General features: G+C 40.0%; 1 protein-coding gene across 1 annotated transcript; it reads right to left on the bottom strand.

The window, feature by feature from the left end:
- Positions 1–8577: 8577 nt before the first annotated feature.
- eif2s3 (eukaryotic translation initiation factor 2, subunit 3 gamma) lies at positions 8578–44977 on the bottom strand. Its single transcript, XM_073045615.1, has 12 exons — positions 44819–44977; positions 40314–40377; positions 38898–39025; positions 38323–38444; positions 34392–34486; positions 31920–32078; positions 30151–30285; positions 25367–25461; positions 20322–20466; positions 12075–12244; positions 9201–9373; positions 8578–8927 (listed from the first exon to the last, which is right to left on the bottom strand). Exons 1-12 carry the CDS (start codon positions 44885–44887, stop codon positions 8864–8866), a joined length of 1419 nt encoding a protein of 472 aa, XP_072901716.1. The 5' UTR covers positions 44888–44977; the 3' UTR covers positions 8578–8863.
- Between the last annotated feature and the right edge of the window lie 23676 nt (positions 44978–68653).

The raw sequence follows: 68653 nt of genomic DNA, 5'->3' as shown, positions 1-68653 counted from the left end.
CCCCTGTGCCTCTGCTGAGAGATTTGTGTAAATTAGAATCGCTTGGGTAATATCTTCTACAGACAAACATCACATACTATCAAAATATACAAATGCAGTATAAAATCATAAGCTTAAGACATTTGGTCTACTTTCTGTCAGACAAAAAGAACTATCCAGCTACGTCCATTCACGACCTGTGTCCACAGTTTACAGATCTTCAAATCTTTATCCATTTAATTACATTTCTAAACGTGACTAATGTTTCCGGCTCAGTTTCTTCAGGCTGGTAGCATCAAACCAAAATTATTAGAGAAAAAGAAATTCTTCACATTCCCTCTATTATCTTAAACATTTCACCTCCACTCTCTATTGAATCTCTTGCATGTAAAATGTTAAAGACGCATACAGCTCCACAGCTCTCCCCCCCCCCCCCCCGCCCACTTGGAATATCATATCAAAACCTGGTTCACGTCATGTCCTTGTATAAACCCAAAGTACGTACAGCAACAGCTAGCTACCGCCAAGATAGTAAAGAAATAGTCTCTAGAGTCCATTGAGGCCTTGAAGGGCTGCTTTGAGGTTGTTAATTGGAAAGTACATCGTGAACCATATGGGGGGGGACATTAATGGACTTAGTGATTGCATTACTGGCTACATCACCTTCTGTGTGGACACTGTAATAGCATCAAGGATTATTTACTGCTTTCCTAACAACAAACCATGGATCACCAGTGATCTAAAGACTCCTCTCAACCACAAAAAGGGAGCCTTTAGATCAGGAGACGGGGAAGAATTGAAACGTGCAGAGGGAGCTAAAGGAGAAGATCAAGGTGGCTAAAGAGGAATACAGGAGAGAGCTGGAGAACAAGCTTAGGCAGAGTAGCACACAGGAGGTGTGGAAAGGGATGAAGAACATCGCTGGCTTCAATCAACCTAGATGTAGAACCTTGAAATGGATGGGCTAATGTGTTAAATCAATTCTATAGATTTGACAATTGCCTCCTGTTCACACCCCTCTCAGCACACCAGTCCAGGTGTTGAGGCACCCAATGCTCCAGCACCAACATCTCCCCTCCTCCCCCCTCCAGTTTAACACATGGATGAACGACACTGGCTACTACGTCCACATTCCCTCACTGCCCTGCACCTACCATCCACACCTCCTCATACCAATTGCTATCGTCCTGATCTTCACCTCCTCAGCCCCCACCTTCCACTAACTCTCCAGTCATCATGGACTCACCTTCACTACTGAGCAGGTGAAGAAGACTCTGGAGATCCTCAGACACAGCAAAGAATTGGGACCGGATGGTGTGAACCCCAAGTTCCTGAAGGAGTGTGCTGAGCAGCTGCGTGGAGTTCTCCAGAGGATTTTCAATCTGAGCCTCAGCCCAGGATGGGTCCCGACTGTGTGGAGGGCATCATGTATGGTTCCAGTACTCAAGAAGGGTCAACCGAAAGTCTTGAATGACTACCATCCAGTGGCCTTGACCTCACACATCATGAAGACCCGAGAGAGGCTGGTCCTGGCTCACCTCCGAGCCCTGATCAGATCAGCCATCAATCCCCTGCAGTTTGCCCACATTGGAGTCGGCGATGTGTCATCTACCTGCTGAACAGAGCCTATCCCATTTGTTTTTGATTTCTCAACTGCCTTCAATACCATACAGCCCTTGTTGCTAGGGGAAAAGCTCCATTCAGTGCAGTTTGACACTTCCATTGTATCCTGAATAATGGACTACCTGATTGGCAGACCAGTTTGTGTTGTTCAGAGCTGTGTGTCAGACATGGCTATAAGCAGCACTGGGGACTGTATTGGCTCCCTCCTGTTTACCCTGATAACATCAGACTTCAGATACAACACTGAGTCATGTCCTCTGCAGAAATTCTCTTGATGACTCAACCATAGTTGAATGTATAAAGGGAGGATGGGAGGATGAATATAGGGCCATGGTGAACGACTTTGTCAAATGGTGCAAGCTGAATCATCTGCAGCTCAACATTAGTAAGACAAAGGAGATGGTGATGGACTTTAGGAAGACTAAGCCCTGCTCCCTGTAACTATTGATGGTGAGGGATGTGGATGTGGTGAGGACCTACAGGTACCTGGAGGTGCACCTGGATGACAGACTTGAGTGGAGCACCAACACAGAGGCTGTGTACAAGAAAGGCCAGAGTCACCTCTAATTCTTGAGGAGACTGAGGTCCTCTGGAATACGCAGGCCTCTCTTTCTCATGATCTACCAGTCTGTTGTCACCAGTGCAATCTTCTAGATGGTGAGCTGGGGCAATGGCATCAACATAGGTGATGGCAACAGGTTCAATAAACTGATTAGAAAGATTGGCTCTGTTATATAAATCTAACTGGACACACTGGAGGCTTTTATAGAACAAAGGACCCTATGGAAAATCCTGGCAATTCTGGACAATGTTTCTCACCCTCTGCATGCTACCTTGGCTGAACAGAGGAGCACTTTGATGCACCATCAATAACTCTTGGAGACGTGAGGCGAGAGATGGGCTTTTATTAGCTGGAAGAAAGCACTGTCAGCAGCAAGAGACCATCACACAACATCCTGGAGACTGAGGGAGGAGCAGTGCCTCCAATCGCCTTTATACAGGGGTCTGTGGGAGGAGCCACAGGAGCAGTCAGTGGGGGGGGGGGGGGGGGGCGTGTCCAGACAGGTATATGTAGTTCACCACACACTTTTAGTAATAGACTAAGACAACTGTGCTGCTCCAAAGAGCACTATATGAGGTCGTTCTTACCCTCGGTCATTAGACTCTATAAATCAACCAGAAGTTGGGGAAGTGATGACCCCTCCTGTTAGACTGTTTGAGGTAACTTATTTTTTATTCTTTACTTCTCTTCTAATATTTGAATATCTGTGCACTTGTAATGCTACTGGACTTTTTACTGGGGCAGTTCACCTGAGCTGAAAATATATTAAATGTCCCTATAGATTCACTTCTTTATTAAAAAAAACCTTTCTCTTGCCTGACCAGCAGCAGAACCATTAAAACAAATTAGTATTCCCTCCTGATTGGCATCACGTTTTTCCTAAACTCTGGTGATATTAAGTTTATTACACTCTGGGTACAGTTTTCCTGCTTTGATGTCTTATTTCTGGCCAGTGAGGGGAATATTTTACATGCATTTTTATCCACCATTGTGTCTTCAGGGATCTGTTGTGATGTGGTCCAAGTTTCAACTACATTTCTCAGCTTTCCACCATCTTTCATATGGCTCTACATGTCTAACCTGGTTCTCCTCCTTTCTGCAGTCTATAGTTAATTTCTTCATTCATTCAGTGAATTCTCTTTCATGATATATTGTTCAAGCTTATTGAAACACCAGCAGACCTTTAAGAATTCTCCTCTCTACAAATATACATTTTCAAAATCAATGAACAATTCCAAATTGAAAATATAAATGGTTGTATATATATTGAGCGTGTGTGTATATGTATATATAAATAAATAAATAAAAATCAGGTTCTAATTAAATGGTTTTGAGTAAAAGTACTTTTTTAATCATTTGAGTGAGGCTTGTGGGGCATAGGTATGATTCTCCCAGAAGCCCGACTTTGGCTAGAACTTATCCTAGTCCTGTTAAAAATAATCCTTGGAAGTATAGAGCACTAAAGCATTGATTTTAGTTACATAATAAAAGTAGAAAGCCCTCCAACCCTTCCTAATATCACAGTCAATCCACTTTCCTACCAGATTACCATATTCCTAATCCCCTATCCAGAATCCATTGATTTTTGTCCCAGAAATACACAAGATATGACCATACATTTTGTTAGGTACCAGTTCATGTATTGTGGCCTTCTTGGACACCACACTTCAAATCTAAGTGAATTTATTATCTAAGTATATATAAGTATACTATTTTGAGATTCATTTTCTTGCAGGCATTGTCAAGAAAATAAAGAAAAATAGCATTTATGAAGAAATATACATACACTTTGAGAATGTTAAAGGCTGAGGGAGCATATACAGATTTTAAAGAACAGGAGCAGTCTTGAAAGACAACCAAAAGCTATGCAGAATGAGTCCTGAGTAAGGAATTCACTGCCTTAGTAAGAGGAATTAGATAAGTACTTGAAAATATCTGCTGTGCTATGCAAACAATTTGGGAGTTTGGTTGATATCTGTCAGAGTCAGGTCAGATATGCTGAGCCAACTGACCTGAGCTTTTGTTCTATAATCCTACATGACGTATTTTTTCAAAAATTATATCCCAAACTGTAAGTCCTTGATGATTTCTCCAATTCCCTTGGCATCTTAAACATAAATATGTATTACAGGTTGGGAGGAAAATTACTGCAAATCCGTGTTCGGTAAATGAGCTAAGCAGAAACAAGCAACACACAAAATGCTGGAGGAACTCAGCAGGCTATGCAGCATCTATGGAAAAAAGTACAGTCGATGTTTCAGGCCGAGACCCCTCAGCAGGTCTCTGCCTGGCCTGCTGAGTTTCTCCGGCATTGTGTGTGTGTGTATTGCTTCGATTTTCAGCATCTGCAGATTTTTTTCTCATCTGTAAGCAGAAACAAGGGAAGCCTGCGATGTTAAGAGTTCACAACAATCCACTGAGACCCCCCAAAGCAAAAGAACTAAAAAGCCTTAAGTATACCCACACATGGTTTAAGAAAAGAACAATCTGGAATTATTTAAAACAAAATATCTGTACACCATCTTTAGATTGATACCTTAATATCTGGGGAAAAGCTAAATAGCATTCATTACTTTAACCATGATTCAACGCCACGGGGCTATTCTTGTAGAAACATTTCAAACAAAAGTAATGGTTAGAAGTGTTACAATGGACCTATTGCAAAGCTCCTTATTGTCTGTGGTGAACTACATAGACCTGTCTGGACACACCCCCCCCCACCCTCCACTGACTGCTCCTGTGGCTCCTCCCACGGACCCCGGTATAAAGGTGATTGGGGACTCCGCCCCGGCCTCAGTCTCCAGGATGCAGTGTGGTGGTCAATTGCTGCTTGATCTTTCTTCCAGCCAATAAATGCCTATATCTCGCCTCACGTCTCCAAGAGTTATTGATGGTGCATCATTGTCCATTTGGAAGTTTATCGTGAAAGAAGATTTCCACTGTAATATGGAGACACAAAAGGCAGCAGATGCTGTAGAGTGAGGGGAAAAAAACTGCTGGAGGAACTCATCAGGTCAAGTAGCATCTATGCATGCAAAGGGATAGTCCGTATTTCGGTTCGGGACCCTGCATCATAACTGTTCTGTTTCAGTCCTGAAGAAGGGTCTCAGCCCGAAATGTCAACTGTTTATGCATTTACATAGATGCTGCCTGACCTGTTGAGTTCCTCCAGCATTTTGTATGTATTGCTTGTTGTTTATAGTTACATAATACTTTTATGAACAGATTACAAGTAATTTTGGCAGGTAGGAATACTTAAGGTAACAATTTCTTTCTGTAATATTCATTTAAACAGATCAACCCTAAGAGACATTGACTGTTTAGCTTCACACTATAGGTTAACTATTTTAACCTAAAACAGTAGCCCATTGATTATTGATAATAACCAGTAGCTTACAAGATTGAGGTTTAAAAATAAAGACTGAGGCCAAATACCATCCAAGTTTTCCAGGTGTCATGTCCACGTAGCTTTCACTGCATTTTATTTATCAGTAAACAGAAAATTCATACTAATTTTCATACTAACATTTTATCCTTAATTTATGCAGTAGATTGGAATATTTACAACTGTAGTTATGATAATTGAATGTCAAAGCCAGCTAATATACAAATATAAAATCTGAAATTTTCATTAAGGTACATATTACTCATCTTAATTCACAAAGACAAATTGTGTAAAGATAAAATATGAAGATATTTTAATTCAGAACTTTTGTTTGTAGATTGTTGCAGGATATAGATTTAGTATACAAATATGTACTTAGAGATGCATTGTCAATGTGAAAAAAATTGGCACTTCAGGAAGCATTGGCAATCGTTTAGGATAAAATGACCTTTTATAACTTAAGGCTCGTAACAAGTTCTGATGAACACACCTCTCTGCATTTCCAGCAATATTTTAATTTCATGCTTCATGATTACAATATTTTACTTTCCAGACTTTATTTGATTATATTTTTGTTGTTGCTACCAACAAATAATTACAAAATCACTGCATGTTTAATGCAGTCTCAGAATTTACCCATTATTCTGAATCATGGCTTTGGTTTTCTCCCTTTATCAATTTTTTTTCTCTCTTGTTGCTTGCTGATGCAAGTATCTATAATGCCATATCATTGGTACTTCATCCACTGGATGCCTTTGATGACCAAGCTTGGACATTGAATACTGACAGTAGAAGCACAAGTTAATGTCATTGGCTCGATCACTTTGCTCTACCAAAGCAAGAATTCAGGTAGTTTTCCCATCTTTATTGTAAAGTTACAGATGCCAAATGCACCACTCAACGGCTGCTTGGAATTCCGATTAGATTATTTATCTGGTTCGTCTATTTTAAAAAGAGTAACCAAGTAGATCACTCTAAATAACCAAGGATCTGTACACAGAACACTCACTTGAATGTGAGGAAGACTCTTCAAATCAACCTTTGTTCTTGCGTTCAAACACAGACAACTATAACCAATTGTTGTCAAAATGTTTTCTCTGGCTAATTAAGGTTTCCTGTTATCATATAATTTTTATTAGTTTATTTTAATCTCAATGTCTTGAGACTTCCAAGCATTAACACAAGATTGAGCTGGCCAGACAAAGCTCTTGAATATTTCAAATTAAATAATGCACTTATCAGCTACATAAAGATCACAAAATAAAAAAAAGATTTCCATTCTCAGCAGCCAAAGTATGATCTCATTTGTTGCTACTTTTCATTTTAGCCCAGTTGTTGAAGAGTTCTCCCTCCCGTTGTATACCTGTGATAGTTTTCATCTCTCCTCCTTCAAATGAAGCATTCAAAGGTAATTCTTGGTAGTTTGCTGAGGGCACTGCCTTACCCTATCAAGCACCTTTGTCACCTCCTCGGAAAATTCAATCATTAGTAGGGCACGTGGCCTGTTCCACACAAAATCATACTACCTGTCCCTAAACAGACAAGTCTTTCCAAATGTGTATAAATCCTATTCCTCACTACCCTCTCCAATAACTCCCCTATCACTGACATGAGGCTTACTGGCCTATAATTTCTCAGATTATCCCTATTCTCTATTTGATCAAAGGTACATTATTTGCTACTCTCCAGTCCCCTAAGACCTCATTTGTAACTATAGGGACACCAAAGATTCTTGTCAAAGGCCTAGCAATCTTCTTTCTTGATTCTGGGAGATATGCCATCAAACCCTAGGAACCTATTCACCTTAATGTTTTCAGAAGATCCAGCACTACCTCCTCAATGTCAAGATATCCCAGCACATTAGGATGCACACTCAGTTTTCACTATCCTCCAAATCCTTCTCAGTAAATACTGACAAAGTACCCAACCACTTGTTCTGACCCTAAGCACAATGACCTCCTTTATTGTTGGGTGGACATACCTTCTCCTTAGCTAACCTCTTTTTGTTAACACAAGCCTAAAATCCCTTCAGACTTTCCTTGAATTTGTGTACCAAGGATATTGTGACTCCTTTTGGCCTTCCTAATCACCTACTTTGTGGAATATAAAGTTAACGGGAAAGTGCTCAAAGTCCCATCTGATTTTAAAGTTCCTTTTCCTTCCAGACTGTATTTATGACCTCTCAGGTCCTCTAAACTTCTTAGTTTGTGTTTAAACTATTCCCACTTTTGACGTGGACTATCTGACAGCAACTGATCCCAATCAAAACCCCTTAGCTCCTGTCCTTTCCCATTGTAATTTACCCTCCCCCAATTTAGTACCTTCCTGCAAGATCCAATTTTGTCTTTATTCATAACTCTCTTAGAACATGAATTCTTGTCACTATTCCCAAAATACTCACCCACTATCAGGTCCGTAATCTAGCTTGGCCCATTTTCAAAAACTAAGACAGTATGTTTTATCCCCGTTGGACTCTCAACAGAATGTTTCAAAAACCCCTCTTGGATGCCTTTAAGAAATTCCACCCATTTAAGCTTCTTGTATTAAGGAAATTTCCTTCAATGCTGGGAAAGATAAATTCCCCCAATGTGATGACCCTGTTGATTCTGTACCTTTTCATAATTTGACTGATACCTATTTCTCCATCTCTCATTGGCTATTGGGGAATCAGTAGTTTAATCTTATCAGCACAATTGCACCTTTCTTATTTCTATGCTCAACCTAAATTACCTCTATGAATGAGCCCTCTAATGTGTTCTCTGAGTACTTCTCACTTTCTCCCTTATCAACAGTGCAACCTCTCCAACTCTTTTACCCCACCTCATTCTCAAACAGATCGAACAGCTTTCTGAACCTGAATCCATCATTATATATTTTCCACTCTTTTTGCATCATAATTTAAAAATGCACCACAGGAATTTACTTTGTTTAATATAGGATCCCAGGCAATGCAAACAAAAAGAAAAGGAAATAATCAAGATGGGGAAAGGAAAGAGTATGCACTAAAGAGGATGAAAACAAACACAAATTTAAATGTCAAAACACATTTTTAATGTTTGTCAGTGGTCACAGATCTGACTGAATGGAACTTCATTCTCTCTGAAGACAACTTGCACTCAAATATAAATTAGACAATTTTCATCACCGGGAGATATCGGAATAGTAAAAACAAATCACTGTTTTTCAAATTTACTGGCATGATACCAGAAGTTCTTCTAAACAAAGTTTAAGTAGCATTCAAGAGAATACGGAAATGGTGTGCACTGCTGCAGGTAGTCAACTAGTCCTCTTCAATGATAATATGCACTCCAGCTTTAATCATCATCAACTGTTGGCTTTATCGTTACACCTCTTCTTATCTGACCCCAACCAATTAATCTGTAAAAGAAACAGTTGATTAGTTTTTACAAGAAATACATACCTACTCGAATGATATCAATGCATCAAGAATCTGCTCAATAAACTCTTACAGTCAGTTAAATCTTGAGTTTGTTTTTCTGGGCATCAAATACTGTTACACTGAAATCTGTAACAGCATTTGTTCGCCTATAAAACTCATCACATCTTTCCTTACGAAGAAAATTGAGATGTTCAATATAGATTTCCAAATCTCACAGATTCCTATTTTTAAAATACACTTTCTTCACTCACCGCCAATGCTTCTCTACTCTTCGGCTGAGAGCAATCTTTTCACCAACTTCTGTACATACTGGATTTGTGAGGACTATCTTTCCCAAGTCGGCCTTCACTGCACTGACTCTTCCTCCAGTAGAAAGGGATCCTATGTTTACCATCAACACCTCATTTTTGGATAGCTTTTGAACCTTAAAAAAATCAGAATCAGCTTTAATATCACTGGCACATCTTTTGTTTTCTTTGCAGCAGCAGCTCAATGCAATACATAATAAAAGGAAAAAAAAGACCCAGATTACAATAAGTATATGTACATATTAAATAGTGCAAAAATAAACCAATGAAACATAGTGAGGTAGTATTCATAATTTCAATGTCCATTCAGAAATCAGATGGCAGAGGGGAAGAAGCTGTTCCTGAATCATTGAGTGCATGCCTTCAAGCTCCTGTACCTCATTCCTGACGGTAGTAATGAGAACAGGGCATATCCTGAGTCCTGAGTGATAGGGGTCAATGATGGATGTTACATTTTGAGGTATCCCTCCTTGGAAAATGTCCTGTATACTGTGGAAGCTAGTGCCCATGATGGAGTTTACAACTCTCTGCAGCTTATTTTGATGCTCCCTCCCACCCCCTCTCCACCCACACCAGATAGAAATGCAGCCAGTTAGAATGCTCTCCACGATACATCTGTAGAAATTTGCGAGTGTGCTTGGTGACATACCAAACCTCCTCAAAGTTCTAATGAAATATAACTGCTGTCGTGCCTTCCTTGCAGTTGCATCAACTATGTTGGGCCCAGTATAGATCCGCAGAGACCTTGACACCCACAAAATTGAAATTACTCACTCTTTCCACTTCTGATCCCTTTATGACTGGTGTGTGCTCCCTTATCTTATCCTCTCTGAAACCCCCAATCAGTTCTCTGGTCTTACTAACGTCAAGTGCAAGTTTGTTGCTATGACACCACTCATCCAGCTGACATATCTATATGCAGATTGTGATCTTCCAGTTAGGAAGTAGAGGACCCAGTTGCAAAGGGAGATACAGAGGCCCAGGTTTTGGAGCTTTCCAATCAGCCCTCCAGCTCAGCGTCAACCGTGAAGTAGCTGGCCGTTTAACACTCTGCGGGGTAGCCCACATGGGGCATCCTTATCACGTGCCCCAGTCACTGCAACTGACGCTGGGTGATCATGGCCTCAATACTTCTGCAGTTGGTCTTCACAAGTATTTCAGTGTGAGGCACCCGCTCACGCCAAGTAATTCCCAGGATGCGCTGAAGGCAGCTTATGTGGAAGCGCTCCAAGGACTTGATGTGACGGCTGTAGGTTACCCAAGCTTCACAGCCATAAAGGAGGGTGGTGCACAGACCTCTTGGTATACGGCGACCTTTGTGGAGGGACGAAGGCTCCTGTTCTGAAAGACTCTACGCCGAAGTCTCCCAAAGGCAGCTGATGTCTGTTTAATGTGGCTCTGGATGTCGTTGTCAATGCCACTATCCTCAGAGAGAATGCTCTCCAGATATTTGAAAGATGGCACTACTGACAGCTTTTCATCACCAACAGTGAAGGCAGGTAGGGTGGGTGGGACACTAGCACTCCATTGGCCAACCATTTTTGTCTTGGTAGTATTGACGGTCAGCCCCACCCTGCTGTATGCTCTCACTGCCACAGCAAGGACGGTCTGAAGATCCACAACCCCAGTCTATCACCAACCTTCCAGGAGGTTCTATCAGCTGTCCATTCCCTTAAGAACAATAAGTCCCATGCCCTGCCGAGTTACTGAACGGAGGGTACATATGTATGTGTACCCTCTACCTATATCACCAAGGCCTGGACTGACGAGAACATCCCACAGCAATGGAGAAATGAAAACATCTTTGTAATTTATAAGAACAAGGGTGACAAGGCCATCTGCGGCAATAGTAAGGGCATATCACTCCTTTCTGTTGCTGGAAAGGTCCTGGCTAAGGTGATGCTTCAGTGGCTCATCAGCAACATCGAGACCTGTTTATGGCCTTTGTCGACCTCTCCAAAGCATTCAACACTGTGCAAAGAGAGCTCTTATGGGATGTCCTCCTCAGGTTTGGCTGTCCCAATAAATTTGTTAACATCCTCCGCCAGTTCCATGATGGGATGACTGCTCGGGTGACCATAGGAGAAGTCTGAGCCCTTCCTTGTATGCACAAGGGTGAGGCAGGGGTGTGTGCTACCATCAGTGCTCTGTAACATCTTCCTCCTGTGTGTTACCAAGCTTCTCCACAATGAGACTGAGGATAGCAGTGGCGTGGCAGTGGACGTCAGATTAGATGGCAACCTCTTTAACATCAGGAGGCTCCATGCAACCACCAAACTCTGTAGAGAATGGGTCCTGGAGCTGCAGTTTGCAGATGACTGTGCTCTTGTAGCACATACTCCAGAGGATCTTCAGACTCCTAGAACTACAGCCAGGTGATCAGACTTTCCAAAGTGTGGGCATGGGATAGCATGGTAAGTGCTCATAATGGTACTGTAACAGTGGCCCAGTGTGTTGGCTCCTCTAGTACTACAAGTGATTTGTTGGTAATAATAGAGACCTTTTCAAGTTGGCCTGGTTAAAATCCCCCAAAACGATCGGGATGTGCTGTTACACACACACACACTTACTAAAGTACTCTCATATTTTGCTAAGGTTAACCAAGTGAAATTCTATTGGCTAATTATATACAAAACATATAATATGGTCAAAAAGTATTTGCATTTTGAAGATATTTCTTTAAAATATACACAACCGAGTAGGAACTGCCTGAATTTTCTGCCATTACTTGCAAAATAAAGGGCTTCAACAGATCAATGTAGCAAATTATATTCTTCAAAACACATTTACTTCAAATGGACTTGGTACTCAACTCACTTTTGCAGCTTTTTTATCACCTTCTGTACGCACACCCAATAATCGCCTGAGAAGAAAGTAAGAAATTTCCAATTCTGTGAAGATTTCTGGGAGAGCTCCAACAGCACCAAGAACTTGTCCTACCATACGATCAGCACGGCAAAGGGTTGGGTCTATTTTTGTTCCAACACCTAAAACAAAAATTCCAGTATTGAAAAAAATAGCACAGGAACCATTTCCCCTCTATCCAATTACCAGTAATTATGAACTCTTCTGAGGTTTCCAAACAAATAAAACGATTTAAGAGCATGCAAGCTAATTATTACTGATTATCTACAGTTACCTAATGGTCTAATGAAGTGAGTCACAGACCAAGTTCTATGAATTCATATTGCACTTTAAAAATAACTAGCTTGTTAATTAGAGATTGGAGAAATAAGATAAGTGAAAGATACTGAAATTTTATTTGAGTCCCTTTCAGTAACTGAAGAACAGGAATACTCAAAGCTTTAAGTTTATATACTTGAGGATATTAGAACCAGCAGATAATTTGCTGATCAATATCTAACATTGTACTTTGCATCTGTTACAGAAATTGATAAAGTCTGGTTCTGATGTAATTAAACTACCAATATTTTTCTTAGAAATTATTGGACTTCCGGTAAGATGGCGATTGTTTAGTCGCTTCAAACTTTTGCTCCATTACATTTCTTACCTTCACACCTTTTTAAACCTTAGTTCGTTATTCTATCTGTTTTTTCTATCTGCCTGCGAATACGTCTATCTTACAATGGCTACAAAAAATTCTAAATCCTGGAAAGAAGAAACTCCCACGTCTGCCAAGATTCTCTCTATCCTAGAACAGAATTGACAAGACATTTTAACTGATATCAAGACTGAATTTAGAGCCTCTATCAGTCAGCTGGAGTCAAAATTGGATCAGATTAACGCCAGAGTGGATGATCAAGCCAAACATTTATCTCGCATCGACCTAACCTCTGAAGATTTAAAACACCGCGTTCAGCATTTGGAAACTCTCTGTTCCAACTTAATGGAGCAAAACAGCAAACTTATTTCCAAAATGGCGGATCTCTAAAATCGGAGCAGGCGCTGCAATCTGTAAATTCTCGGTTTGCCAGAGGCCACTGAAACTGGTTCCCCCATTGAATTTTTCTCTTTTCTCTGTGAGATTTTCGGGAAAGAATTTCTCCCGACTCCACCTGAGCTAGAAACAGCTCACAGAATTTATGTCCCTCGAGCTGTTTTGGGTTCTAGAGCACGACCAGTTATCCTGTGTTTCCATCATTATCAGGTGAAAAATCGCTTGATTATGGAGGCACACTGACTTTCCGAAATAATACCATCTGTATCGTGGAAGACTATGCTCCCCAGGTTCTGAAGATGCGTGCCGAGTTCAAAGGCGTTATGAAAGAGCTCTTTAATCATGGATTCAAACTTCCCCTTCGTAATCCTGCCGATCTTCGAATTACGCTCACTACTGGAGAATATAAGTGGTTTAAGTCAGTTAGAGAGGCTGAGATGTTTGTTGGAAATCTCCCAGCCATCTTGATTTCTTTGGACCCGGTTTGACTTTCTAAAATGGCTGATGAGTATTTCTTGAATTAAAGTCTTTTTTGCGAACTCAGACTCTATTTGAATAATTTAGTCCTTAACTACTGAGAACCTAAGGGTTTTAGTTGGTCTCTCCTTGGACTTGGTGTGATTTTCTTAAATAGATGATTTAAATTTGTTTTCCTGTGGACTTAGATTTCATTTGAGTAATTTAGTTTACTTTTGAATAACTTTAACTATAGAGAACTACAACTGGTCTTAGTTTATTTGGGAGGCTTATAGTTTTTTATTGAAGGTCTCCCTGCCAATTTACTGTATAAGACCTGCCTTTTTTTAAAACGGCTGATATGTACTCTCTTTAAATATAGAATTCCCCCTTTTACCCTTTTTTTTCAATTTTTCAGTTTCTCGTGGGTAGATTAGTTCTTGATTACTATTTTGTGTTAAGTTTTATATTCTTTCTGACGAAGATGTTCCTATTTGTAATTTTGATTTGTAGTGCATAAATTAGTTAGTATCTGCTATATTATTTACATGGAGCTTATGTTAATGTTATGGAACTGGAAGTTGGTTTTTTGGGGTGTCCTATTTTCTGTAGAGCTCGCTGCTTTTTTGAGTAGCCATCTAGTTTTGGGTTGTGAGGGTGGGATGGATTCTCCAGTACCAACATTATCTATTGTTTTTTTTTGTTTTTCCTTGTTATCCAGGACATGTCTATGTCTTGATTTTATTGATTTATGTTTATATTTTTGCTTCCAAACTGTTATTGCAATGTTTGATCTTATATATGCCTACTGCCTTTTACGTCTTAACAATTGATAATGGTTAGTCCATTTAAATTTGTGAACTGGAATGTAAAGGGATTGAATCATCCTGTTAAAAGAAGAAAGGTCTTCTCCCATATTAAGCAACTTAAAGCTGACATTGCTTTCCTCCAAGAAACTCATATTCATAGTTTCAATAATTCTCGGCTTATGTCAAAGTGGGTGGGTCAACATTTTCATTCATCCTTCCCAGCCAAAGCTGGGGGGGGGGTTTCCATTCTTATCAACTCAAATGTTCCTTTTGAACTTCATAGTAAGATATCTGACACAAATGGCCATTCTATTATTGTTTCTGGCAAGTTATATAATACTAAGGTTGTACCAGCTAACCTGTATGCTCCCAATTCTGATGATGTTAATTTTTTTGAACGCTTTTTTCCTCATTACCAGATCTAAACCTATATTCTCTTATATTGGGTGGCAACTTTAACTGCTGGTTAGACCCAACTTTGGATCGATCGTCCCGTTACTAGATTACCTACTAAATCTGCTTTAGCTATTCTCTCTTTTCTTTCTAACTATGGTATCTCTGATATATGGCGTTTCCTTCATCCTACTGAGAGAGATTATTCCTTTTTTTCACGTTCATCATACCTTTACTAGAATTGACTATTTCTTAATTGATAATCAACTTACTTCATTTGTTCATTCTTGTGACTATCAGAGTATACTGATCTCTGATCATGCCCCAGTCATGTTGTCTCTAAATTTTCCTGGTCTCCCTCAAAGGAATAAACATTGGCACTTTAACCCGACTTTATTATCAGATGATGGTTTTGTAAAATTTATTAAGGACCAGATAACTTTTTTCCTAAACACTAATACGTCATCTGAAATTTCATCCCAGATTGTCTGGGATGCTACAAAAGCATATTTTAGGGGTCAAATAATTTCATATACAGCGAATCTTAATAGAAAGTCCCGTTCGGAGCGATTAGACCTGATTAATCAGATTAAAGAATTAAATCAATTATATGCTCAGACTAAAAACCCCGAATTATATAAGAAGCGTGTAGAACTCCAAACTAAATTTGACCTTCTCTCTACTCAACCAGTTGAATGTCAACTTCTTGAAAGTAAGAGTCGCTTTTATATTCATGGTGATAAATCTGGCAAGTTTCTAGTTAATCAGTTGAGACGTTCTAAAGCTAAACAACATATTACAAAGATCCGGAAGGAGAATGGGGATATTACATCAAATCACTCAGAAATTAATGACTTACTTAAGAATTTTTATTCTCGGCTTTATTCCTCTGAATCCCTGAATGAGAACATTTCTGTTGATCTTTTTTTAAATAGCTTGAATATCCCTTCGATTTCATCTGATTCTAAAGCAAAACTTAATGAGCCTATATCATTAGAAGAAGTATCTTTTGCAATCTCTGTACTGTCGTCAGGCAAATCTCCTGGTCCTGATGGGTTCCCCATAGAATTTTATAAATCATTCTCTTCACTTCTTTCACCTCAGTTACTCTCAGTACTATCTGATTCGTTTAATTATGGTAAATTGCCACCCTCATTTAATGAGGCATGTATTATTCTTTTATTTAAAAAGGGCAAAGATCGAACAGAGTGCTCCTCTTACAGGCTGATTTCTTTGCTTAATGTTGATGTTAAAATTTTGGCCAAAGTTTTGGCTCATAGATTAGGAACTGTTATACCCTCTATTATTTCTGATGATCAAACTGGTTTTATTAAAAATCGTCTTCCCTTTTTAAATATACGGCGTTTATTTAATATTTTATACTCACCTTCAACTGGGACTCCTGAATGCGTTATCTCTCTCAATCCGGAGAAAGCGTTTGATCGTATAGAGTGGAACTACCTCTTTGCGGTTTTAGAAAAATTTGATCTCAGTCAAAGTTTTATCTCTTGGATCAAATTACTGTATCTATGTCCTACCGCCTCTGTTTTGACTAATTCTCAGCAATCCCAGTTGTTTAACCTTAAACGTGGCACCTGTCAAGGATGCTCCTTAAGTCCCTTTCTTTCTGATTTGGCTGTACAGCCTCTGGTAATTGCATTTCGAAGTTGTCCTGAATTGACGGGGATCTGGGGGGGGGGGGGGGGGGCTGTTGAGCATAAAGTTTCTCTTTATGTTGATAATCTATTACTTTTTCTTTCAAATCCGTCCACATCCTTACCTCCAATGTTTTTACTTTTTGATCAATTTAGTCAGTTCTCTGGTTATAAACTTAATTTACATAAGAGTGAACTTTTTCCAATTAATAAAGAAGCACAAGTATTAGTATTTCGTGACCTCCCCTTTAAAGTAGTTGATAATCAATTTACCTATCTTGGTATTACAGTTACAAGGAATTTTAAGGTTCTTTTTCGTGAAAATTTTGCCAATCTTTTGTACTCTACAAAACAGTGTTTGTCACAATGGTCACCTTTATCTATGTCCTTGGTAGGTCGTGTTAATGTTATTAAAATGCATGTTCTCCCTAAATTTTTATACTTATTTCAATCTATTCCAATTTTTATTTCTAAAACCTTTTCTGATTCCTTAGACTCTATCATTTTGTCCTATCTGTGGAAGGGTAAGCATTCCAGAATTAACAAAACTTACTTTCAAAAATCTAAAAAAGAGGGCGGCATGGCCTTACCTAATTTCCGTCTATACTACTGGGCAGCTAACATTCGTTGTCTTATCTTCTGGTCTTCTTTCCATAGCCAGTCTGACCGCCCTAAATGGGTAGCAATGGAGCTGAATTCCACTAAGGATCTATCTATCTCTGCACTTCTTGGATCTGCATTCCCTAGTAGTTTGCTTAGACTAATTGTTAATCCTCTTGTTAGACATACTCTGCGAATATGGGCCCAGTTTAGGAAATCTTATGGTTTCTATGATTTTTCCCTTTCTAGTCCTATTTTACATAATCATCTTTTTCTAAGTTCTATGCATGATTCAACATTTTATGATTGGTATAGAAAGGGCATTAGGTATTTTGAAGATCTTTTCATTGATAAATCGCTTCGCATCTTTTCAACAGTTCTCTGCTAAGTTTAATCTACCTAATGCCCATTTCTTTAGATATCTCCAAATTAGACACTTCATTAATCCTTTATTACCCAACTTCCCTGAGATGCCCGAGAAAAATGCTATGGACTTGTTTCTTTCTATTAATCTATTGTGTAAAGGTTTAATATCTTTTATTCGTGATAAATTAGGATCCTTATGCCCCTTTGGATAAAATCAGAATGGCTTGGGAGCATGACTTAAATATCCCTTTATTTGATGAGGTATGGGACTCGATTCTCAAGACAGTTAACTCAACTTCTCCTTGTGCTCGCCACTGTCTTTTACAGTTTAAGACTGTTCATCGGGCTCATATGTCCAAATCTAAATTATCTCAATTTTATCCTAATATTAGTCTTCTTTGTGATAAATGCAAAAGTGGTGAGGCTTCTCTCATTCATATGTACTGGACCTGTCCTAGTCTAGAGAAATTTTGGAGGGATGTTTTCTTAACTTTATCCTGTATTCTGAATCGCCACTTAGAACCTAACCCTTTAATTGCTCTTTTTGGTTTCTTGGCTGAGACAGATATACATTTGAGTTTGACTAAACGTCGAATATTATCTTTTGCTTCTCTTCTGGCTAGACGTCTAATTCTTCTCAGATGGAGAGATGTTGCCCCACCCACGCACGCTCAATGGCTTAACGACATTATGTCCTGTTTAGATCTTGAAAAAATTCATTACTCAATTCTTAATTCGGACATAAAGTTTCATAAGGTCTGGGGACCTTTCATTGAGTATTTTCATAACTTTCCTTTTGACTAAGTTTCTTTTTCAGTCCCTTGCTTTCAGCTTTTTTTTGGTAGTAAGCATTATTATCTTCTGTTTTTAATTATATTTACAGTTTTGGGGGTTTGAATGTTCTGATTTATATTTCCTACATTTTGCTCTGGTTGGTCTGGAGTTTTATTTTCTTGCGGGGGTGGGGGTGGATACTAACTTTACACGACTTCAATTTGGGTGCTTTTTCAATTATTATATTCTGTATTATATTACCATTGTATGTTTATCTTGCACTGTATTAATTTCCTATTTCGTTCTTGGAGGTTTTTTTTGTAGTGTTGTAGAAAGTGCATAAAAAAATTATTTTCTAAGTATTTTAATATTAAGGAGAGTCAACATGAAATTATATAAGAAAGATCTCATTTGGCCAATCTACTGGAGTTCTTTGACCAAGTACCTCATAGAATACAAGAGAGGGGGCTTATGGACCTGATTTACTTGGGATTTTCAGGCTTTTGACAGATCCGCCACAGGTTGTTAATAACATTAGAGCACATAGACCATCGGTGTGAATTACAAGACTGTCAAAAGATAGAAAGCCACATAAAAATGAGTCACCCCTCTCAGGCTGGCAAATTGTGACAAGCAAGGATCAGTGCTTAGGGCCACAACAATCTACAATTTTTACCAATCATTTGGTTGAGGGGACCAAATGTAACACTTCCAAGTTTACTGATGACATGAAACAAAACAGGAATATAAGTGGAAAGAAGGATTCATGAGTGAACAGGGTTAAAAAAAAAGTACATTTTTACTGAAATGGTTAGAGAAGAGGAAATGTTAATGTTCTAAGGGAAATACATGGTCTTGTATATATCACACAAAAATAATATGCAGGTATAGCAGGCAATTAGGAAGCCAAAAGATAGAGTGACATTTACTCTTATACTCAAATCCCCATGCAAAAAGCTATCTTACTGCCATATAGGAACTCAGCAGGATCATTCCTAGACTACTTTGCACGGAAGAAAAATTCTTATAGAAGAACTATAGCAGAGATTTGCCAGGATGATAGTCGAATTAATATGTGGAGTGATTAAGCAGGTTCTTTATTTTCTAATATTTCAAAATGTACAAAATTCTTTGAGTGTTCAACAGAGTAAGGCAGGGAGGAAGTTTCCTCAGGTTAAGGAGTCTAGAACAAAAGGGTTTGGCCAGTTGGGCTTAAGGTTGGAAAAAAATTCTTCACTCAAAGGGTGGGTGACTCTTTGAAACTCTCCACAGAGACTGTGGAGACTCAGTCATGGCCTATATTCAAAATATAAATCAATTTATTTTTGCATATTATAGAGATCAAACTAGATGGGAGATATGGTGAGTAGTAGTATTTTAAGTTTTTTAAAAAAACAGCATGATCTGGTTGAATGCTGGTGCAGCAATGACAGCCATAAAGCTTACTCCTACTAATTCTGATGTTATACCAAAACATCTTAATTTAAGATGTTTTTAATTATATTCAAATAACATAGACATCATCAGCAATGCTCAGAATTTATTATCCATCTTTGATTATCCCTGAATTTAATAGTTTCAGAGTTAAATTTAAAGATAAAAATCACTGTGTGTTGGAGTCTCATTTATGCAAAAAGACACATTTACAAGATTGACTTCCCTGAAGATTATTAGGAAACCAGATTTAAAAAAATGCTAATTGAGCAATTTCACAGTCACCATTAAACTAGATTTTTAGTCCAAAGTGAATATAAATTGAATTTTAACTCAACCATAATGAAATTTGAACTCCTGTTTGATAAGTCATTTAACAAAAATGCAACTTTAAAATAATCTTCTGACTAATCAACATAGAATTTTGGATAATGAGAAAAATATTTACAGCAAATATTTTCCCCAAGTACATAAAATAAACATTAATCCACATTTCTCCCTGTGGAATATTGTTCACCAATCAGTACAACAATGCTGCTGGTCTGACTGGAAATGCTTCCTACACTATACTTAAAAGGTCTTGTGGATAATATTCACACAGCATACTAACAGATACTCTTGTGTTCTTCAAAATCACAAAAACTTAGAATTGTAAATCTTTTAAAAGGAATCTTCTTACCAATAAGGCCACCAGGAACTGCAAATTGGAGGTCATTGTGCTCTGCAAAAAGTGACACAATCTTGGAAAAGATGGGCTTGCACATCAGCTTCCCTTCATGGTCTTTTGACACAATGCCAGGTCGAACTTCAAGTTCTTGGCCTACCTACAGATATAAAAGCATGCACTATTAAGCAAATAATTTTTTTTTAAATCACAAGTGATCATACACTAATTTTTCCACAAATTTCTGTGCAAGATTATTTTATGACAATTTTATCTGCCACACCTATTCACCTCCCGTAGAGGCACCAAATTCTTGGTGGAATATCTTTATTTATATGAGCTATAATAGAATTCTTATCTTGGGAAGTTTAGCACAAATCTGCCTATTTTGACTCCCTCCTCTCTTCAACCACCAATGCTGCCAGCCCATCCTTACGGCTACGGCACAATGATGTCAGGTATAATATTCAATACATGGCTCAGAAACGCTAACATTGGCTATTACGTACTAAGAGTCTCACCTTAATTTTTACATTGAAATTCCATTGTGGGTAAATTTCAAAAGCTTATAATTAACAACTAGGAAGTGCTAGACTACTAAGTACAGCCAGCACCAACTAACAGGACAAATAAATATCAAACTATTTCCAATTGTAGATACAAGAGACTGCACACTTGAATCTGAAGCAACAAATAATCTGCTGCAGAAAGTCAAGAGGGTCAGGCTGCATCTGTGAAAAGAGAGGAATTGTTCATGTTTTGGTTTGAACCCCAAAATATATAATTTCTAATTGCATCAGTGAACTGATAAAATAGGTCCACCTATGTTGTGGATTAGGCATTTTTATTGCATAAGTGTTGAACAGAAGCCATCTGATTTCTAGTGACTTGGCAGAATAGAACTCTGCCACTCCAAGTCAAGCAGCTGTTGGGCGACCCCTGCAGTGGTCAACCATACAAGATTTCAACATAGACTATTATATATTCCTATTTAGTTTTATTCAAATGCTTAGCTTGCTCACAAAAAATAGTTCTAAAAACAAAGTACAGTGCCTTGATTTGTATTGATATATTTCAATGATGAGAGCGATGGAAATGCTTTTTGCAGCTAGCAGCTGATACTTTCTCTGGAGCAGGGGCTCCCCTCTTTATAATGCCATGGACTCCTACCATTAACCAAGGGGTCCACGAACCCCAGGTTGGGAACCTCTGCTACTGAGAGTAATAAGCTTCTCAAATGTGTCGCGACACACACAAAATGCTGGAAGAATTCAGAAAGTATGGAAATTAACAAACAGTTGACGTTTCAGGCTGAGATTTTTCTACAGGACTAGAAAGGGGGAAGATCCCAGAATAAAGGGAAGAGGATACCTAGAAGGTGATGGGTGAAGTCATATGGACGGGAAAGGTGAAGGGCTGGAGAGGATGGAATCTAATAGGAGAGGACAGGGGACCATGGAAGAAAGGGAAGAAGGAATGGCATCAGGGGAAGGTAATGGGTGGGTAAGAGGTCAGAGTGGAGAAAGAAGAGGGATGGGGAGGGTATTTTTTTACCAGAAGGAGAAATTGATGTTCATGGGAGGCTATTCAGATGGAATATAAGGTGTTGCTGCTCCACCCTCAATGGTGGCAAAAGAGGAGGCCATGAACCAACATGTCAAAATGGGAAAAAGAATAAAAATGGTTGGCCACCGGGAAATTTTGCTTTTGGCGGATGAAGCGGAGGTGCTCAACAAAGTGGTTCCCCAATTTACAACGGATCTCACCAATATAGAGGAGACTACTTTCGGAGCACTAGATATAATAGGTGACCCTCCCACCAAACAAATTCAAGGTGAAGTGCTGCCTCATCTGGAAGGACTATTTGAGGCCATGAGGGAGATTAGTGGGGATGGACACAAAGATAAGGGAGTCATGAGGGAGTGATCCCTGCGCTAAGTGGAAAGCGGGGAGAGGGTGGGGAGGGCTGTGAAGGAAACTAAAGATATGTTTGGTGGTAGACCCCTTTGGAGATGGTGGAAGTTGTGGAGAATGATGTGTTGTATGGAGGCTAATGGAGTGGTTGGTAAGGACAAAAGGAACTCTATCCTTGTTAAGCTGATAGAAAGACGGGGTGAACATGGATGTCTAGGAAATAGAGGAGATGCAGTGAGGGCAGCATCAATGGTGGAGAAAAGGAAATCCCGTTCTTTGAAGGAGGAGGTCACCTCTGACAATGACAGAACAGAAAGCCTCAACCTGGGAACAGATGGGGCTGAGACGAAGGAACTGAGCAAAGGGAATAGCATTTTTACAGGAGAAAGGGTGGGAAGAAGTATTGTTAAGATAGCTGTGGGAATCGGTAGGTTTATAAAATATGTCAATAGACAGCTTGTCTTCAGAGATGGAGACAGAGAGATCAAGAAAGAGGATGGAGGTGTCAGAAATGGACAAGTGAATGTAAGGGCAGGGTGGAAGTTGGAGGCAAAGCTGATGAAAATGACAAACTCAGCATAGGTACATGAAGGAGCACCAATGCAGTTGTCAATGTAGCGAAGGAAGAGTTAGGAAGCATTACCAGGTCAGGCCTGGAACATGGAACTGTTCTACACAGCCAATGAAAAGGCAGGCATAGCTGGGGCCGACATGGGTGCCCCTTGAGCCTGGAGAAAGTGGAAGGAGCCAAAGAAGGAATTTTTGAGGATGAGGACCAGATCTGCCAGATAAAGGAGGGGACCTGGTGATTCTTTTCTTGGGAGAGAAGTGGAGAGATTTAAGGCCTTCTTGATGGGGAATAGAAGTGTATAGGGACTGGACGAAGCAGTCAGGGCCAGGAGAATTTAAAGTTGTTGAGGAGATTGAGAGCATGTGAAGTGTTGCGGATGTAGGTGGGAAGGGACTGAAGCAAAGGAGATAGATACCTGTTGTTGTCAAATGTGTCGTCTGATGCAGTGATTGATGACATTCTACACACCTTCTTGTTGGTAGTGAAGTGGTTCAAGCATCTAAATACGGCAGCCCAGTATGAGTATGGAACATGTTTACGGATCAGCTTCTCTACTCCTTCACACACCCATTAATTCATTAAATGGACAAACCCCGAGCTGGCAGAAAGTACATCAAAGTAGATCAAGACATTTCATTTTTAAGGTCCAGCATTTTTTTGTGTGAACAAGCTAATAATTTATTATTTAATTTTGTTTTTCTTTTTTGTATTTGCACAATTAGTTGTATTTTGCAAACAGAAAATCTGCAGATGCTGGAAAGTCCTAGCAACACACACAAAATGCTGGAGGAACTCAGCAGACCAGGCAGCAGCTATGGAAAAAAGTACAGTTGATGTTTTGAGCCGAAACCCTTTGGCAAGACTGGAGAAAAAAAAAGCTGAGTAGTAGATTTGAAAGGTGGGAGGAAATGCCACCTCCTCCCTCAATTCTTCTGTTTCTGCCGCATCTGCTCTCAGGATGTAGCTTTTCATTTTAGAATGAAGGAGATGTCCTCCTTTTTCAAAGAAAGGGGTTTCCCTTCTTCCAGCATCAATGCTGTCCTCAACCACATCTCTTCCATTTCACACGTCTGCTCTTACCCCGACCTCCCGCCACGCTACCAAGGATAGGGTTCCTCTTGTCCTCACCTACCAACCCACCAGCCTCCGCGTCCAGCACATAACTCCCTGAAACTTCTGGCACCTCCAACTGGATCCCACCACCAAACACATCTCCTGCTCCCCCGTCCCCCACTTTCTGCTTTCTGCAGGGATCGCTCCCCACGTGACTCCCTTGTCCATTTGTCCCTCCCCACTGATCTCCCTCCTGGCACTTATCCTTGCAAGTGGAACAAGTGCTACACCTGACCCCTCACTACCATTCAGGGCCCTAAACACTTCTTCCAGGTGAGGCGACATTTCACCTGAGAACCTGTTGGGTCAAAAACTGTATTCGGTGCTTCCAGTGTGGCCTCTTGTATGGTGAGCCCCGATGTCAACCGGGAGTCCATTTCGCTGAGCACCTACGGTTCGTCCGCCAGAACAAGCAGGATCTCCCAAGGGCCACCCATTTTAATTCCACTTCCCATTCCAATATGTTCATTGACCTCCTCCATTGTCGAGATAAGGCCACACTTAGGTTGGAGGAACAACACTTTAGCCTCCAACCTGATGGCATCAACATCTTTTCAAACTTCCATTAATGCCCTCTCCCCCACCACCCTTCATTTCCCATCTCCCTGTCCCACTCTCATGTTACCCCCTTGCCCACCCATCGCCTCCCTCTGGTGCTCCTCTCCCCCTTTTCTTCCTTTTTCCATGGTCTTCTGTCTCTTACATCAATCAACTTCCCAGCTCTCTGCTTCACTCCACCCCCTCCAAGTTTCACCTATCGCCTGCCGTTTCTCTCTCCTCTCCCCTCACCTTTCAAATCTACTCCCCAGCTTTTTTTCTCCAGTCCTGCCAAGGGGTTTTGGCCTGAAACGTCAACAGTACTCTTTTCCATAGATGCTGCCTGGCCTGCCGAGTTCCTCCAGCATTTTGTGTGTGTTGTATTTTGCATACTGGTTGTTTGTCTTTGTGCATTTTTTAATTGATTCTATTGTGTTTCTTAGTATTAGCTGTCAATGCCCACAAGAAAATGAATCTCAGGGTTGTATATGGTGACATACATGTACTTGGATAATAAATTTACGTTGAACTTTGAATCATTAGACTAAAATCAAGCAAAATATCGTTGCTTACATTGAGTACTGTATTTTACTGGGATTTGCGTTAACTCCGTTTAGCATAAATGTCCAGTGTACTGAAATAAACCATGATCAGCTCATTCAAGGCCACAAAACAGCTTGGAATCATGTGCAGCAATTGGAATCTACCACTTCCATCAGCAGAAAACTGCTGGGACTAAAATATTTATAAGAAGATAAATATTTTGTACAGTATTGCAGTAAGTTTTATAATTAGAGTACAATGAAACAAAATGCTTTAATTCCTCAACACTACATGACTATTCAAAGGTTTCAAAATCAATTTTATGGCACCATGCCCATTTCCCCACCCCTCCATCATGCTTTTTCTGATAAATAGTTTATACCTTTAGCACCCCTTTCAGAATGCTGCCACCAGCTACACCACCCTTCAGATCATCTACTTCACATCCAGGCTTATTGACATCAAAGGATCGAATAACTGGAATAAAACAAACAGAAAAATGTAAAAATAAGTATTCAGTTTTCCTCAGCACCAATCCTTATCTCTGGATTAAGATGTGTTCAAATTTACAACTACTCCCTGTACCTAAGCACTTACAAACATGGAATGACTTTTATTAAGCCAAAAACAGTGAGAATTGATCAAGGGAGAGATGAGGAATCAAACAGGTATGATGATGAAAAGAGAAACAATTTGCCAGTCAAAACTTCAAATTTAACACAACTAAGTCTCTCCCATCTCATTCCACCTTGGAATGTCTTCCTCACAAGCATGTGGGGAACAGAATCCAAATTAGGAGAGATGTTACAAACAAGAGAAAATCTGCAGATGCTGGAAATCCGAGCAACACCCACAAAATGCTGGAGTAAGTCAGCAGGCCAGGCAGCATCTATGGGAAAAAAAAAGTACAGTCCACGTTTTGGACTGAAACCCTTTGGCAGGACTGGCTTTTTTCCTGCAGTCCTGCTGAAGGGTTTTGGCCTGAAATGTTGACTGTACTTTTTTCCATAGATGCTGCCTGACTGAGTTCCTCCTGCACTTTGTGTGTTGCTAGCAGAGATGTTACAAAAGTTAGCCACATACAACTGCTTGAAAGAATTGACCTCACAGATAACTTTCAAATAATGTGCCAGATGACTCATCATAAACCAAAAGATCATTCTATCCCACTTGTACAAGGAGAAAGAGTACAGAATGTACTGTGGTGTCATTCTTTAGCAAGAGTGGTTGTTTGCAACGTCACTGAGAATACTGAACAGTTCCCAAATGAAATGGCTGCCAGATAAGGTTTGTAGTAGGTAGCAAGTACAGTGCAATGGATACTTGGCATTGCCCTCAGTTAGCAGGTTTAGAAGGCTCATCCAACTGCAGGGCCATTAATCAGCATGTAGTCCTTGTGGATATGGAGCACATCTATCACCACCTATGCTGTTTGAGACTACAATGGCAGATCCTTTAGCTCAAAAATGGATATCCATAAGGCCGAGGAAACCATTAACAGAAGCAAAAATATACATGACCACAATCTGCAGCCCCATGGCACAGCATTGCCCTTATTTTATCACTTATAAACCAGCTGAGTAAGCCTGGTTCATACAGTGCAGAAAACCACGATGGGACAAGTCATAATTGGGGGGAAAAAAAGGGTGCTAATCTGGTGAAACAGCCTTAAATTACATGCACATTAAACAACAGAGTGAAATAAGAACTAAAATCTTGCCAATTTGTTCCAGTACTTAAAACACCGGCATCAACAAGGCAATGAGGAAAAAATTTTCAGGTATATCCAGTTCATAAAAAAAGCAATGCAATCTAATCTAGCGAATTACCAGCTCAAACTAATCTTAATCATCAGCAAAGTGATAGAGGTGCCATCCACACAAACGAACCTGTTTATAAATATCTAGTTTTGGTTTTATGACTCCAAACTTATCAAAGCCTTGACCCACTCATTGACCATGTGAGATGAAAATCTCACCAAGTAAGATTTGACAAGAGTGTTGATCAAGGAGCCCCGATAAAATTGTAGTCAAAGGGTATCAAGTGGAAAACTACCTCAAGATTGCAGTCATACCTTAAAACACATGATGACAGTGGTTTTGGACACTAACCATTTTAGCTCCAAGAATTCTTCAGGGCAAAGTCCCAAGCACAATCACCGTCAGCTGCTTCAATGATTTATCTCTCATCTTCAGCTACTAATGTTTGCTGATCATTTGAGAACACTTAATTGCATTTGGAAATCCTCAGCAAATGAACCAGACCCCCTCCTCTTTTGACAATCAACACAAGTGCCCCTAAAGGATTCATGCTTAGCCCACTCTATGCTCTGACTCAGTGGCTAGGTACAGCTCAAAATCTGCTGATTTCATGCAGTAACTATCAGATGGTGATGAGGCAACATACAGGAGTGAGGTAGATTGGCTGACTGAACGGTGTTACAACCATCACCTTGCATTCAATGTAAGACCAAGGAATTGACTGTGGGCTTCAGGAAGGGGGATCAGAAGAGCATACAGCAGTTCTCATCAAGAGACCAGTGGAAAGGGTGACCAGTTTTAAATTCCTTCCTCAGGTGGAAAGATGTTGCCCCATGCGGTGCAGGCTCGAAGGGCCGAATGGTCTACTTCTGCACCTATTGTCTATTGTCACCCACTCATGCTCAATGGCTTAATGATATTATGTCCTTAGACCTTGAAAAAATTCATTATTCACTTCTCAATTCGGACATAAAGTTTCATGAGGTGTGGGGACCTTTTCTTGAATACTTTCATAACTCCTCTTTAGATTAAGTTTATTCTTTTTTTCTGTTATCATAACCCCTTACTTTCAGCTTTTTTTTCCTTGTAAGTTTTATGGTTTCTTTATGATGGGAATTACATTATAGTTTTGGTAGTAGGCATATTTTATATATATATTTATACTTACAGCTCTATGGGGTTGATTAACTTTTTTTTTTACATATTGTAATGGTTGGCCTGGAGTTTTGTAGTGGGAGAGTGGGGAGAATACTAACTTTATATGATTTTATTTTGGGTGCTGTTTCCTTATTGTTATGAATTATATATTTGATACGTTTATTTTGCATTGTATTAATCTTCATTTTGGTGTTGGGTTTTTTGTTTGTAGTTGTTTTGTAGAAATGCATCAGAAAATAATAAAATAATTAAATAAATAAATTCCTGGGTGTTAGCATCTCTGAAGATCTATCTTGGATCCAATGTATTAATGCAGTTACAAAGGAGGCATGCCAGCAGTTCTATTTCATTAGGAGTTTGAGGAGATTTGGCGTGTCATTAAAAACACTAGCAAATTTCTGGAGATGTGCTGTGGAGAACATTCTAACTGGGTGTACCAACATCTAGTGTGGCGGCACTAATGAACATGATACAAAAAAGCTGCACAGGGTTGTAAATTCAGACTGCCTCATCATGGGCACTAGCTTCCCCACTATCAAGGGCACCTTCAAAAGATAACGTCTCAAGAGGCAGCATCCATAATGAAAGATCCTCACCATCCAATACAAGCCCTCTTCTCATTATTACCATCGAGGTGGTGGCAGAGGAGTCTGATGGTGCACACTCAACATTTTAGGAAAAGCTTCTTCCACTCCCCATTAGTTTTCTGAATGATCCATGAACACTTTGATCATGGAATGATCTATACTTAATTTACTGTTTTTGCACGATTTGTTCTATACTTATTGTAATTATAGTAATTTTTATTATTGTATTGTACTGCTACTACAATACCAAATTTCACAGAATATGTCAGTGATAACAAACCTGATTCTGATACCTAGATAATATTTGTGGATAGGCCTATAATTTGCAAATAGTTTTTGTGCCATATGATTGCCAGTTATCAATATTGCCTTATAATTATTGTTTCCAGCAAGAAACTCAAACCACCTATCCTGGATATTCAATGCCATCACTGAGTATCCTCCAGTCAACATCCAAGAGCTGTCATTCACCAGGCACTACCACATCTCCCTCATATATACTGTAGCTACAAGAGCAGGTCAGAAGCTGAATATTCTGTTGAAGTGACTCATCACTTGATACTCTGATAGTCTTTCCATCACCTAGAAGATCAGGAATGGTAAGAAATACTTTTCACTTACTGAGATGAGGGCACCTCCAACGTCAATCAAGAAACCCAACACCAGCAACCTGTTAAACTGGAAGTCCACTCATCACCCTAAAACTTCAATCCCTCTAACAACGTACAGTGGCTGTAATGTGTGCTACCTACAAAATGCATGCATTACAGTTAGCAGTCCAGGGTATTCTGACAGAACCTCGAAGACCTATAGCTCCTTACAGCAAGAGTGACAAGGGCAGCAGGTGTACAGGAGCAGAAGCCACTTCCAAGCTATCCTGATAATCACACATAACTGGCATGGAAATGTACAACAATTACTTCAGCATTGCCAGGTTAAATTCTGCAACTCCATTTCCCAAGAGTACTGGAGTGTACCTTCACTAGAAGAACTGCAGTGGTAGAAGGAGACACTTTCCAACCATATTCTTGAGGGCACTTAGGGATGGACAAGGGATGCTAACTTTTCCCAGATCCTGAAAAGTGTGCAAGTAAAATTAAACAGATGAGGGCCCCAGCAGGAACAAAGTCCATATCTAAATGGCACAGGCACCAAGGCTGAACAGATTAACTTTTAGCCATTCACTTAAAAACTAGTACAGTAAGCTTTCTATTTTTACCATGATTGGTGTCACTGCCAAATCTCATTCCATCCATCAATCTGAAGTGACTTTTTTAAAAATGGTGACCATCAAGATTTATCATTTGTCAGAAAGTCTACTTGCTTTTGAGTTCCTCCTTCCCAGTCAACTGGAAAACCCGTTGCCAATTTATCTGAAATCAGTTGGTTCAACATAATTCAAGGATCATATGTATCTACAATGTTCACGTGCTGTAAAAATGATTACCTCCAATAAGAACACCAACAGCCCCGAAGGCACAACATTTATGGTAAATTTCAAAGTGTTAGAAAGCCAGTTATCTGGCTCTAATAAACTGAACAACCAGAAGGAAAACAGTATCTTTTTCAAAAAAAACTTATTGGTGTCAATATATGTACAGGACCAAAAATACACCCAGAAACAAATCAACGTCCTGTACAATGTAAAATATAATGCTTACCAATTAACCTAGGTTCAGATATAAAGTCTCGGATGGGAACTGGAATTTTTTTTACAATATACTCGCATACTACTTCAATGTTATATTTCAACTGCGCTGAGATCGGAATAATCGGTGCACCTTCCGCCACTGTACCTGCAGAACAAAACAGAAAAAGGCACTAAATTGTTTATTTATGCACCCTCTTTATTATGTACAATGTCCTGTGTATGTTACTAAAAAGGGCTTCTTTGGTTTGTTACGAGTAGGGATGTTTCTTTGTCTGTTAAATGTTTCTCTCGCCGTTGTTTCGCTTTAGAATGGCTGATATGGTAATTGTATTCCTTTGTTAATCAATGGGGAATGTTATTGTGTTTTGTGAGGCTGGGAACTTGGGGGAGGGGTTGCGCGGGCTTGGGGGTGAAGGGAGTCGGGAGGGAGACGCCGAGGAAGGTGGACGTGCGCTCGGAAGACCACCGGGGAGTCCGAGGTGGAAGACGTGGAAGTCGGAGGCAAGCGATGAGGGGTCAAATGGTTTGCAGGTTGAGCTCTAACGAGTGCACTAACTGACTGAACTTTGATAAGTTGGCACCTTTTGTTTTTTTCTTGTGTGTGTATATATATATATCTTGTATTGCCTAATACTCTTTTAATTTTAGTGAACTCTTTAAAGTGTATTTTATACCGGTATTTGTTGTGGGTTTGATACTGTTGGCGGGCGCGAGGCATAAACGCGATTCTCACAGCACCTGCGTGTACGGGAGGTGGGGTTGGTGAGTGGCTGGATCTCCTTTTCCCCTAGACATATACCAGCCTTTTGGGTAAGTGTTACAATTAATTCAAATACTTCAATAACTTTAGGACAAGCCTTTGTATTGAGTGTTGCACAGCTTCCAAGGCAGAGAGAGGTATTCATGAGCAAATTGCATGCATGTGGTCCTACTAATTAATTACAACATTCCTTTCTATTATGTTGACCTTAATTGTAATGTGTTACTCCTGTCCCATGGCAATAAAGGTCAACATAATAGTTGTCTTCCAAACAGATCATTTTTACCACTGCTGAGATCAGGAGTATGTTGATTAGCAGCTGCAATTTCCTGTATTACATGACTGTCTACATCAAAATTAACTTATTAATTTTAAAGAACTGTGAAGACACTTTAATCATGTGATTTTCAATTGTTGTACTACTAAAGAGAAAATCAGAAGTGTATATAGAAGAAAGACCTTCAAAGAAAAGGGTAAGAAGGCTTTATTAGGTTACAAAAATAATGTCGAACTTTTGTAAGACATTAGTCTGGCCTCAAATGTTGAATTCTGGGCATCAATCTAAGAGAGGATGTGCACCTTGGACAGTGTGCAAAAAAAAAATCAATAGCAAGGTATCAGAAATAAAAGAAAATAGGAGTTCTTTCATTGGAGAAGGATCAACAATTTAAAGGGTCTTCAATAGTTTTTATATAGCAGATATAAAAATCTAATTCCAGAAGGAACTGCAAAGTAAAGATTTGACAACAAGAACACAATGAGATTCTGTGAGTAATTATTAGGACCTAGAATATACTCAATAATAACATTCACAAGGGAATTGAATGCATACTTTGAAGATTGAGAAGTTACAAAGCTCCGAGGAAAGGTTAGTGAAAAATCATTCATTAGATAGCTCTATCACAGACTTATCTAATAACTACAGGCAAGATGGACCAGATCCTTTCCAATGTCATATATACACAAGAATCTAAGAATATTTTATAAGTAAAACAAAAGTTAATTTTAGAGCAACCTACCCTGAACAAAAGCAAGTATCTGTTCATATTGCTCCTTTGCTTGACTTTCCTTTACAAGGTCAATCTTGTTTTGCAGAATCAAAATGTGTTTCAGTTTCATGATTTCAATAGCAGCCAGATGCTCTGAAGTCTGAGGCTGAGGACAAGATTCATTGCCAGCTGGAGATCAGAAAAAGACACATCAGCAAGCAGTATGAATGTTTACAATACCAGGCACTCAATGTTTTTAAATACAAAAATACAACTGCAGATGCTGTGGATCAAAGAAAACCAACACAACGCTGATAGAACTCAGCAGGTCAGGCAGAATCCGTGAGAAAAGAGTAGCCAATGTCTCGGCCCGAAACACTGGCTACTCTTTTCTCACGGATTCTGCCTGACCTGCTGAGTTCTTCCAGCGTTGTGTTCGTATTCTTCACTCAATGTTTTAATTTTCCACAGTAGCATTTGACTAAACCTTAAACTTAAGGAGGTAAAAACATTGTGATGACTGTTAGGTAAATAAAACAAAATTTGAGGTACATACTTTGTACAATTATTACAAATGACTGTATACCTGCTGGAAAGCACCTACATTATCTTGATACTCCGACCTACAAGTGTGACCTTGAGTTAACTAATGTTTTATGGTCCCCGTTAGTTACGATTGAAGCAGAGAGTGATCATTCACTGAAACCTACATACCTATGTGCAACATATGGTGTTAGAAACATTGGTATTTGTTTGGCAAACAATAGCATCTATGGTGTCTCCACTTTTATACCAGCTAATTGCACAACTTACCGTAGATTCCGGATTTTAAGCCGCTACTTTTTTCCCACATTTTGAACAGCTTTGAACTCTGCGGCCTTTAATACGGAGCGGCTAATGCATGGTTTTTTTTCATGCCGCCAAAAACATTTTGCCTCGTAACAGTAGACCAATAAAATTGATGAGTAGTTCACAGAGGTCCAATGAAATTGTACGATAAATCAAGCGCACTTTCACAATTAAATTATTGTAAATCAGTCATTTGTACTCACCCTCATCAATATGGAAAACACTCGAAGAAAAGCATTGTGCTGCCTTTATGGCAGTTATTTAGTTTATAATATTTTCCCTTAGTAATTCATTTGTTAGTTAAAGTTAGAACTGTTTTAACTATATTTGTTTTCTGTACTACATCCCGGGATGCTATGATGTCACACCTGGTTTCGCCGCGTCTTGTGGGAAAAATGCCGGTTTGCGATAAACGGGAAGGCGGGGGGCGAGCGGCAGAGCGAAAACGCTGCTTTTAAGTTAAAGGCGATCAATAACTTTTCCTGGTAGGCTGCAGTATATATATTTTTTACCAGTCGTTAGGAGATATTGGAATGTTGTTCAGTAAAAAAGTATACGCAACGTATATTTAAAAGTAGCCGCGTTACAGGCACGGTTCGAAAAAAAGCATTTGCAATATGTATTTGTTTATGTTACCATATGGATTTAATTAAAAGTTAAAAAATCCTCACGTGTAATATCTTTCTGTGTAAATATCTCATATTACAACGTGGGACACCTGCGGCCGAAAATCCGGTGTGGCCTGTACAAGTACAAAATTGATTTTCTTTCTAAAATTAGAGCCAGCGGCTTTTAATCAGGTGCGCTCTGTAGTCCGGAATCTACGGTAATATAGACCAGATCTTGGAACTATGTTCCTAGCAGTATTTTACTTAAAGCTAATTACTCATCTGAAAAACTATTAAAAAGTATAGCAAAGAGAAAACACCACCAGCAAAAATTAGAGAGAATATAACCCAGTAATGATAACCACATTCAGAAATCTCACTGGCCATCACAAAATATAATGAAGATCCCTCTTACAACTGAAAAGTCAATTCAGCGCTGCAGACCAACTCGAAGAGGTTTTGACCATTTCAAAACGATTTTTCATCACGCACAATAGCAATTGCTAAATAACTAGAGAGTGCCTTCAATGAAAAACAAATGCTGTCTTTGGATATAGTGATCTGATATTTATTTTATAACTTCCACCTCTATTGATATCTTCAAATTTTTAAGTTGGCTTTAAGTGAACAGGCAAACTGGGTTCGTGGCAACACATTCACCACTGCCAATTCAGATATGAAAAACAATATATGGGATTTCAGTAGCAAATTTCGAGAACAAATTAATTTAAAGTACCCTTCAAGATTTGCTTACATCAAAGAAACTTCAAAGTAAATCTGCATTAGGGAAAGGATGAAAAATAGTCATGAAAGGATAATATTCTGATGTAATAAAAAACAGAATGTGCTGGAAATATTCAGTGGCTCAGGCAGCATTCTGTACTGATGAAGAGCCTTGGAGCTGAAATGTTCTCTTTCTCTTTCCACACAGTGGTGCCTGACCTGCTGATCACACATCACCCTCTCCCTTTCAGTTTGCAACATATGCATTTTTTAAAAAAAACAATCTTGTGCAAACATGTACCCACTATTAATCCCCAGTTACCTATTAGCAGCAAAGCTGCATCCATGACAGCAGCTCCGTTCAACATGGTAGCCATCAAGATGTCGTGCCCTGGACAATCCACAAAAGAAACATGCCTATAGAAGGAAACAAAAATAGAGGATAAATTTTCTTCCTTTCTTCCCATGAACATTACAGAAATCAGTTCTCATTTATACACTTGACTTTTTAAAAAAACCACGTTCAGTTCTGTGCAAGTTTTAGGCACGTGTAAAAAAAATTCTGTAAAGCAAAGATGAAGAATTTTCTATAAAGAGCAGCAAGCAGTAAAGAATTAAGTCAAATCAGTATTTGGAGTGACCACCCTTTGCCTTTAAAACTGCATTTATTATCTTACCCTGTTACCTACCCTGTAACTGGGTGTCTTACCAGCAAAGATAGAAGTATCCGTTGGAGTCTGGTACTATTTTTAAAACAGTGTTTATTAGTAAAATATACAAATCAATATCAACAATGCAAATATACAGATAATACACGTTAGCAATACTAAACCTAAAAGTGTGGGTATTATAATAATAATAATCAATTATAAACAAGCTCTATCGTTGTCTAGGGGATAAGGAATTATCATGGGAAAGTATAAAGTTCAGTTCAGTTCATGTAGGCTGAGGTAGTTGTTGATTCTTTTGTTGTAACCGTTGGAGGGAGGGAGGGAGGGGGAGGGGAGAGGGAGGGAGAGAGGGGGAGAGAGAGAGAGGGAGAGAGAGAGAAAACAAACAGTGACAGCTACAGTCATTCAAACCTTCCTTTATTTTCTTGATCCATCGATATGTTGTTGTGGCCATTCAGGTATGACCCCTCTGTCCTTTAGCTAGACCGTTCTTCTATGGTGGACTCGTCACCCAGGCAAGGGTGGACACACACACAAGCCCCCACCGGCCTCGCTATAAACACTGTGAGTTAAAATTGACCGATCCTTCGTTCGGTCTCCGATGCCCCACACTTTCTCGTGGGTTCCAACACTTAAGCAGTGCTCACTAGTGTGTCTCTTGGTGCATCTGAGGGGTCCCCAGACCTCACTTTTATCCCTACTCACGGGGTCTCAGATGTCAATCAGTTTTGAATGGCTTAGCCCATCAAACCAGCCCACTCCGGCTGTCCACTGAGGAATTTTAATGAACAGAATAGTACCAAGTAAACAGCCCTCTCCGGAGCCATGAGTCTTACAAGAGTCATAATATGGTCTCTCTCCCCCGGTGTTATCTCTCCCTTGTCTGAAGCAAATGTTCCAGTCCCAGTATGTTTTGTTCCATCTCTTTCTCTCTCATTAACAGCCTGGCAACAGTACCAGTTTGTAATTCTCCCAGGGGAGGGGGACATGGGCAACCTTGCACCCTTCTGCCCATCAGGGCTGTTCATCCTTCGTAACAACCCACACTGTCAATCAGTTTTATAAGAAAATTGGCTGGTAGGTTGCTCCAAGCATCTTGGAGAACTTTTGACAGTTCGTATACGGACTTTAGCTGTCTTGCTTCTGTCTCTCCAAACAGCCTCGATGATGTTGAGATCAGGGCTCTGTGGAGGACATACCAATTGCTGTGGAACTCCTGGTTCTCTTTTCACTGAAGAGAGTTATTTATGACCTTGCCTACAGGCTTGGGGTGACTGTCCTATTGCAGAATGAAACTGGGACTGAACAGACACCTCCCTGATGGTATTGCATGATGGGTGATAATCTGCTTGTACTTTTCAGCACGGAGGATTCCATTCATTCTGACCAATCAACTCTATTTGCAGAAATTCAGCCCCAAACCTGTAGCAGGGAACCTCCAGGGCTGGTTGTATACACTCAACGACGAAGCGCTCTCCAGCTCTATGGACATGCTGCCTCCTCTATCAGCCAAAAATGGCAAATTTTGACTTGCCAGCCCAGATCACTTGCAGTACTACAGTTCTTGAGCTTTTATGTATAGGTGAGTCTCTCATCTTTGTTTCCACTTCAGAGGAGTGGCTTTTTGACAGCAAATCTTCCCGCTGATGGGTGAGTCCAGAACTAGAGGCCACAGTTTAAGAATAAGGGGTAGGCCATTTAGAACAGTGATGCGGAAAAAACTTTTTCACCCAGAGAGTGGTGGATATGTGGAATGCTCTGCCCCAGAAGGCAGTGGAGGCCAATTCTCTGGATGCCTTCAAGAGAGTTATATAGAGCTCTTATAGATAGCAGGGGTCAAGGGATATGGGGAGAGGGCAGGAACGGGGTACTGATTGTGTATGATCAGCCATGATCACAGTGAATGGTGGTGCTGGCTAGAAGGGCCGAATGGCCTACTCCTGCACCTACTGTCTATTGTCTATAAACACCACTTCTGACAAAACTTCTCTGACTGTACATGGGTTCCAGTGGTTCCTGTAAGTTCAGATCTGATAGCAGTGCTGGGCTTCTTCCAACTTAGAAGGGACATCAGTTTGATGTATCTATTGTCTGTACATCCAGTTTCCGTGGCTGACCACTGTGTTACTGGTTCTCAACCATGCCCATTTCTTTGTGTTTCTTTAGAAGAGCTTGGACAGCACATCTTGAAACATCTGCTTGGGAGAGACCTTGCTGATGCAGGATGACCACCTTCTGTCTTGCTCATTTTTGCCATGGTGTAAGAAATGATGATTTGAAGGGTAAGCTGTCACACCTACCACACCCTCACCTTTTAGTTTGGTTGTCCTTTGCCCAGTTTGATTCCTTCTACACCTGGTTCTGTTTCCATCCAAATAAGCACATTCTAACAAACAGAAGAGAAGCTAGGGAATCTAGTGGGACACAGTATCACAGTCAACGTGGAAGTCATGGCATTTGTGATATCTTTCAGTGTGTTCCAAAGAAGAGTTTTTCAATTAATCCCACACTTCTGCTTTAGCTCTACTGACATTCAAATATTTAAATATCTTTCTGAATCTTGCTATTAAATTTACTTCATTCACTCTTTCCATTTGCATCACCAGTTGTGTAAAAACAGTTTCCTCCTGTCCTTTCTTGATTTACTTTTCAGGAGGCAATGTCTTTAAAGGAATCAACAATTGAGAAAAATTGATTTACAATTTTATAGCCAGCAATGTACATTTTAAATCTGCTGAGTACATAAATCATGTTTCCTTAAGTGGAACATTAAAATGAGAAGAGAAAATTTATAAATACATTCTACCCACTTTAAACACTTAATTAACATTCCTGAATATTTCAGTGGCAATTTACATATTACACCTCAAATTAATTATCATTAACCACAAAGCTTAAACAAAAGAATTTGAATAGTTGGACATTATTAACCAAGAAGAAACAGGCACATATGTTCAAAAATGTTACACGGAATGAATGATACTGTCATCATCCATACAAATCATAACAATGAAAGAGGTAAATACAGTACTGGGTAGAAGTCATAGGTGCACACATATGGATATGCGCATGTATACGTATTATATACACACAAAAATATATGTGGTGTCTAAGACTTTCGCAAATTACTGTATTTGTTAACGTAGAGTGGTGAACAAGTTTGTATCTGGTGGGAGCAGAGAATGTTGGCGACGATGGAGTACTGTGGGAGGGTGTGGGGTAGGTGGCAGAGAATGAGTGCTAGGGGCAGGTGGGGTGTAGACACACCCAACCTTAAGACACCAGCATGGTCATTTGATTCCAAACAATTGGTTTATTGATCATTACATATTATCTCTCTGCTGCTTGCCCACTCCCTTCCCCCTTTCCCTGTCCCATTTGCACTCTCAAACCAGAGTAGAGACTAGAGACCCCTATCAGAATCAGATTTATCATCACTCACGTTATATTTGTTTTTTTTTAATGCAGTAGTACAGTGCAATACATAAAATTACTACAGTACTGTGCAAAATCTTAGGCACCCTGCTATATATGTGTGCCCAAGACTTTTGCACAATACTGAATGATCTGGTTTGCACTAACCTGACTAGCTTGAAATTTCCTTTGGCCCCAGGAATATCTGAAGGGAATTCATCTGGTGTGCTGCTCCCACATGATCTGTAACAATCAGGCCTTGGACAACTGGGATCATCTAATTTGTAAACCTAGAGATATTGCAACTAGTTATAGAAAACTCATGCAAAAGTTTAGAAGGCAACAACCATTTAACACCTTAGAATGAGGTCATGCTATTTAACATTTCAGTATAATGACTTTAAATTTTTAGATTAAAAAAATTAAATCTTTAAACATGAGTTAAGTTCATTAGTTGTTTTCCATGAAATAAGCTTAGATTGAACTAAGATTGGTCAAAACTAGGGGCACCTTTTCACATAACAGCCTAAACTATTTTTGATCATTTAAGAATTTTACAACAGAGAACAAGTGCAAATGAAAAAACTGCAAATGGTTTACTATGTCAAAAAGCAGAATATAAAATCTTGAACATCTTGACCATATTTCATGGAAGAACTGCATAAATGTAATAAAAATATACACAGAATGTTAATGAAACGTTTAACAAATGACCATAATGCATTTCCACAAGATTTTACAACCTTGGCATTGGCATATCCCAGCTTGATTGTGATATTTCTTTCTAGCTCATTTTTAAATCGGACCGTCTGAACACCAGAAATAGCTTTAACTACAGTGGACTTCCCATGGGCTACGTGACCAATTGTGCCTGAGAAAAAACATTTGGTAGGAACAAAAATTAAATTACAAGATCCATTGTATGCAATGCATGCTTTCAAATCCTGATCTTAAACAAGATAAAGAGCCAATTTCTCCATTTTTAAAAAAATCAACTGAACGGCTTTGAATGAAACCCAGCAATTTAAGATGCTCATCTTCTCAGTCCATTGTATAGTATTTACAACAAATTGCTAAATTTCAGAATAGTTTTAAAATGAGAATTTTTAATTCCTGTCTGATAAAGTCTGATTGCAATTTAGTTATTTTCTAAGGCACTGGGTTAGCCATATCATTCAATCTACTGTCTGCCTCTACCTTTCAATGACAGTATAGTGCAGCATGGTAGAGAACAGAACCCCGATAGCATTTCTTTGCCACCAATCTCCCTGCTGTTATCATCTGCATGTTGCACTACCTAGCAATTTTCCAGTCTTAAATGCTGCTTATACAGATCATCACTTCAGAAACATCACAGAATGCATAACTTTTAAATTCCTCTCTGTTACATTCACTCTCAAACTGTAATGCTATTCAATTGTAATAGCATTCAGGACATGTCCATTCAATCAGAATATGCATTAATGCAAGTCATCAACTTTGCCAATTTTTAGCCAACTCCAAGAGTCCAAATCCAAGTCATCAGCCATCTCAAATCTAGGTAGCCAGTATCGTTGGGCAGAGATTTACCCGTGCATAACTCTGGGATAAAATAGTAGTACAATTGACAAGAATTATGGTATATGCGTCTTTAAATTTGATTGAAAATATCATTATTAAAGTATAACATGTTTCTTGTAGTAGCCCTTGAAAGATTTGGGTTGTAGATTAAGTCCTTCCTGCAAAAAGATGTCCAACAATGCTCTAAATCAAATAAATCATAGGAAATGCAGGGTTGAGAAAAGCTATGTGACATTTGCTGCAGAATTACAGCTTAACATGTCACAAATGATCAATTTCAATTTTGGGGCAGATATGTGAAAGACAGGAAAATTCAACTTAATGTGGTGCTAGCAAAGAAGATTCTGTGCATTTCTTTTACAAGTTTTCAGATATCAATTCTAATTTGCATCCTTTCTAAATTACAAACTCTTAATCTGCTTAAAGTTGGTTTCTTTATATCCAGTTAGATACTTCAAACAGTTTAGATCAAAGATGTATTCATTATAAATATAAAATAAACAAAATAAAACTAAAAATGAACATTCACTTAATCACCAGGCAAAATAATAAAAATGAGTATTTACTTAATTAGCAGCCAAAAATATTTAATAACTCACCTATGTTGATAGTGGCTTGCCTGCTAATGACTTCAGGAGAAAGTGGTGTTAACTTGGTAACATCCTGTAAAACACAAGCACTGAATTAAACCACAAAACATTATACAAATCCAAATTATTCATTAATGGATATACATTGCACTCCCTTTTTAACATTCAGTTTCCCTCATTCTTTACTCACATCAATTCCTTCCGGGTCAAGAGACAAATTTGCACAAAATGTATCAATCATTCACCATGCATCATGAGTCTGGAAATGTTAATTTCTTTCTGAGAGAAAATCAGAACAAAATTGTACAGCTAATAAGAAATCATTGTGGATTGCATTTCCCAGATAGGAATAATCACTTGCAAACCTTCTGAAGGATGGTTTGAAACTGTCACCAATTTGATTAATTCTACTCTGAAACCCCCATAACTTGTTTCACTTTGACATGTTTTCAAATGTCATCCCTGCTGCTTAAGATATAGTACTGTGCAAAAGTCTTAGGCACGTATATTTGCCAATGTGGAGAGGACAGAGAGTTTATAAATTTGGCAGGAACAAAGGATATTGGAAACAGTGAGGGTGGAGTGCTGTGGAACAGGTGACGGCACACACATCAGGTCCTGAGACACCAGGTAAAGTCATTTGATTCCAAACAATTGGTTTATTGATCATTACAGAATGTCTCTCTGGTGCTTCCTGCTCCCTGCCCCTTTTCCCAACCATGATTCCCCACTCCATGTCCCCTTCCCGCTCTTAATCCACAATGAAGTCCCATATCAGAATCAGCAGTATCTTCAACTCACATGTCATGAACTTTTTTTTGTGGCAGCAGTACAGCGAAAGAGGTAAAATTACTACTGTACTGTATCACAGGTTGGAAAAATGCAGGCCACAAACCATGCCCACAACCACAGGACTGATATTAATTTCAAAACAGAGTTTTACTTTGTCCATTCATCAGAGATTTTTAAAGACGTAAATAGTGAGGTTGGTTGTCCAGACACTGAGGAACATATATCAACTGAAATGTTGAGCTAGAGCAATGACAAATGGAATTTAATTCAGACAAGTATGAAGGTTACACTTTGAGATGTTTAATAATGGCAAGAAATATAAGCAGTGATGTACAGAGGTTAATCTTGGTGTGCAAGTTCAAGCTAAAGACATGGTGGACAGGGTAGTGAAGAAGACATTTCAATTGCCAACAGTCAGGGGTATTGAGTTTAAGACTTTGGACATCATGTTGCAGCTGTACAAGACAATGGCTACACCACACTTGGACTATCAATAGTAGTTCTGGTTGCTGCACTTTGGAAACATTGTGGTAGTATAGGAAGAATGCCCAAGAAATTCATCAGGCTGTTGCCTTAAATGAAGGCTTCAGTTAAAAGGAGAGATTGGATATGCTGGGTTTGTTCTCATTTCAGCACAGGAGGCTGAGGACCTTAAAACCTTTATTAAATTATGAGGGGCTTAAATTGTCACCACCATGTTCTAAGGGTAGGAGTGTCTAAAATTAGAGGATAAAAATTTGAGGTGAGGTGAGAATTATTTGAAATCGAACTGAGGGGCAAATTTTTCAGCGGGGATGATGGTAATTTGTGAAGCTTAGAGAGCAGGTGGGTCCATTACAGCATTTGGATGGTTCCATGGATAGGAATTGAGGGACATGGGCCAAAAGAATTGTTCCTGTGCTGTACTATATGGAGTCAGTAATGGGCTAGTTCCATAATCAACCTAAATAATGCAGTTATCAACTAGATGAAAATAAAAAAAACTGCTTTGCAAGCTTTTAAAATAATTAGCAAATTCCTTCCTCCACATAGCTCTCAACAGCAAAGACTAAATGTGCTTGAAAAGTTGTTTAGATTGTTTACATGAATTACACATTTCTCACTCTATCTCATCTGCAACTCAATGTGACTAAGCTTTTGAGTTTACTAATAACCATGGTTATAGCAAAGTTGATGATGCAGGTCTTCAGTGGGCCTCAGGATCCATCTGTATGCAGGCGACAGTTAAAACCGTCACAGGTGCTCATGTGTAACAGCAAACACACACCCTGGAAGGAATTATTTATCTTGGTGAATGCGACACAACTGAATTCTCAGAGAAGCCATAGCACATAAAACAAACCCCGCAGACCACATTTTCTATATATATGAACAATTTTGTTTGGAGAAAAAAAGATGGCAGATGCTGGAAATCTGCATCAATACACAAAGGAACTGAAGAAACTCAGCGGGTCAGGAAGCATCTACAGTGGGAAATGAACTTGCCATTTCAAGTCAGGATCCTTAATAAAACTGGCAAGCCCACTAACCACCCTACTTCAAAGTTCAAAGTAAATTTATTATCGAAGTATATATGCATGACCATATACAATCCAGAGATTTACTTTCCTGTGGGCATACTCAGTAAATCCAATTGCCATAATGGAGTCAGTGAAAGACAGCACTTAACAGGACGGACAACCAACCAAAGTGCAACTACAGAAAAAATGATAATAAATAAATAAGCAATAAATATCAAGAACACGAGATGAAGTGTCCTTGAAAGTGAATCCATAGGTTGGGGGCATCAGTTCAGAGAACAGGCCACTGGTTCAAGAGCCCGACGGTTGAGGGATAATAAATGTTCCTGAACCTGGTGGTGAGAGTCCTGAGGCTCCTGTACCTTCTTCCGGGATGGCAGTGACGAGAAGAGAGCATAGCCTGGATGGTGGGTGTACCTGATGGTGGATGCTGCTTTCTTGTGACAGTGCTCTAGGTAGATGTGCTCAATGATGGGGAGGGCTTTCCCCATGATGACATATCCATTACTTTTTGTTGGCTTTACCGTTCAAGAGCATTAGTGTAGCCATACCAGACCGCGATGCAACCGGTCAATATATTCATCACACATTCCATAGAAATTTGTCAAAATTTTAGATGTCATGCCGAATCTTTGCAAACGTCTCAGGAAGTAGAGGCCTTCTGCTCCAGGAATTTTTATAAAGGAGAAGACCAAACAATAAGCCATAAAATAATAACTACAAAATAAACAATTCTTGCTTTTCAAGTTCCCCTCACTTTCTCAGGCCACTTCACCATTCTTCAACTCAAAGTTTAGAGTCTCACACCCATTTTGTCTGTAATGCACTCCTTTTACTCCGTCACTGACGGGCCTCCTTTATCATACAAAACTCATCAGCAACCCTCTTTAAAGAACAATTATTATTTTCTTCAAATAGCACAATTCCTACATTTTATTATCTCCCCTCCAAAAATCTTACACCTGCTTTATTTGTAATGTACTACAATGTATCAAGCCCTCCAGACCATTGCGCACATCGACATGAAATTCTGTCACAGGAAAGCAGCATCCACTGTTACAGGAGATCCTCACCACCCAGGCCATGCTCTTTCCTGACTGCTGCCATCAGGTTGAAGGTATAAGAGCCTCAGGATTCACATCACCATGTTCAGGAACAGTTACTGCCCCACAATCATCAGGCTCTTGAACAAAGGGTTAACTACTCTCACTCCCATCCACTGAGATGCTCCCCAGTCAAAGATCTCACTTTAAGGATTCTTTATCTTGTTATTTCAAGTTTTTTTAAAAATTAAATATTTATATTCGCATTTGTACAATTCGTTGTCTTCTGCACTCTGCTTAATCTTTCATTGATCCTGTAATAGTTACTATTCTATACATTTGCTGAGTATGCCCACATGAAAATGAATCTCAGGGTTGTATATGGTGACATAAATGTATTTTATAAAATTTACTTTCAACTTTGAGGTCCAAGAAAAATTTAGAATCATTTCAAGTCAGTAAGAGTTCCATTGAAGTACCTACAAAACCTATTAATATTATTTGTTCAAGCTAAACTGTGTGCTGGTGGGATAAAAGTAAAAATAAAGCACAGAACGTCTATCAGTAATAGAGACGTTAAAGAATTGCAGTGTCTTTGCCCCTTCGGCCAATATATTTTAAAAGCCTTTCAAAATAGCAGAAATAGGATGATAATAAAACTAGCGGCTTAGATTGTGGTTCCAGAGAGGAACTACAGCAAGCATGGGAGGAAAAGTCTCCACCGCCAAGGCCCTGGGCAGAGGTACAGAGTTTCCAAACCCACCCCACACTTTCTTGACCCACTGAGGCCCCCCTTTATTGTTGGGGCTCCAACCCAAGTGTGTGGCCTCCAAAGTAAGACCAGGTACCTTGCCAGATCAAGGATACAGACACACCAGCTCTAGCCCAACTCGAGGCCCAGAAAAACAGGCCAAAGGTCCCGAGACACGGAACCCAAGGTCCCGGACTCCCGACCAACGCATAGCACGGGACACAGATCTATCGTCCAAAACATAGGCCGGTACACAGACTCCAGCGCAATACAAGGCCCGGGGCACATGCCTACGCTCTCGGACTTCAGCCCAACGCAAGGCCCAGAAACACGAGCTCAGCTTCGCCGGCTCACGGACAGGCCCTTTGCCGCTACTCCTGCCTCCCCCTCCCCGGTAGCGACACTCACCAAGGCGCTGAGGTCTTGCCTGGCCAGATGCGGCTGCCCCACCGTGACTCCGGCATCATCCCCCGTCATCTCGAACCCAATCCCCGCAACCACCAAGCACCTTGCGCCGCTCCCTGGATGATGCAATTCTCCCAGCACCAACGACAGCGCCCGGTATCAAGATGGGCCTCCGGCAGCTCTCGCGCCCCCTTCAGGACGGGAAAATATCCTCACCGTGCTGAGCAACGTGGGTCACGTTAGACCTGGCCAGAGAGCAAAGCCAGTGTTCATTGGTGTTTTTTTTTCCTCATTGTTTTTGTTCTCACATGTAAAAAACTTGCCTTGCATACTGTTTATAATGGATCGAGTCATAACACTGTGAATCGAGCTAGAATAAAGTGTAAGAGCTACCGAAAAAGTGCAGGGCAAGTAAACAATAAAGTGCAAGATCATTACCAGGTAGATTGTACAGCTAAGAGTCAATCTGATGGAGAGTTTGGTAACACTGGGATAGAAGCTATCAATGAGCCTGGAGATACATGCTTTCAGACTATTGTGGAGAATGTTTTGAGTCAGTCGTTCAGTAACATTCTGAAGTGTTGTTAACATTTCTATCATTTTATGCTTCTGGTTTAGATTCCCATGCAAATGTGTTCTGTGAAAAGCACAAGAACAGGTGCTTCAGCCCACAGTGTATAGGCTGAACATGTAACAATGATCCAATGACAATGAGAGTCATAGATATCAGCACTCAGTGTTCACAGTGTGGTAATTTTCAGTTGTAAAAGCCAAACACAGAGAACCTGCATCCAATCCACAGGAGTGACCCTGAGCTTCTGGTTGCTTGCTACTTGAATTCCCCATCTCATTTTTACCTGTCACTGTTACAACAAGGCCCAACACAAGTGAGAAGAACAATATCTCATCTTTTGATTGGACATGCCTTTTGAACTCAAATTGAAACCTTCAACCTTGAGTAGTCATTCAGCACAGAAACATGCTCTTTGGTCCATTCAGTTTGCACCAACTATCAGCCATTCATATACACCAATCTTACATTAATCACAGATTATTTCCTTCACATTTTCATAAACAAAGGAGTATACTGTCCTTCTAACTCAGAGATATTCCTCCAAATTCTTTGCCTTTGTTTTAATCTTTCCCAAAGGATTGTGAAGGGAAATGAAACATCATCTATTTCACTTTCCAGATATTCTGCCGGACCAGCTGAGTTTCCAACGTCTCTGTTTTTATTTCAGAATTCCAGTGGTCACATTCATCTGTAGCAAATTGCTTTCATGAAATAAAGTTTTAATTTAAGCTGAGACAAACATGTTGCTTTCAGATGTGTGGTAGAAATAAATGAATAATTTCTTTTTCCGACATCACAATAAAAATTGTACTTGACAAAGAAACTTCAAAACAGGAAGAACCATAAGTGATATAACTGCTCATATAAGTGATATGAGTTTTGCAACCAGGCAACTGTAAAGCTTTTCTGCCTGGACTTACATATATTTATTTGGCAATTCCATTTGATCCTGTAACAGGAAATAAGCAGGTTTTGAGGATTTGGATCAACAAGAAAGGAAGAACACTTCAAAGTTTTTACAAGGTATTTATTTAAAGTATAACAAGATATATGATATCATTTCAAAGTATACAGAGCTATTTACATTACACTTGTAAAACTCAGGCAAAATAACAATAAAGATGATTATCTTGATTTGTTACATGTACATTGAAACATGCAGGGAAATGTGTGGTTTCGCATCACTGAGCAGTATAGTTTACGGATTGTGCTAGAGGCAGTGTGTCAGTGTTGCCACGCTTCCGGGCCAACATAGCACGCCTGCAACTCACTGACCTTTATTGTACGTCTTTGGAATACAAGAAGAAACCGGAGCACCCAAGGAAACCCACACAGTCACGGGGAGAATGTGCAAACTCGGCACAGGCCCTAACGGGAAATCAGTGCTGTAAAGCGATTGTGCTAACCGCTGTGCCACTGTGCCGCCAGTACCAGAAGAGTGCAACACTCTCACCTTAATCACTATGAAGGAAAGTCAAAAATAAGCATTTGGCCTTCAGAACGTGCAAGATTGGTGTGGGGGGAGAGGTGACACAACAACTCCTCCATCCACTAATCATTAAGTACATTATAAACATGTACTGTACAAATATGAAATTAATTTATGTGCATTTAACCAGTCCTTTCAAAAACATTACATTAAATTTCTGCATTTACCCATGTTCTTGACTCGTAAGTTCTGAAATATACCAAGTATGCATTCTTTGGTAATGAAGTTGTCAATACTCTCGCCAGTTCATCTGATGAGAGTGTTTGATGGACATTTCACAAATAATACTTTTCCCAGCTCATTGATCAAGGCAAATAAAAAGGACAGATGGAAGACAAAATAAAAATACCGAACTTAAAGCTCGGAGAATTTTTTTTTTAATTAGTTTTTTTCTATACATTTTACAAATTAAAAAACCCCAAATCACAATAAGGAACATTGATACAGTGCAAAATTAAGCATACAATGACAATATGCTACAAAGGAAGAGAATTTAACAAAAAAGCACCTAAATTAAAGACAAGTAAACTTAGTATCCTCCCCAAGCCCCACAACACAAAAAAAAACTCCAGACCAACCGCAACACAATATAGAGAATATAAATCAGGACAATAATGCCTACTACCAGAAAAAAAAGGGAGCTGAAAGCAAGGGACCGAAAAGAAAAAAAAACTCTAGTCAAGAGGAAGGTTATGAAAGTACTCGATAAAAGATCCCCAGACCTTATGGAACTTTAGATCCGAATTAAGAACTGAATAATGAATTTTTTCGAGGTCCAAGCAGGCCATAATGTCGTTAAGCCATTGAGCATGCGTGGGCAGGGCAACATCTCTCCATCTAAGGAGGATCAAGCGTCTCGCCAGGAGATAGGCAAAGGATAATATTTGGCATTTAGTCGGACTCAGACGTAAATCTGTCTCGCCCCAGAAACCGAACAAAGCAATTAAGGGGTTTGGTTCTAGGTGCTGATTCAGAATATACGATAACATAGTGAAGACATCTTTCCAAAATTTCTCCAAGCTAGGACAGAACCAGTACATATGAATGAGAGAGGCCACACCCCTCTTGCATTTATCACAGAGCGGACTAATGTTGGGGTAGAATCGAGATAGTTTAGATTTAGATATATCGGCTCTATGAACAATCTTAAACTGTAAAAGGGAATGGCGCGCACAGAGAGGTTGAGTTAACCGATTTGAGAATCGAGTCCCAGCTCTCATCAGATAAGGAGGTATTTAAATCCTGCTCCCAGGCCATTTTAATTTTATCCACAGGGGCCCGTCTTAAAGCTGCTAATTTATCTCGAATAATTGATATTAAACCTTTACCTAGTGGATTAATGGAAAGAAATAAGTCCATAGCATTTTTCGCAGGCATTTCAGGAAAGTTAGGAATTAAAGGAGCAATAAAGTGTCTAATTTGGAGATATCTAAAAAAATGAGCATTGGGCAGATTGAACTTTACAGAGAGCTGCTGAAAGGAAGCGAAGCAATTATCAATGAAAAGATCTTCAAAATGTCTAATGCCCTTCCTATACCAAACATGGACTGCTGAATCGTACGTAGTAGGTAAAAAAAGGTGATTATGTACGACAGGGCTGGAAACGGAAAAACCATGGAAACCACAGCATTTCCTAAACTGAGCCCATATACGCAAAGTGTGTCTAACAAGAGGATTAAGTATTAATCTGGACAGACTACTAGGGAGTGCAGAGCCAAGAAGTGCAGAGATAGATAATTCTTTAGTGGAGCCCAACTCCATTATCACCCAATTAGGGCACTTGGGTTGGCCATGGAAGAAAGACCAAAAGGTAGCACAACGTATATTAACTGCCCAATAATATAAACAAAAGTTAGGTAAAGCCGTGCCACCCTCTTTTTTAGATTTTTGGAGATGGATTTTATTAATTCTAGAGCGCTTATTCTTCCACAGATATGACAAAGTAATAGAGTCTAAGGAATCAAAAAAAGATTTAGGAATAAAAATGGGGATAGATTGAAATAAGTATAAAAATTTGGGGAGAACATACATTTTAACAACATTAATACGACCTACCAAAGACATAGATAGAGGTGACCATTGTGCCAGACTCTGCTTTATAGTATATGAAAGATTGGCAAAGTTTCCACGAAAGAGATCTTTAAACTTCCTTGTGACTGTAATTCCAAGATAAGTAAATTGATTATGGACTACTTTAAAAGGGAGATCATGAAATGTTAGTTCTTGTGCTTCTTTATTAATTGGGAAAAGTTCACTCTTATGTAAATTAAGTTTATAGCCAGAGATCTGGCTAAACTGGTCAAGAAGTGAAAACATTAGAGGTAAGGATGTAGACAGATTTGAGAGAAAGAGTAATAAGTCATCAGCATAAAGAGAAACTTTATGCTCAACACCCCCTCTCCAAATCCCGGTCAATTCAGGACAATTTCGAAATGCTATCGCCAAAGGTTCTATAGTCAAATCAAAGAGAAAGGGACTTAAGGGGCATCCCTGACGGGTGCCACGTTTGGGATTAAATACCTGGGATTTCTGAAAATTAGTTAAAACAGAAGCAGTAGGACACAGGTACAGCAATTTGATCCAAGAGATGAAACTTTGACCGAGGTCAAATTTTTCTAAGACTGCAAAAAGGTAGTTCCACTCTATACGATCAAATGCTTTCTCCGCATCGAGGGAAATAACACATTCAGGAATTCCAGATGGAGGTGAGTATAAGATATTAAATAGACGCCGAATGTTAAAAAAAGGGAGACGGTTTTTGATAAAACCTGATTGGTCATCAGAGATAATGGAGGGAATGACGGTTTCTAATCTATGAGCCAAAACTTTAGCTAAGATCTTTACATCAACATTGAGCAAAGAAATCGGCCTATACGAGGAACACTCTGTTGGGTCTTTGCCCTTTTTTAATAGAAGAATAATAGATGCCTCATTGAAAGAGGGTGGCAGTTTGCCATAATTAAACGAGTCAGATAGTACTGAAAGTAACTGAGGAGAAAGAAGTGAAGAGAATGATTTATAAAATTCTACAGGGAACCCATCAGGTCCAGGAGATTTCCCTGAGGACAGTGCAGAGATTGCAAAAGATATTTCTTCTGATGATATAGGTGCATTAAGTTTGGCTTTGAAATCAGATGAGAGTGAGGGGATATTCAGATTCTGTAAAAATTGATCAACAGAGATATTGTCATTCAGAGATTCAGAGGAATAAAGCCGAGAATAAAAAATTTTAAATGCGTCATTAATTTTTAAATGATCCGATGTAAAGTCTCCGTTCTCCTTCCGGATCTTTGTAATATGTTGTTTGGCTTTGGAACGCCTCAGCTGATTGGCTAGAAATTTACCAGACTTATCCCCATGAATGTAAAAGCGACTCTTGCTTTCGAGAAGTTGGCGTTCGACAGGTTGAGTAGACAGAAGATTAAATTTAGTTTGGAGTTCAACACGCTTCTTGTATAGTTCAGGGTTCTTAGTTTGAGCATATAGTTGATCCAATTCTTTAATCTGGTTAATGAAGTCTAATCGATCTGCACAGGATCTTCTGTTGAGATTTGCTGTGTAAGAGATTATTTGACCCCTCAGGTATGCTTTCATGGCATCCCAGACAATCTGGGATGACATTTCAGGTGATGTATTAGTGTTAAAATAAAAGGTTATCTGATCCTTAATAAATTTTAGAAAATCATCATCCGATAATAAAGTTGAATCAAACCGCCAGTGTTTATTCCTCTGAGGGAGACCAGGAAAGTTCAGAGAGAAAGTAATTGGGGCATGGTCAGAAATCAGTATACTCTGATAGTCACAAGAGTAGGCAAATGGAATAAGTTGGTTGTCGAGTAAGAAATAGTCAATTCTAGTGAAGGTATGGTGAACATGTGAAAAAAAAGAATAATCCCTCTCAGTAGGATGAAGGAAACGCCATATATCAGAGATACCAAAATTAGAGAGAAACGATTGGATAGCTAAGGCAGATTTAGTAGGTGATCTGGTAACAGAGGACAATCGATCCAGATTAGGATCTAACCAACAGTTGAAGTCACCACCCAGTATAAGAGAGTATGAGTTTAAATCTGGTAGTGAGGAAAAAAAACGTTCAAAAAAGTTAACATCATCAAAGTTAGGGGCATACAGGTTTGCTAGTGCAACTTTAGTGTTATATAGTTTACCAGAAACAATAATAAAATGGCCATTTGTATCAGATATTTTATTATGGAGTTCAAAAGGAATATTTGAGTTAATAAGAATGGAAACTCCCCTAGCTTTAGCGGCAAAGGATGAGTGAAAATGCTGACCCGCCCACTTTGACAGAAGCCGGGAGTTATCAAAACAACGAATATGAGTTTCTTGAAGGAAAGCAATGTCAGCTTTGAGTTGTTTAATATGTGAGAATACCTTCCTCCTTTTAACAGGGTGATTCAATCCCTTTACATTCCAGCTCACGAATTTAAGTGCACTAGCCATTATCAATTATTAATGCATAAAAGGCAGCAGGCATACAAAAAGTCAAGCTATACAGTAGCAGTCTGGGAGCAGAAATGTAAACATAGATCCGTAAAATCAGAACATACACATGTCCTGAGCAATAAAGAAAAACAATAAATACAGTGAGTGATGTTGGAACTGGAAAACCCACCCCACCTACACAACCCAAAACTAGACGGCTACCAAAAAAAGCAGCTAGCTCTACCAAAAAAATTAACCCAAATATAACTTCCAGATCTGTGTCATTAACAGCAGTTCCGTATAAATACTATAGCAAATAGTGACTAGTTTATGCACTAGAAAACATAACTACAAATTGGAACATCTTCTGCAGAAATATAAAACTTAATACAGAGAAAATTGGAAGAAAACCAAAACTAACCTACCTGCGAAAAATTATGGAAGAATAAAGTAAGAGAAAGGGAAAAAAAGGGAGGAAGGGGAAAATTATAAATTCAAGAAGAGTACTTATCAACCATTTACAGAGAGGAGAGAAAAAAATCAAAGATTTAAAAAAAAGGGGGGGGGGGAGAATTAAAAAAATAAATAAATAAAAAGAAAAAAATAAATCAGCAATTAAACTGTGAACCAACAAACAGGGAGGCCTTCAATAAAGACTTCAAACCTCCAAAACAAGTTAGAGTCAGTTGTAGAACTCTATAGATAAAGTTATACAAGAATAAAATAGATTACACAAGTACTATTTAAACGACCATAGGGAAACATTAAGCACAGAATGTCTATTTAAAAAAGACACACCAAATCCAGGGAGAGATTGTCAACAGCCCTTAGAGTTTCAATGAATAATGTCTGAGTGATTTAAGTAAAGTCTGAGTCCAGAAAAAGTAATTTTACTACGAGAAGTACTTATCCACCATTTTAGGAGGTCCGATCGGGTTCCGAAGATGACTGGATAGCCGGAAGACTTGCAACAAATGCCTCAGCCTCCTTCACTGACTTAAGCCACTTATATTTTCCAGTATTAAGCTTGATTCGTAAATCGGCAGGATTGCGAAGAGAGGGTTTAAAACCACGATCATAAAGCACTTTCATTACGCCTTTAAACTCAGCGTGCATCTTTAAGGTCTGAGGTGCAAAATCTTCCACAAAGCGAATGATTGTATTTTGGAAAGTAAAATTACCTCTGCGACGTGCCTCCATAATCAGACGGTGTTTTACCTGGTATTGATGAAAGCACAAAATTACCGGTCGCGGGCGGGAGCCCAGAATTCCGGGGGGAACGTAGACCCTGTGTGCCCTTTCGAGCTCAGGCAGGTTTGGAAGCAAGTCTTTCCTGAATATCTCACAGAGAAACTTGGCGAAAAACTTCACGGTTGATCCCTGTTCGGTGGCCTCTGGCAACCCAAGAATTCGGAGGTTACAACGTCGGCTGCGATTTTCGAGACCCACCATTTTGGAAAGGAGTTTGTTACATTTTTCCTCTAGGCTGGAACAGAGAGTCTCCAAGTATCGAACACGACTTTCTAAATCTTCAGAAGTCGAATCGATGCGAGATAAGTGTTCAGCATGTTCGTCCACTCTATCGTTGATCCGATCCAGTTTGGCTTCCAGCTGTTTGAAAACGGTTCTAAATTCCTTTAAAATTTCGTCTCGGAGCTGTTCGAGCGTAGCGAGAGTCTCAGCCGAGAGAGCCGGAACTTCCTTTCTCCTGGATTTAGAATTCTTGCTAGACATTGTAAGGTAGATGTGTTCACAGGCAAGTAAAAGAAACCAAAAAAAGTTCCTAACTAAGGTTTGAAAAATGGAGAGATTTAGTGCAAAGATAGCGACAATAACGGAACAAAAGTTCGGAGCAGCTAAGCAATCGCCATCTTACCGGAAGTCCAAGCTCGGAGAAATTTGAACAACTTTAGTACCAAAGATGATAACTCAAATTATCCAAATGACAATCAGCTTTGACCAATTTGGCTGTTTCAAAGGATGTGAGTTGGTTAAATTCTTTTTCATGATATTGGATTTTATGATTACAGTATTATTAGAATTTTCTGATCACATTTCACAATTCTTTGAAAAATGAAACAACGTGACTCAATTCATAACAAATTTATTGTTAATCAAACAGAGGGGGAAAATAATCCTGAATTACCAAGACTACATTTTTTGTTATGACCCCTTCATGAGAAACCAGTTCTCATTTGAATAGATTTGATAATTCACTAGAGTACATTGCAGAAAAAAAACAGATTACATTATAGGCAATAATCAACATAATCATTTCCTAAATTGAAGGAAAGAAGACTTACATTTGGCATCCAAAGCATGTTATCCCTATCCCATATTTGGAGATAATTTTTTATAACATCCAGAGAACAGGCTTACAAATGTGGAAAAGGATGTCACTCCTAAAGCAGATACTTGAGTATTAGTCATAAACGTGTCCTCCTTGCAAGACCCTAAATACCAAGGACAAATGGCATTTGTCAACCCTCAGAGTGGATACTAATTTTGTTTGTATCTGCTGAACACCAAAGATGTTGCACTCAGAGAATTCTGCCAACACATTATAAATACATTGAGTACTTTAAGTTACTGACACAGATTATAGTTTCATGTTACCTCCTCTGGCACTGGTGAAATATGGGAAAAATGTGAATGCAAGCCACAGTTTATTCTGCAGGAGAGCAAATGAAAGCACAGACCATCCTGAACAAGTGTTTTGAACTTTGATACAGTAATAGAAAGGAATTTTCCAATGACAATGGTGATCTCCATGATTACCCTCTACAGATGCTTGCTCACCTGTCAAACATTTCCAGCATTCTCTGCTTTATCTACCTCATCAAAATTCAAAGTAAGTTTATTATCGAAGTACAGGTATGTCACCATACACAACCCCGAGATTCGTTTATTTGCAGCCATGATCAGCAAATCCAAGAAACAAAATAGCATCAGTGAAAGACCACACACATCAGGGCAGATAAACAACCAACGTGAAAAAGACAACTAACTGCAAATACAAAAGAAAAGAAAATGTATAAGCAATAAATATGAAGAATATGAGATGAAAAGACCTTGAAGGAGAGTCAATAGGTTTGTTGGAGCAGTTCACTGGTGGAGCCAGTGAAGTTGAGTGAAGTTATCCCCTCTGCTTCAAGAACCTGATGGTTGAGGGGTAATAACTGTTCCTGACCCTGGTGTTGTGAGTCCTGAGGCTCCTGTACCTCCTTCCTGAGGGCATCAGTGAGAGGAAAACATGGCCTGGGTGGTGGGCTTCTTGATGACGGATGTTGCTTTCCTCTGACAGTGCTCTGTGTAGATGTGTTTGATGGTGGGGATTGCTGTGATGGATTGCTCCCAATAGCTTAAAATTTTTGTTTAGATTCTAGGAATTACTATCACACTTCTTGTACTTAACTGTTGGAATCCAGGGTTCATTTTGATAAACCTGTAGTGCATTGGAGTAAGGATCAAGTGTGGTCTGAACGGGGGGGGGGGGGGGGGTTGTGTGAGTGAGTGAGTGAGAGTGAGAGTGTGAGTGTGTGGGGGTGGGTGGTGTGTTTTTGCATAGCTGCATATTTTCTCTGTGCAGCAGAGAGAATGTTCTTCAGTTATCTTGGATCTCCTTGCCTTTAGATCAAAATCATGTGGTAGCTGGTGTAAAAGGCCACTTAAAGCATATACATTCAGGTATCTTTCACATGTCAAAAAAACCCAAGTAATCCAAGGTAATGCTAGGTTCCAGGGGACTGCTGCAAATGAAAAAATAGAGTCATAAAGTCATTCAGCCATACTGCAGGAAAACTGGCACATCAGTCCACCAAGTCTATGTGGACTTTCAACTCCCATTTAGACTATCCTCTACACATTATTCTTCCCATTTTATTTTCCTCCTATTAACTACCCCAGATTCTACCACTCACCTGTATAATATGGGCAATGAATTGGCCTATTTACCTGCATTTCTTTGGAAACCAGAGTAATGGCAAAAATCCCTACTCGCAACGAGAATGTATGAACTCCACACAGCCAGTACCAGAAGTCAGAATTGAACGTAGTTCTGTGGAGCAATGAGGCAGTGTCTCCATTAGCTGCAGTACAAAACTAAAAGTGATTATTCAAAATCTGGTCTGGAATCAAATCTTCCTTCAAATTTTCTGAACATTTTCCAGGAAAGAAATAAAAGTTCAAAGTTTCATTTATTATCAAAGTATACGACTCTGAAAATTTCAATTCCCAAGTAGCCATGAAACCAAGGAAGAAAAAGGCAGCATGATCATCAACCCCCCCCCCCCTTCCAAATCCCATCTCCTTGGGAAAAAAACCCAAACAAAAATGGATCAGGCACATCAACCCCCAAATCCCTCACCCTGCACAAAAACAAATCAGGCACATCAACCCTTGCAAATCTCTCCTCTCGCACAAAAAAATGAACAAAACAGATCAGGCACATTGACCCCCAAATCCCTCCTTCCACACAAACAACCTCGAAAAGGTTGGGTGAAAAAAACCCCACAAAATATAAAAATTATATGACTGAAAAGAAGAGACTATAGTCCAAGTCCACATCCAAAACACAGAAAAAACCTGAGCGACACTTTCTGGGGACTGCGGCGGGATCTCCCCTCTCCAGGACAGAGCAACCACTCAAAAGGAAAACAGCCATCACTCACTGTCTGCACTTGCTTTGACGTTTCAATCTCTTTTATCGGCAAACAGTGGAAGCTATAATCGGTGAAATGGAGCCAAGCATTGCCTTGTGCCCTGTTCTACAGCCTACCTCTACGAGGTTCGTGCATGCTGCCTCTGCCTCCCGCAATACTCTCAGAGACTGCAGAGCACTGGAACACCCAAACGATCGCCAAACTTCACCCTCACCTTAATGTTTCAATCGCCCTCGTTTCTTTAATTAGCGAACAATAGAAGCTATAATTGGCAAAATGGGGTCAAACATCAGCTTTGCGTCATCCCGCAGCCTTTTTGCCACTGGGTTTGCTCACACTGTCGCTGCTTCTCTGAATACTCTCAGAGACTGCAGAGCCATGAAACACCCAAATGATCTCCAAACAGCAGAAGACAGACTCCAACAGTTCCAGAATCACATTCAAGACAACAAAAAATGTAAAAGATATCAAATAAGTGAAAAAGATGGTTTCATAGAAATATAGAAATCTGATTCCTTTTTCTATCTCCAGGGCTAATCCAGGTACACAATCTATGTGGACGCTTTCATTCCAAGTATTGGTGATCACTTGGTTGCTTCTGACACACCAATCAGTAAACCTTTCTCTATCTTCATTTTTCTCCCCTAGTCCAAAAGGTCCTATTGTGGCGACCCACTTCCTAGCGCACTCGAACCGGCTCACAAATAGCCAGCGCACCGGCATAAAGGCCAGTCCCAAAAGGGCGCCAAGTCTGCTTCACCAACAAAGGGAAAAGCCCACGCGGGACTGTGAATACGTGCCCTCTACAGCATCTGCATGTGGGACAGGACTGTGAATACGTGCCCCCTACAGCTCCACGCCCGGGGAGGGCGGGATCAGGGAGGCTTTAAAGCAAGGCTGCAAAGTTCGAATAAAATCTTCTTTAACTGCAGTTTACCGACTCCGTGTCGTTATTTCAGCGCTGCGTGTAGCACACCGCTACAATTGGTGACCCCGACGGTCCAAACGATATTTGGACCAGAGATGAACGACGCCGCATCTGTTCATGTAGTTTCGTTGAAGCTGCGAAGCTTCTGGACGTTGCGACCTCACCTGTGGTTCCAGCAAGCAGAAGCCCAATTCCACGTTCGTGCTGGACGTTGGGGGGGGGGGGGGGGGGGAGGAGGTTTTCACGGTGGACCGACTCAAACCAGCCCATGTGGACATGGCGCAACTGGTCGAGTTCCCGGCACCGCGGCGCAGAGGCCGACCTCCCAAACAGGGTCCGGCCCAGACTGTGGACATTGGGGGGTGTATCGCCGGTTCTGGGGGGGGGGTGTTATGTGGCGACCCACTTCCTAGCGCACTCGAACCGGCTCACAAATAGCCAGCGCGCCGGCACAAAGGCCAGTCCCAAAAGGGAGCCAGGTCTGCTTCACCAACAAAGGGAAAAGCTCGCGGGGGACTGTGAATACGTGCCCCCTACAGCATCCACGCGCGGGACAGGACTGTGAATACAGCATCCGCACCCGGGGAGGGCGGGATCAGGGAGGCTTTAAAGCGAGGCCGCGAAGCTTGAATAAAATCTTCTTTAACTGCAGTTTACCGACTCTGTGTCGTTATTTCAGCGCTGCGTGTAGCACACCGCTACACTATGATGTTATCAAACCTTTCCTGTCCAACTTTGGAGTTAAAATCTCCCGTGAATAGTTTTATATCCTGAGATTTACCTTGCTCATAAGCACTGCCGAGATCTTCATAGAACTTGTTGATACCCTCTTCATACGCATCACTTGTTAGCACATAGGCTTGGATTATGCTAATGCTAAAAGGGTTACCCCTTAATTTAACTAAAAGCAGACAGTCAGATATCGCCCACTATCCCACAAGACATTTTGATCCTTGTTTGTTTAAAATAATTCCAACTCCATACATATGCTGTTGACCTCCAGAATACGTTATCAGAGAACTATTCTGAGTGAATTTGCCACTGCCAGTCCATCTAATTTTTGATAGGCCTAAGATATCAACTTCCAACCTTTTCACTCCATTTAATGTCTTGTCCAACTTTCCTTTCTGGTGTGTCAGAAACAACCGAGTGATCGTCAGGCAGTACACCAAGTGTTCACCAATACCTGGTATAAAAACCATCCACGTAGATTGTGTACTTGGATCAGCCCTGGAGATAGAACAAGGAATCAGATAGATTTCTTTACCATCAATGAATGCTTTAGAAATAATATCACAGATTCTAAAGCCTACCCAGGAGCAGACTGTGGTTCAGATCACCATCCAGTAATAGCTACCATTAAAACAAAATTAAAGAAACTGAAATGTGGGAAAAAGAGAAAGTATATGTTGGGAGAACTTAAAAATGATAGCATACTTAAAGCAGCAGTTCAAAACAGCTGTAGAACAACACCTCAATGAAAACAAAGCAACACCTATTTGGGACAGATTTAAAAATACTATACAGCAATCAGCAGAGGAGATAATCCCAGTACAAGAAATCCAACACACCAGCAAGGGGTGGATAACCCAAGAAATTCTAGATCTGATGGAACAGAGAAAGTTAGTGAAGAAGAATAATGAAGTGCAATAGACAGACAGACCAGACAATTCTGCAATATTGCAAAGGAAGATTGACTGAATCAAAAAGGCAATGAAGTAGAAGGCCATATTAACAACAGCAAAGAAATGCACAAGAAAATTAAGGAAATTACTGAAATTAAAAAAACCTCCTCTACAGGATGCACAAGATGGATCCATACCAACAGATCCAGATAAAGTATGTGAGAGGTGGATTCAGTATATAGAGCAGCTTTTTGAAGATAATAGAGATATTAAACACCCTAATTCTGGCCCACCTATTACCAAAGAAGAAACAGATGGAGCCACAAACCAAGATAGCAGCTTAACGTGGAGGCTCCGTACAACCTTGCACTAAACAGCTTTAAAACCCTAAGTTAACAATACCAGCTGAACTCGGGCTATGTCAAAAACGACTACAATCAAGGACTGTGATATCTTCACCCGAAAACGTGGCTCCAAAATATCGAAAATCAACACTTCATTGACGAAGCAAGATGAGGAAGTTTCTAGCAACATGGCAAAGCTAACGGTAGTGCTAGATGAATTAAAGTTACTTTGCGCTGAGTTTGGATCCAAAGTGAACAGTATAGATGACCAAAGAAGAAATAACTAAAGCAATGAAAAGCATGAAACACAGTAAAGCCACTAGACCTGATGAAATTTCAGTGGAAATGTTTCAAGCTCTAGAAGATCTGGGCATAGATATTCTATTTGAACTGTTTAATGGCATATATGAGTCTGGTATATTGCCTGACGATCTCTTGAAATCAGTATTTATAACTCTGCTAAAAATTCCTGGAACTATTGACTATGAAAATTATAGAACAATCAGTCTTATGAGTCACATAATGAAGATTTTGTTGAGAATTGTTCTGAGTCGAATTAAAAACAAATTAAGACCAGAAACTTCTAAACTGCAATTTGGGTTTACTGAGGATAGAGGAACTAGGAATGCAATTTTCATACTACGAATGCTTTCAGAAAGGGCAATTGAATATCAAAATGATGTCTTTTTATGTTTTATTGATTTCACTAAAGCATTCAACAAAGTGCATCATGAAAAATTATTTCAAATTCTCGTTAAACTAAACATTGATGGAAGGGACCAACAACTGCTTCAAAATTGATATTGGAATCAAATGGCGGCGGTAAAAATTAATGATAATATAAGTGGTCGGACTAAAATTCAAAGAGGAATTAGGGATGCTTTGCCTTACTGGAATTATTTAATATCTATAGTGAAATGATTCTCAGAGAAATAGAAGACCTAGATGGGATAAAAATTGGAGGTGTTAACATCAACAATATAAGATATGCAGACGATACCACCCTAACAGCAAGTGCTACAGAAGACCTACAAACCCTCCTAGACAAAGTAGTACAAACAGGTTCAGATTTTGGTCTAACCATCAAATATAAAAAAGACAAATATATGGTGATATCAAAACAGCAGGATACTCCCAACTGCCAATTGTACATCGATAACCAAGAGGTTGAACAAAAGACCAGCTTTAATTACCTTGGTAGCTTTATATCACAAGATGATAAAAGTAAAGTCGAAATAAAAAGAAGAATTGCCATTGCCAAAACCAACTTCCAAAAAATGAAACCCATTTTTACCAACAGACGCATTTCTATGACAACAAGGCTTAGGCTACTAAAATGTTACATCTGGTCAATCTTGCTGTAAGCTTCTGAAATATGAACACCAGAACTCCAAAGAAACTTAATAGCAACAGAAATGTGGCTACTTAGAAGAATGCTGAAAATATCATATAGAGATAGGGTAATTAATTAGACAGTACCCCAACGTGCCCATACAAAACGATCTTTAATGAGAACATTAAATGAGAGGAAACTTAATTTCCTGGGCCATGTCATCAGAAAGGGAGAAATAGAATACCTTATATTACAAGGCCGCATGCCTGGGAAACACGGAAGACGAAGGCAAAGAAGAAAGTATATGGACACTGTGAAAGAACTAACAGATCTAAGTGTGTGAGATATCATTGAAGCTGTGAGGGATTGTTTGATGTGGAGAGCCATGATCGCCCAAGCATCTAACACGCAAGGCATATGAAGAAGAAGAAGATAGAAATCGATAGCACTTTACAGGCCCTTCGGCCCACAATGTTATGCTGACCATGCAACCTACTTTAGATGCTGCCTAGAATTAACCTACCACATAGCCCTCTACTTTTCTCAGCTCCATGTACCTATTTAAGGGTCTCTTAAAGGACCCTATTGTATCCGCCTCTACCACCATCGCTGGCAGTGCATTCCATGTACCCACCACTCTCTGTGTGAAAAACTTACCTCTGACAACCCCCTTATGCTGACATCCAAGCACCTTAAATGTTAGCCATTTCAGCCCTGGGAAAAAACCTCATGCTATCCCTATGATCAATGCCTCTTACACGCCTCTATCAGGTCACCTTTTAAATAATTTTAAAATACAGATTTTGAAATATGGAGTAGGCTGTCAGTTATAGGTCTATGGATGCAAAGTTCTGCTTCAAAATGGCTCGTTAGCTTGTTCTAGTATGGTGACCAGCGTGCCTGCAAATATTTCCGGTGTGGGTCAGGACAGTAACACATCAGCTGACACATTCAGGTATTTGCAAGATAGGCAGATCATGCCATCCATGCTGATCAAAGTGCAGTGATCCAATTAATATGTCTCTTAAATGCACATGGCTGAAAACTCATTAGCAGAAAGAATTGCACATCCCTATGATTTATAATGATGATTGTTTAATGGCATTTCTTTTTACCAATTGACAGCACTGATAGCAGCAGTACAAGCTGGAAGTAAGAGGAGGAAGAAAAGTTCGTATTGCACAGGGAGCTCGGAACCTCAGTAAGCAACACCTGAATTTGAATTGAATGGAATTGAATTGATTTAATTTCTTACATCCTTCACATACATGAGGAGTAAAAATCTTTATGTCACGTCTCCATCGAAGTGTGCCATGTGCAATCATAGTAATTTATAAAAATTTCATAATAAGTAGAACAGTCAATGTAATATAGAATACACTCAAATCAGCGTGAGCTCATCAGTCAATGGCCTGGTGGAAGAAGCAGTCCCGGAGTCTGTTGATCCTGACTTTTATGCTGTGGTACCGCTTCCCAGATGGTAGCAACTGGAATAGATTGTGGTTGAGATGACTTGGGTCCCCAATGATCCTACGAGCCCTTTTTACACACCTGTCCTTGTAAATCTCGAATCATGGGACGTTCACAACTACAGATGCACTGGGCTGTCTGCACCACTCTCTGCAGAGTCCTGTGATTAAGGGAGGTACAGTTCCCATACCAGGCAGTGATGCAGCTAGTCAGGATGCTCTCAATTGTGCTCCTGTAGAAAGTTTTTAGGACTTGAGAGCCCATACCAAACCTTGTCAACCGTCTGAGGTGAAAGAGGCGCTGTTGTGCCTTCTTCACCACACAGCTGGTGTGTACAGACCACGTGAGGTCCTCGGTGATGTGGATGCCAAGTACCTGAAGCTGTTTCCCCTCTCAACCCCAGATCCATTGATGTCAATAGGGGTTAGCCCATCTCCATTTCTCCTGTAATCCACAACCAGCTCCTTTGTTTTTGTGACATTGAAGGAGAAGTTGTTTTCTTGACACCACTGTGTCAGAGAGATGACTTCTCCTCTGTAGGCCACCTCGTTATTGTTTGAGATTAGGCCAATCAGTGTAGTGTCGTCGGCAAATTTAATTAGCAGATTGGAGCTGTGAGTGGTGACACAGGGAGTAAAGGAGTCTCTGAGGGACTCCTGTATTGAGTGTCAGAGGGGTGGAGCCGAGGGAGCCCACTCTTACAACCTGCTGGCGATCTGACAAGAAATCCAGGATCCGGCTGCACAGGGCAGGGTCAAGGCTGAGGTCTCTGATCTTCTTGTCAAGCCTGGATGGAATATTATGACTAGTCTGCTGTTTTCCCTAGCCAATTTTGTAGATTCAGAGGAGCACGAGGATTGCATTGACTGTCAGTGTCAAGGTAACAATAAATACACACTTTTAAAAACTGGGATCCTTCAGAATCAAAATCAGAATCAGATTTAATATGGCTGTTGCTTTGCAGCAGCGGTATATTGCAATACAAAATAATTTCTAAAATATAAATTACAATACGAAATGTACATATAGAAAAACTAAATTAAATAAGTAGTGCATAAAGAGAGCAAAAAAATAGTGAGGTAGTATTCTCGGGTTAATTGCTCATTCAGAAATCTGATGGTGGAGGAGAGAAGCTGTTCCTGAACCAATGACTGTGTGTCTTCAGGCTCCTGTTCCTCTTCATTGATGGTAGCAATGAGAAGGAGCCATGTCTTGGATGATGGGGGTCCTTAAAGATGGATACCACCTTCTTGAGGCATCGCCTTTTGAGGATGTCCATGATGCTATGGAGGCCAGTGCCCATGACGGAGCTGGCTGAGTTTACAACTTTCTGCAGCTTTTTCCAATCCATTGCAGTGGCCCCTCCATACCAGACTGTGATGCAACCTGTTAGAATACTCTTCACGGTATACTTGGAAATATCTACAAGGATCTTTGGTGACATACTAAGTTTCCTCAAACTCATAATGAAATATAGCCACTGTTGTGCCTTCTCTGTGATTGCATTAATATGTTGAACCCAGAGCAGAGTTTCAGACAGCCAGGAGCATGAAACAGCTCACCCTTTCCAGTGCTGACCCCTTGACGAGGACTCGTGAGCGTTCCCTCAACTTCCCCTTCCTGGAATCCACAATCAATTCCTTGGTCTTACTGACATTGAACGCAAGGTTGCTGTTGCAACAGCACTCAGTCAGCTGACCTATCTCACTCACGTATGCCTCCTCGTCACCACCCGAAATTCTGCCAACAATAGTTGTGTCATCGATGGTGTTTGAGCTATGCCTGGCCGCTCAGTCTTAGATATAGAGAGAGTAGAACAGTAAGCTAAGCACACATCCTTGAAGTGTGCCAATGTTGACTGTCAGTGAAGAGGAGATGTTATTTCCATTCTGCACTGACTGTGGTCGTTTGTTGAGGAAGTCAAGGATCCAGTTGTAGAGGGAAATGTAGAAGCCCAGTTTTGGAGCTTGTTCATTAGAACTAAGGGTATGATTGTGTTGAATGCTGAGCTGTAATCAATAAGCAGCAGCTTGATGTTGGCGTTGTTATTGTCTAGGTGATCCAAGGTCGAGTGGAGAGCCAGTGAGTTTGCATCCACTGTAGACCTATTGTGGCAATAGACAAATTTCAAAAGATCCAGATCCTTGCTTAGGCTGGAGTTGATTCTGGCCATGACCAATCTCGCAAAGCACTTCATCACAGTAGATGTGAGTGCAATTGAGTGATTGTTATAGAGGTAGCTCTCTCTGCATTTCTTGGGCACTGTATTATTGTCGCCCTTTTGAAGAGGTGAGAACCTCCAACTGCAGCAGTGAGAGATTGAAGTTGTCTTTGAACACTCCCACCTGTTGGTTGGCACAGGGTTTCAATGGCTTCTCAGGTACATCATTGGGGCCTGATGCCTTGCAAGGGTTCACCCTTTGAAAGTTGTTCCGACATCGGCCTCTGAGACAGAGGTCTCAGGGTCACCAGATGCTGCAGGGATTTGCACAGGTGTAGTTTTACCCTCCATTTCAAAGTGTGCAAAAGAGGCATTGAACTCATCTAGGAGTGAAACATACCAGCAATTCATAATGTTAGGTTTTATCTTGTAGGAAGCAATGGCCTGCAAACCCTGCCAGAGATGATGCGCATCCAATTCCATCTCTAACTTCAATCGTAATTGCATTTTCACCCTTCAGATAACCTTCCATAGGTTGTACCTGGATTTCTTGTATAGTTCTGGATCACTGGTCTTCACTCCCATAGATCTAACCAGTAGCAGACCACGAATCTCCTAGATCATCAATGGCTTTTGGTTTGGGTACGCCCAGTATGTTCTCGAAGGCACTCACACAAGCACACAGATCTTGATGAAGTCAGTGACAAATGTGGCATATTCATTCTGATAAGAAGCCGAATCCTGAATATTGTCCAGTCCACCAACTCAAATTAGTCCTGTAAGCACTCCTCTACCTCCTTCGACTATACCTTCTTGGTCCTCACTACCGAAGCTGCGGTCTTTAGTCTCTGCCTGTTTGGTGGGACTGTAAGTACAGCCATACGGTTGGACTTTCAGAAGTGTGGGCGTAGGATGACGTGGTAAGTGCTCTTGATGGCGATATAACAGTGGGCAAATACATTGGCTCCTCTGGTTCCACGGGTGATAACGTAGTTCTTCAGAGACTTCTGCAATGATAGGGAAGGCATGAGGACTGGAGATGATCTAATAATTGCTCCCTGCTGTTGCAAAGGAAGGGCCACTGGCATTCTTTGTTTAAAAAAAGGTCATTTTGCTCTTGTTATGTATTCATGTATATTTTGACCCTTACGGGTTGCACACCCGTGTGTGTTATACACACTGAACATAATGTGAGAGGGCATTCCAAGTAGGTGACTTACAAGCAAAAGAAATAGCTTTCCAGTACTAAAAACATAACAAATGGCGACAAGTTCATGTCCTCATGTGATATTTCATGTTTTGTGCCCTTTGGCAAGAAAAGTCAGTGTACTGCTGTTCAATGTGGGTGAGCGAAAAGAAGACGCCGCACACCATGAGAAAATGGCCGCAGGAATCGTGATGAGTGACGGATCCAAGGGGAGAGAATGAGTATGGGATAGTTAAATAAAATAAACAAGAGAGGGAGAGAGAGCGAGAGAGAGAAAGATGGATAAGACTGGCTAACTTTAATGGAACGTGATTGTATTTGAAAATGGCGACCATGTTTGGAAGTATGGGGCCATATAATGAAACAATAGAGCAATGGAGTTTATATCCCGAATGATTTGAATATTTTGCAGTGGTAAATCAAATTTCAGATGATATTTGTGTTCCAACTTTTCTGACTGTGTTGGGTGCAAAAAAAAAGTTTCATTGATTATGCAGTCCAGTACAACCTGCTAAGCCTGGCAATAAGTCCTGTGAGGACATAGTTAAAGTCTTAAAGGAGCACTATTCATCTAAACCTTTGATTATTGCTGAGAGGGTTAGATTTCATAAAAGGAATCAAGAGAGAGGACAGTCGATCTCACAGTCTGTGGCAGTGCTGAAGCAATTGTCTGAACACTGTGACATTGGGCAAGAGCTGAATGATACGTTATGCGCTAGATCTGCATTGTGAGGCAATTCAGAAGCATTTGCTTACAGAAGCCAGATTAACATTATAGAGGCAAATGAGATTAGCACACCTATGGAGATGGCAGCTAAAGAAGCACAGCTTTTAAGACCATAAGATATAGGAGCTGAAGTAGGCCATTCGGCCCATCGAGTCTGCTCCACCATTCAATCATGGGTTGATCCAATTCTTCCAGTCATCCCCACTCCCCTGCCTTCTCCTCATATCCTTTGATGCCCTGGCTAATCAAGAACCCATCTATCTCTGCCTTAAATTCACCCATTGTCTTGACCTCCACAGCTGCTCATGGCAACAAATTCCACAGATTTACCACCCTCTGACTAAAGTAATTTCTCCCCATCTCCGCATCAGTTCTAAATGGATGTCCTTCAATCCTGAAGTCGTGCCCTTTTGTCCTAGACTCCCCTACCATGAGAAATAACTTTGCCATATCTAATCTGTGCAGGCCTTTTAACGTTTGGAATGTTTCTATGAGACTCCCCCCTCATTCTCCTGAATTCCAGGGAATACAGCCCAAAAGCTGCCAGACGTTCCTCATACGGTAACCCTTTCATTCCTGGAATCATTCTCGTGAATCTTCCCTGAACCCTCTCCAATGTAAGTATATCTTTTCTAAAATAAGGAGCCCAAAACTGCACACAATACTCCAAGTGTGGTATCACAGGTGCCTTATAAAGCCTCAACATCACATCCCTGCTCCTATATTCTATACCTCTAGAAATGAATGCCAAGATTGCATTTGCCTTCTTCACAACCAACTCAACCTGGAGGCTAACCTTTAAGGTATCTTGCACAAGGACTCCCAAGTCCCTTTGCATCTCTGCATTTTAAATTCTCTCCCCATTTAAATAATAGTCCACCCATTATTTCTTCCACCAAAGTGCATGACCATACACTTTCCAACATTGTATTTCATTTGCTACTTCTTTGCCCATTCCCCTAAACTGTCTACATCTCTCTGCAGGCTCTCTGTTTCCTCAGTACTACCTGCTCCTCCACCTATCTTTGTATCATTGGCAAATTTAGCCACAAATCCATTAATACTATAGTCCAAATCATTGACATACATCATAAAAAGCAACAGTCCCAACAATGACCCCTGTGGAACTCCACTGGTAACCAGCAGCCAGCCAGAATAGGATCCCTTTATTCTCACTCTGTTTTCTGCTGATCAGCCAATGTTCCATCCATGCTAGTAACTTTTCTGTAATTGCATGGGCTCTCATCTTGCGAAGCAGTCTTATGTGCGGCACCTTATCAAAGGCCTTCTGAAAATCCAAGTACACCATGTCTACTACATCTCCTTTTTCTACCCTGCTTGTAATTTCCTCAAAGAATTTCAGTAGGTTTGTCAGGCAGGATTTTCCTTTCAGGAAACCTTAATGACAAGCGGTTCAATAAAGCCATCCCTTAGACATCCTACAAATTCTCTCTTTTGAGGTCCAGTGTGGACCTGGTTTTCGCAATCCACTTTCATGTTAAAATCCCCAATGATTATCATGGCTTTACCTTTCTGACACGCCTTTTCCATCTCCTGCTGTAATTTGTAATCCACATCCCAGCTGCTGTTTGGAGGCCTGTATACAACTGCCATTAGGGTCTTTTTACCCTTGCCACTTCTTAACTCAACCCATAGAATCTCTACATCTTCCAATCCTATGTCATCTCTTTCCAATGATTTAATAGTATTTCTGATACACAGAGCCACACCACCCCCTCTGCCTACTAACCTATCTTCTTGATATACCGTATATCCTTTGACGTTCAGCTCCCAATGGCAGCCATCCTTCAGCCAAGTTTTAGAGATGGTCACAATGACATGTTTGCCAATCTGTAGCTGAATGTCAAGATTGTCCATTTTATTCTTTATGCTGCATGTATTCAAATACAACACTATCAATCCAGAATTTGTTTTAAGCACATCTTCCCAGTTTCCTAAAGTTTCTACTGAGTTTAAGAATAAGACACCTATTGCTATTTAATGTTGTGGCATAACTGGGCATTCAGCAAAAGAATGCTTGTATGAGGACTTAGATTACCAAAGCTGTGCTGGAAAGGGACATATTGAACACACCTGTAAAGTTTAAAAAGACACTGGTAATCAAAAACACTGCAATAAAGAAAACGGTGTTCTGGAAAAACAAAAAGAAACATGTGAACAAGATGGAGCATATTGAGGACGGACTGAGTGACTCTCACTCTGTGGTTGAAGAAACTTTGCTTCTTTTATCTGTTTCAGGACACAAAGATGGCTATTGGGTGCCCCCCACGGTTGGATGGGGCCACAGTGAGGATGCAGATGGACTCGGACGCTGCAGCATCACTGGTGCCAGAGACAGTTTACAAGGAGAAACTGCAGCATCTCACCCCAGAAGGGGCAAGGTTGACTTTAAAGACTTACACCTGTGAGGTTGTTCCATTGAGGGGAGTAGTATATGTTACAGCGGAGATTAACGAATAGAGAAAGAAACGTCCACTGTGCATTGTTAATGGTAGTTATCCAGTGCTTCTGGGCTGCTCATGATTGGAGCAGCTCAAACTCAATCAGCACGAGCACTTGATTGGTGGGGGCACTGGCCTAGGAAAAGTATTGAAGAAACACGCAGAAGTATTCCATGGAGAACTGGTCAGAATGAAAGGAATCACTGTTAAGCTGGCTGTTAAGTCAGACATAACGCCCAAATACCTTGAAGGCAAGGCCTGTTCCATATGTCCTCAAACCAAACGTAGAGGCTAGATTGGAAAGGTATTGGAACTGGCATGTACAAGTAAATGGGCAACTCCAGTGATCCCTGTCCTAAAAAGGGATGGGTCTTTAAGGCTTTGTGGAGACTTCAAGGTAACAACCATTAACCC

Source organism: Hemitrygon akajei, chromosome 5 (genome assembly GCF_048418815.1).
Source record: "Hemitrygon akajei chromosome 5, sHemAka1.3, whole genome shotgun sequence".
Classification (NCBI taxonomy): domain Eukaryota; kingdom Metazoa; phylum Chordata; class Chondrichthyes; order Myliobatiformes; family Dasyatidae; genus Hemitrygon; species Hemitrygon akajei.
The sequence above is the reverse complement of the archived record's forward strand: the minus strand, read 5'-3'. Positions and strand labels throughout refer to the sequence as shown.

Coding starts and splice junctions, on each gene's coding strand:
- eif2s3 (XM_073045615.1), bottom strand. CDS start 44,887: ATGACGGGGGATGATGCCGGAGTCACGGTGGGGCAGCCGCATCTGGCC. Junction 12,245..20,321: donor AGTTCCTGGTGGCCTTATTG/GTAAGAAGATTC, acceptor TTTTTGTTTTAG/GTGTTGGAACAAAAATAGAC. Junction 8,928..9,200: donor AGAGTAGAGAAGCATTGGCG/GTGAGTGAAGAA, acceptor TTTCTTTTACAG/ATTAATTGGTTGGGGTCAGA.